Source organism: Camellia sinensis, unplaced genomic scaffold, assembly GCF_055761805.1.
Source record: "Camellia sinensis isolate YWXY unplaced genomic scaffold, ASM5576180v1 Unanchor6, whole genome shotgun sequence".
Taxonomy (NCBI): Eukaryota; Viridiplantae; Streptophyta; class Magnoliopsida; order Ericales; family Theaceae; genus Camellia; species Camellia sinensis.
In genome coordinates this window covers 11,197,000-11,269,088 of record NW_028129474.1, presented here as the reverse complement: position 1 = coordinate 11,269,088, position 72,089 = coordinate 11,197,000, and the positions used below count along the sequence as shown (strand labels likewise).

At 41.7% G+C, this 72,089-nt stretch overlaps 1 protein-coding gene and 1 long non-coding RNA gene across 2 annotated transcripts; both read right to left on the bottom strand.

Annotated features, from left to right (window-relative positions):
• Window positions 1-35,443: 35,443 nt before the first annotated feature.
• LOC145818233 (uncharacterized) lies at window positions 35,444-36,688 on the bottom strand. The gene is made up of 2 exons (XR_014359671.1): window positions 36,552-36,688; window positions 35,444-35,747 (listed from the first exon to the last, which is right to left on the bottom strand). It is a non-coding gene; the product is annotated as an uncharacterized LOC145818233 (long non-coding RNA).
• A 3,896-nt stretch (window positions 36,689-40,584) lies between these two features.
• LOC145818251 (uncharacterized) lies at window positions 40,585-42,294 on the bottom strand. The gene has a single exon (XM_082912893.1). It carries the CDS (start codon window positions 42,292-42,294, stop codon window positions 40,585-40,587), a length of 1,710 nt encoding a protein of 569 aa, XP_082769019.1.
• Between the last annotated feature and the right edge of the window lie 29,795 nt (window positions 42,295-72,089).

Below are 72,089 nucleotides of genomic sequence, written 5' to 3'. Positions count from 1 at the left end.
TTGTGACATGCCTCTTGTTAAAGGGATGGAATGGCCGGTAATGGGTCGAATTGTTGAATGTTAAAATGTAACATTGTTTAAAATGGAGAAAGCCTGTTTTTGAAAACTTGTGTTTAATTTCGGGGACGAAATTCTTTAAGGGGGGGGAGGTTATAGCGATCCCGGGTTTACCCTTGTTGTACAGTGATCCGGACATGTGTCCGTGGATGGTAGTAGTTGATTATTACCTGGTGTACATCCTTTTTTACTATGTATTTGAGTTATAGGATGTGTTGGGCAGGTTTGTTACAGGTTGGTTGAGTTTAGAAACCAAAACTAGTTGCCCAGATTTTTACTTGGCCACTTGAGCGGGGTTCTGTGTGTGACGCTCGAGCGGGAGAGTTGACGCTCGAGCGGAGACCTAGTTCTGTAAAAGTTCTGGGAGTGTGCATCCGCCGCTCGAGCGGGATGGTTGACGCTCGAGCAGGAGTCTGTGAGTGACGCTCGAGCGGGGCGACTGGGTTTAAGTTCTGAGTTTTGACTTTTCAAATCACTTTTTCACTTTCTTTTCTCTCTCCTACTTTTCCAAAAACACCATTGTTGAGCCTCTCACACTAGAACTCTTCCTTCTCTCTAGGTTTTGATCTAGTAGGAGTGATTTGCTCACCTTTGGCCTTTACAAAAAAGTTGTTGATCGTCGAGGGCTACATTTTAATCTGAAAATGTCGGGTTTTGGAGCACGTTGGGTTTTGTCATCTTCTCCCTTGGGGCTCCGGATTTGGGGTAGGGATATCCTACTCCTCTCTATGGATTTTGTCTTTAAATTTTAGTATTTTGAGATGTTGGGGTTGGTTTGGTAATTTCGTGAAAGTTTGGGGCTTTTGTGTTATTTTACAAAAGTTGAGGTTTTATTTATAATAAACCTAGATGCATGTTTGGCATAGAGAAATGGAATAAATGTTGAATCATTGATGAAAATGGGACCTAAGGGTTGTAATGTTAATTATGAAAAATGACCTAATTACATTGTTTGATTAATTGGGATAATTAATTGTGAGAAATGAGGAAATGAAATGGAATTGTTGAGAGTGGGAATGTATGGGGTTAAAGGGTGTAGTTGAATTATTTATCACTCACCGAAATGAAATGTTGATTGAATATCCATTTGTGCATTTATTTTCTGTTTAGAAATAACTGTTTTGGGCTATCGGTGGAGGATAGTCGTGATTGTTGTAGACAATACATGATGATTAGGCGAACGAAAACTAATCAATGGAATGTGTCATGGAATTCGACGGTTGATAGAATACATTAACTGTATGTATTGAGTAATTGTATATAGAACCAATGTGTTTGTATACGTTATGTGTAGAGGAGGAGATGGGGGATGTACTCCGCGGTTTAGGGGAAGATGGGGGATGTACCTCTAAACCGGATAGTGTTGGGAGGAGATAGGGGATGAACTCCGTAGATACAGCTCATATGCTTGTCTAGAGAAATGAAGATAGAGCTCATATGCTTATCTTTGAGAAGTGTAGATACAACTCATATGCTTGTCTAGAGAAGTGAAGATAGGGCTAATATGCTTGTCTTTGTGAAATGTGGATGTAGCTCATATGCTTATCTGTGAATGTGGGATATAGTTTTTATACATATCTGTTGAGATGATGATGGAGCTAATATGCTTATCTGTTGAAAAAGGGAAAATGAAAAGTAATTTGGACTCATAAGTCGTATGACATAAAATGTGATTTATGTGGATGTATCAGTGTTGGCCATCTATCAATTGCTAATCTTTTAGTCATTGTTCATGGTTGGTTTAGTGTATTTCTACTGGGCTGTGGCTCACCCTATATGGGAATATCATTTTCAGGTACAGGTAGCATGCCACCCCCAAGGTCATAGCTTGGGAGGCTAGAGGCAGGCAGATTTTTGTTGTTTAAGTTCCTTTTTGATGTATTACATGTATATTCAAGCCGAGGGCTTAATGTGTAGATGAGTTAGCACTCTTTTGTTGTAACCAAGTGTTAACTTGAAAAGCTGTAAGCCCATAGGGCATTTTGCTTTTGTTGTTAACATGTAATACTTTTGTAATGAAACTCTGATGAATAGAAGAATGTGGATATTTTGTATGTAAATGAATGTCTTAATTGATGGTTTAATGTTATTATTTCGAGGGCGTTACAATACCATTTTGAATGGTAAAATAAATCCTAGTTTGCAAAAATCGAAGCACCTCAAGTACCTGGATCTGAGTGAAAATAATTTCATGGATTTACCATTCCCTCCAGTCATTGCTTCTATGACACAACTGCAATATATCAACTTGTCCAACACAGGATTTGTGGGAACAATTCCCCATCAGCTTGGAAACTTGTCGAGTTTGCGTTCTCTCAGCCTTACAAGTATTATGAACGTTGAGAACCTACAGTGGTTTGCTGGTCTTCCCTGTCTGGAACACCTGGACCTAACTACTGGATTTAAAACCAATCCTCAATACATGTCATATACATGCATAATGTAATCTTACTAGAATCATCATTTCAAGTGAAAATTTCACATCTAGTGTCATATACATGCATATTGTCAACTAAGATATCTAAGCAACCATGAATCTGTAACACATTGTTTCCATAGGATGCAATTCAAACAAAGGATTCCATGTCCATGTTGAGTTTTAGAAACTCAAGAGAACCAAAAAAAAAAAAAAAATCAAATAACTTTCTGAAAAATCCATCTTGCTCACAGAATGGGTGATGACCAACAACACTTCATAAAATGCAAGAAACAGAAGTGTGCTTTTTGATGCACAAACTATTGTTGACAAACAAATGAATCAAAATCAATCCTCACATTGATTTTATTCACATCCAAGTGACTGATAGCAAGGTAGGTTTTGATGTGCCAATGAGTCTTCTGGCTAAGATTCCTCACCACATTCATTTTTTGATGTGCCAATGGGTAGGTTTTGATGTGCCAATGAGTCTTCTGACTGATAGCAGGGATGTGAATCATTTCACGATCATCACCTCATATGATTGTTGGGGACCACCAGCCCACATGTTGAAACAATTTAAAATACTAATTAGAATAGAGTCTGTCAATTCTTAACCTGCTATCATTTTACAAAAAATCACATCATTATGTTCGTGTGAGCAGCTGCAACTGTAGGAATGAGATACATGAATTTGCAGGTAATTTTGTAGCTTCTTTTCTCTACATCTCCTTTTTTCCGAGGTACAAGTAAAGACAGAAATCACTGAAATGATGATTTTGTTTCCTAAAGCATGACCCAGTGTGTTAAAACATTACAAAAGATGTGTCAAAATATGTACATACTAGAAGCATTTTTAGCATGAAGCATATTAATGAAGAAACTAAATGTTTCTACAATGCTCTTGATAGATTATGATATAGAACTTCATCAAGATGACTAGGAATCTCTAATGAAGATTCTATAAGAACAACCAGATTATCCTGATTGATCGCAAAGTAAAAAATTCTATGATTGTAGTTGATAGCACATAACAATGGCAAGTACTAGATATTAGATGTGCTTCATTTAGTTTGCTCTTGTACTCCCAAGTAAGCAACAAGTTCTCACTACTACATGAACACCCACACATACCAATATATCTTAGTAGTGTTCTATTTCATTTGTATAGCACCATTTTTGTGTCCCTATCAAAGCCCAAAAAGAAAACTGTGTAGATGAGGGTAGATTTCAAATTACTTAACAAAAAATTATGATAAACATTAGAAATTCAAAATCATAATGTTACACAAAAAATATAAGCACAAAAAATATAGACCAAGCACACTTGCCAAATAGATAATTAATTGCAAAAATCAAAATAATCTCATACATTGTCGCTCTGAGATCATGAGACAATCTATAGTATAAGTTATCTATTCCCAAACTGTCTTGCAAATCAATTACCACCCCCTCTCAAACGTAATGAAAACAAACAAATCTACAAAATCTTAAATTAGAGAGTTAATTGATTTGAAAAACAAAGAAAGTAATGAAAAACAAACAAAACTACCAAAGAATTAATTGCTTTGAAAAATGTACCTGAGATGAAGAGCAAGAGAGATCGATCTGGTTCAACTATCTGTGAAAGCAGTATATCAATTATCGTACCTCAAATAGAATATTTTGTAATACAAAAAATTAAATTAATTATGATCTAAAAAGCAGAATATTACTGGATAAGATGTAATAAAACACCAAAAAAAAAATGAAAAATGAAACTCTTTTAAGCCAGTGTAATGGTAAACATAACAGCTGTAAATGACGAAAGAGGCAATGAAGATTCTAATGAAAATTATAAGCACAAATTTTCTATGAGCATCTAATGATGTTTTATTTCTTCATGAATATGTGACATTCATGAATTTACATACCCCTTATCTACCTCTATATCCTTCCCTGACCTGCTTTTGGGCTCCCTTTCCCCAACGCCACCAAAATATTTACTTTTACTTCTCCCAGGGCTATACCATTCGTTTGAATATGTATCTTTATAACCCTTACCATCTTCCACTCCAATCTCAACAATCTCACTTCCTTGAAAGTCTTTTGATGAATCAAAACAAATTCTGTTAAAATCATTCGAAACTCTTTCAAATTTCCCTCTAGTTTCTTTTTTCAATCCTTTATCTGATTTCTCTCTTGTAATAAGATTATCCCCTTCGTAGGTACCTTTATAATGTTCTCACTCATCCTCATTTCACTTTCTTTTAACTACGGATGGGGCCCATGCTAAGCTTTTTTGGTTTGACCCCCTTCTTTAAGTTGTCTTTGTTTGTTTTTGATCTGTATTATCTGGGAGAATGGTGATCTCTATACAAATACATCCATATATATATATATATACATATAAGATTTTACATTTTATATATAAGTAAATGCAAGAAAGGATGTATAATCTTCTTAACATGTATTTTAATAAACACAAGTTAACATATAACTTATATATTATGTACACATACATGTAAAGACATGTAATGGACCAAGGAGAACAATCTTCTATTCCACAAAAGTGGTGGAGGATGAGACGCAGACCCAGACCCACCCCAGCAGTAAACTTTAGAACAAAAAGGCTTTTAGAAGAAGAGAAGAGAGGTCCCCTCAACCCTTACCCTCGCCCACCTGCCATGAAAAGCTCCATGATATATATATATATATATATATGAAACAAACAGTAATACTTTACGCAATGATGTTCACGTCCTTCTCCTCCTCACAAAATACATACACATTAACAACAGATATATCTTCCTAAAGTTGGATTGGTTTCTTGTTATTGTGTTGTTCCCTCTCTAGTGCCCTTTCTCTGTCTCTGTCTCTCTCTATAAACCACGTCTTAATCAATTATTTTCTAAATTCAAAGAGTAGTAGTTCATTTATTTGTATACATACACCTTTGTTTTCCTAAAACAAGCATGAATCTGAAGCAGAAAAATTGAGGACAAAGATTCACATGAAAAGGAGGAGGAGGGTGCCCATTCAGAATATTGTCTTGTGCTGCTTGTATTAATTGTTACAAGCAGGCTCGAGAACTGTCAGTCTACAGTGTCTCTTGACCATTGCTTTCACTTTTCACGTCCTCATCGTCAATAATTATCTTCTAAATTTACATTAATTAGCACAAAAAAAGTATGCATTGTTGTCGTCCATTAATATTAGAATAACATTACTCAATGCATTGATCTAAAAACTGATTTGTCCACTCATTCTTAGAATTCTTATGTAAATTAACACTTCTATACATTTATAGATCAGTTTAAGAGATAATTGGTAAAAATCAAAAGGACCTCAATTCTAATGCATGCTTTACTATGTGTCAATAATGCAAGATTCAGGAGAAGAATGAAGCAGCTCTTAGAGATGAATACTTACAAACCAGATTTGATCGATCTGGTTCAACGATCTGATCTGATCTAATCTAAAAATGAAAAAGTTAGAGAGTAAATCAGTAGATTTGACAATGAGAAAGTAGACCAACAGAGATTGAACTGGTTCAAACTCGAACACCGATTAAGAGAATGAAAATTGTACCTGAGATAGGAGCAACAGAGATTGATCTGGTTTGAGAATGATATCAATTTTGGATTTGCGATTTGATGAAGAACAGATCGAGTTTGAGTTCAAGTTCGATGAAGAGACTGGTCAAAGCTCTCCAGTGACAGATCGATGAAGAGCAACAGAGATCGAGAGTTCGACGAATATACAATGCAAAATCTGCAATCGAGCGAGAGAGAGAGAGAGAGAGTGTGTGTGTGTCTTTGATCTGGTTCGATGAATATCAGTCGAGGGCTTTGGAAGAGAGAGAGAAAGAGAGAGGGAGAGAGACCGAGCTACGAAAGAGACGGAGAGAAAGTGAGAGATAGAAAGTGAGAGACAGAGTATGGACGGTATCAATATACACACCCAATATGACGTCAATCAACTGAGCTCTAAGACAACGTTTTGAAAACGTTGTCTTTCTGTAACAACCCTCACTTCAACTTAGTCATACTTGCATACATTTATGTATGATCTTGTTTTGTTATGTGCATTTGCAAATCTTGTCTTGTTTTACTTGAGTGTTTTTTGCATACTTTGTTCTTGCCTGGTGTGTTGCCGATGTCATCTTAAGCCTAGACACCTTGGAACCTTTCTACACTTAGAACTATCTTGTAACCACTTCGGTTGATCTCCATCTTGACCCTGGCATGTTTGCCGAGATGTCTCTATCTAGGCCGAGGTGTTCATCACTAAGGCCGAGATGTGTATCATCTAGGCCGAGATGTTTATCCTTGCACCCTAGTGATTTTGTTCCTGGAATGGTATGACCTAGATCGAGGTGTGGCACATCTAGGCCAAGGTGTGGCACAACTTAGTCAAGTGTTGTCCTTCCAAGCCGATGTCGTTGTCACCCTACTTGCCGAAGCTTTGCCATTAGCCGAGATCATCACTTGCCGGAGTGCCCTTGTCATCTAACTTGTTGAACACACTTTGTCATAGTCTTGTCTTGTCAGTCAGTCGCCTTTTTTAGTAGAGCCAATCAGCCGATGCCACGTGTCCCAGTAGAGGGTTAAGTCAGTGACTGTCGAGAAAACATATCATTTTGTATCAAATCTTGTCTTCTAGAGAGAGAGGCTCTAGGAAGGAGAATGAGAAGTTTTGAGTAAGAGAGAGTGAACTTCCAAGCTTGATCGTTGGAGCTTGAACCGTTAGATTCGAGTTTTGAGGTTAGAATCTTAACCTACTCTTGTTGTTCTTATTGATCATCTAGCTGCATTGCACGATCAAACCTGTTCTGCACGTCATGCATTGATTTAGAGTTGGTTTTAGAAAGAGAAAATGGTTTTCATGTGTTCTTGAAGAAAAGGCTCGTTTGATCCGAAAGTTTGCATCTAGAACTATGTTTTTGTGTTTGTTCTCTCAAGATCTTTGAATATGGGTGCCCAGGTCCATGATTTCGGATTCTTAGCATGAAATCTCAGATTTTGTAATAGCAAGTTTTAATCTTTGCATTCATCTTCCTAATGTTCATGATCTTCATGTTCGTCATGTTCTTCAAGAGAGGGAAACCCAGATTTTCCCGACTTCATTTCCTTGACTGTGGCCATCGAGACCACACCTCGGCAAGGGGGTGTGGGACCTCGGCCTAGACCTGGTAGTTGTCCAGCTTGTTTTCCAGAGATAAGAAACTGTGTTTTGATTTGATTTGACTTAGTTTTCGATGAATGCCGAGGTCATTTGCATGCATGAAAGACTTGTTTTGTGAAGTGCATTCAATAGACTTTGCCATGTGTTTGTAGGACTGGGACTTGCCTTGACCCCGACGTTTGAAGAACTATGTGAGTGGTATTTTTAATAAAGCTATGTTATCAATGTTTTGATGAGCCTTGCTTTGCTTTGTTTTGAAAAGTATTTGTTAAGCATGAATGATTGTCCCTATTTTGTATATCAAGCATTATCTTGTTTTGATGACCTTCTCGGAAAGTCCTTAGTGCCAGGGGACTATATGCAACTGCACATCTTGCTTGAAAGCCCTTAGTGCTAGGGGACTATAATGCAACTGCACATCTTGTTTTGAAAAGTCCCTTGTGCTGGAGGACTCTAAACTTTCACAGTACTCTCGTGTTAAAGAGCTACGGGCCTTTGTAACATAGGTCCTTTGTGCTAGAGGACTCTAAACTTTTGTACCACCCTTGTCTGAGATATCTCCCTTGCTTTGTTTTGTTTTGCCACTGACGGTTTACCGCGTGGATTTGTTTGTCCGGAATGTCATTATTTGTAATATGTTGATGCTGGTGAGCATCCCTTGAAGCTTTGAAGATTTGTTAGATGGACGAGGTCCATCCCTTGTTATGTAAAGTTTGACATGTATTGTTTTGAAAAGACTTCAGCTATTATTCATGCAAACCCCTTTATTATTTATATCATTCACTGAGTATCCAAGCTCACCCTCTCTATATATATGTAGGTGATGAGCAAGAAGGCGATGACGCCTAGATGTGATTCGCGAGCTTGTTTTGGATTTTTGGTTATGTCGGCTTGACTTGTATTTACGTCGGCAGTCTTGAAAATCATGCTTCTCGACTTGTAATACTTGTATTTTGCACACGTCAGCTTGAGATGCCTTTTGATCAAGATGTAATTTGTACTTTGCTTCTTTTGTAACTAAGTTGTAACCCATGTGAAGATGTTTGTTATTTCATTTGACTTACGCACAGCTCTTATGGACTAATCTAATTTGTATGTATTGCTTCCGTACTTGTAAGCCCCATATATTTATACTCTGATTGTGTGTGAATTTTGAAAGTTGGCCTTCGGTAATCTTAGATTACTGGCCATCACGGCACCAAACTACTGGGGGCGGTTTGGGGTCGTGACAAAATGGTATCAGAGCACAAGTTCCTTGGTATACGTTATTCACACACCTTGAGTCCTAAAGAGCATAGGATTTCCCCTTAGAAGGATGTTAGGATTGCATCATATTGCTTGCTATGTGAACACGGTGAGCATCGTCTCAGCATGCTTAATTGTTACTTGCCTACGTGTTTATTTGTTCATTTTGTTTTAAAGTCACAATTTGCATACTCATAGCATCATGAGGAGAGGTAGACCTCCAGTTGGCCGAGATCAGTCCGAGGACAGATTGGACAGACTGGAAAGGTTAGTTGAAGGTTTGGCCCGTGAGTTAAGGCAGACAAGACAGCAGTACGCTAGTGCTACATCGACTCAGGCCGAGCAGATAAACGGCCGAAATGCAGTTCTGCCTCCGCCTCCACCTCCACCTCCTCCAGTACCACAAGTGCTCCCACAGCCAGCTTTATATGGGGACGACACGATAGCTTTGATCAGAGAGTTTAACAAAATGAAGCCACCGAGATTCCAAGGGGGTATAGAGTCGATGAAAGCCAAAGCGTGGGTTTTGGAAATGGAGAAGCTGTTCGAGATCTTTCCCATCACTGACACCCAGAAGGTGACATTAGCAGCTTTTACACTAGATAACGACGCTCGCAGATGGTGGATGATGGTTCGAGAGAGCAATCCAGACTTGACCTGGACTCGATTTTTGGAGTTGTTTTACACCAAACATTTTCCCTTAAGTGTTCGTGATCGCAAGGCTACCGAATTTCAGACTTTGACGCAAGGTAGTAGAACAGTAGCTGAATATGACCGTGCCTTTACCGAGTTGGTGAGGTATGCACCCCACATGGTCAATGATGAATATATGAAGGCTAGAAAGTTCGAAAGTGGGCTCCGTGGACCGATACAAGACCAAGTTAACATGCTCAACATGCCGACTTACGCCGGAGTGCTGGACAAAGCCATTCTGGCCGAAGCTAACTTGAACAGATACCAGAGTTCGGGAGAGAGTCAGAGGAAGAGACAGAGTTATGACAATTGCCGAGCACAGTTTGGTACCAAGAAGAAAGCGAATGTTGGCAGTTCGAGCAACCCAAGGCAGGAAAGTGGTACTAAGCCGACATGTTCCAGTTGTGGGAAGCCACATTTCGGGGTCTGTCGTCGAGCATCTGGAGCTTGTTACGAATGTGGTGAAATAGGTCATTTTGTGAGGGACTGTCCAAAAACAAGGGCTGATGAAGGTAAGAAAGATGAGAATACTTCGGGTTCCGTACAGAAAGGTAACGTTGGGAAAGGACAAATGAGGCAAGGCAGAGTTTTTGCACTGGTACCAGGAGACACTCAGAATGCTGAGACAGTGGTGTCAGGTATACTCCCAATTTGTTCTCAAAATGCATATGTATTGATTGATTCGGGTTCTACGCATTCATTCATTTCTGCTAAGTTTGCCGAGAAGATTAATAGGAAACTAGAACCCCTTGATTATGTGTTATCTGTATCTACTCCATCTGGGAGATCTATGAATGTTGCATCCATTTATCGAGCATGTATTGTTGTGATTGGGAATGTTGAATTGTTAGCTGATTTAATGCCATTAGACATAAGTCATTTTGATGTTATATTGGGGATGGATTGGTTAGTGGAAAATCACGCATCCATAAATTGTGTTTCTAAAAGTGTTACGTTAAAACCCTCAAACCTAGCCGAGGTCACGTTTCAGGGTAAAGGAGTAGTATCCCCACCTTACTTAATCTCATCCATGAAAGCCTATGGGTTGATCCAAAAAGGGTGTCAAGGTTATTTGTGTAGCATACTAAGTAATCTAAATGGAAGTGTTGAGTTAGCCGACGTCCTAGTTGTTAATGAATTCCCCAACATCTTTCCAAATGATTTGCTTGGTCACTTAGTTGATAGAGAGGTAGAGTTTACAGTTGACATCATGTCGGGAACCCAGCCCATCTCTAAAGCACCCTATAGGATGGCCCCCGCCGAGCTTAAGGAATTGAAACTTCAACTACAAGAGTTGCTGGATAAGGGTTTTATTAGGCCGAGCACTTCACCTTGGGGAGCACCCGTCTTGTTTGTTAAGAAGAAGGATGGCATACTTCGTTTTGTATTGATTACCGGGAACTGAATAAGGTAACCATTAAGAATAAGTACCCGTTACCGAGGATAGATGATTTTTTGATCAGTTGCAAGGAGCACGAGTCTTTTCCAAGATTGACCTTAGGTCGGGTTATCATCAGCTTAAGGTTAAAGCCGAGGATGTTGAGAAGACCGCTTTTAGGACGAGGTATGGCCACTACGAGTTTTTAGTAATGCCTTTTGGAGTGACCAATGCCCCTGCAGCATTTATGGATTTGATGAACAGAGTCTTTAAGCCATATCTAGATGAGTTTGTGGTTGTCTTCATCGATGATACATTGATCTACTCTAAGAGTAAAGCTGAACACGAGGATCATCTGAGACTTACCTTGCAGACATTGAGGGATCGAAAATTGTATGCTAAGTTTAACAGGTGTGAGTTTTGGCTTTCTACTATTTCATTTTTGGGTCATGTAATTGATGAAGATGGTATTTCGGTCGATCCTAGTAAAATTGAAGCCGTTGTGAATTGGCCGAGGCCGACTAATGTGTCCGAGGTTCGTAGTTTTCTGGGATTGGCAGGTTATTACAGGACGTTCGTGAAGGATTTCTCAAGGAATGCAATTCTGTTAACACAACTGACTAAGAAGAGAGCAGCTTACGAATGGACTAAGGATAGGGAAGCAGCCTTCCAGGAGTTGAAGATGAGGTTAGTTGCAGCACCAGTTCTTGTACTACCATCAGGTAATGAAGAGTTTCATGTTTATAGTGATGCTTCGCATAAGGGTCTGGGTTGTGTATTAATGCAAAAAGGGAAGGTCATAGCATATGTCTCTCGTCAATTGAAGCCACATGAAAAGAACTATCCCACCCACGATTTAGAATTAGTAGCCGTGGTATTTGCTTTGAAGATTTGGCGCCACTACTTGTATGGAGCATCTTGTCAGGTTTTTACAGATCATAAAAGTTTAAACTACTTGTTCACTCAGAAGGAATTGAATATGAGGCAGAGAAGATGGCTTGAGTTGTTGAAAGATTATGATATGCAGATTCAATATCATCCAGGTAAAGCTAACACTGTAGCCGACGCTTTGAGCAGAAAGATGGTTGGAAATTTGGCATGTCTAACCACGATCTTAGTGGAGCCGACTATTGTTGAGGAAGTAAAGACGAGACAAATGGAGGATGAATTCTTCAAGAAGGTAGCCGATGAGATTATCACAAAGCCGAGATCAGGGTACACCATAGAAAATCAAGTGCTCAAGTTTGAAGGAAGATTGTGTGTGGCCGACATCCCAGAGTTGAAAAGAAAAATTTTGCAGGAGGCTCATGGTTCCAAGTTTGCTGTTCACCCAGGGAACACCAAGATGTATCAAGATGTGAAGCAGACGTTTTGGTGGCCGAATATGAAAGGAGAAATAGCCGAGTTCGTGTCCCAGTGTCTGTATTGTCAACAAGTGAAAGCAGAACATCAAAGGCCAGCAGGACTTCTTCAACCTTTACCAAATCCTGAGTGGAAATGGGAGCACATCTCCATGGACTTTGTGGTTGGTTTGCCGAAGACACAAAATGGTATGGATTTGATTTGGGTTATTGTGGATAGACTAACTAAGTCAGCACACTTTTTGCCTGTTAAGACCACCTTCAACGCTGATAAACTTGCCTTGTTGTATGTGAATGAGATTGTTAGACTTCATGGAGTGCCGATGTCAATTGTGTCAGACCGAGATCCGAAGTTGGTTTCCAGATTTTGGCAGAGCCTACAAAGAGCTTTCGGAACCGAGTTGAGGTTTAGCACAGCCTTGCATCCCCAGACTGATGGGCAAACAGAGAGGACAATTCAGACACTTGAAGATATGCTTAGACTATGTGTATTGGACCTCCAAGGAAGTTGGGGAGTACATTTGCCATTGGTGGAATTTACCTATAATAACAGTTATCAAGCTAGCATTGGCATGGCGCCATATGAAGCACTGTATGGAAGGAAGTGCAGGTCGCCGATATGTTGGACCGAGGTAGGAGACAAAGCTCTGCTTGGTCCCGAGTTAATTCAAGTAACAACTGAGAAGATTAAGCTCGTTCAGCAAAGAATCAAAACTGCACAGAGTCGACAGAAGAGCTATGCCGACCAGAGAAGAAGAGAGCTGGAATTTGAAGTCGGGGACCATGTGTTCCTAAAGATTTCGCCGATGAAAGGAGTTAAAAGATTTGGAAAGAAGGGTAAGTTAGCGCCCCGTTACATCGGGCCTTTTGAAATTCTTGAGATGGTTAACCTCGTTGCCTACAGACTTGCTTTGCCGCTAGGATTGAGCCAAGTCCATAATGTGTTTCATATTTCGATGTTGAGGAAGTATATTCGAGATCCACTACATGTAATCGACTATTTTGGAATTGTAATTAATGAAGATTTAGGCTACGAAGAGAAGCCGATACGGATTGTCGATAGGCAGGTGAAACAGTTGAGAAGTAAGTCGATACCAATGGTTAAAGTTGAATGGAAGGAGCATTACGGTGAGGATGCTACATGGGAAATGGAAGAGGAAATGAAAATCCGACATCCAGAATTGTTTGTGGAACAAGGTAACTCAAGTTTGGGGACCAAACTTCTTTAAGGGGGGTAGGATGTAACAACCCTCATTTCAACTTAGTCATACTTGCATACATTTATGTATGATCTCGTTTTGTTATGTGCATTTGCAAATCTTGTCTTGTTTTACTTGAGTGTTTCTTGCATACTTTGTTCTTGCCTGGTGTGTTGCCGATGTCATCTTAAGCCTAGACACCTTGGAACCTTTCTACACTTAGAACTATCTTGTAACCACTTCGGTTGACCTCCATCTTCACCCTGGCATGTTTTTCGAGATGTCTCTATCTAGGCCGAGGTGTTCAGCACCAAGGCCGAGATGTGTATCATCTAGGCCGAGATGTTTATCCTTGTACCCTAGTGATTTTGTTCCTGGAATGGTATGACCTAGACCGAGGTGTGGCACATCTAGGCCAAGGTGTGGCACAGCTTAGTCAAGTGTTGTCCTTCCAAGCCGATGTCGTTGTCACCGTACTTGCCGAAGCTTTGCCATTAGCCGAGATCATCACTTGCCGGAGTGCCCTTGCCGTCTAACTTGTTGAACACACTTTGTCATAGTCTTGTCTTGTCAGTCAGTCGCCTTTTTTAGTAGAGCCAATCAGCCGATGCCACGTGTCCCAGTAGAGGGTTAAGTCAGTGACTGTCGAGAAAACATATCATTTTGTATCAAATCTTGTCTTCTAGAGAGAGAGGCTCTAGGAAGGAGAATGAGAAGTTTTGAGTAAGAGAGAGTGAACTTTCAAGCTTGATCGTTGGAGCTTGAATCGTTAGATTCGAGTTTTGAGGTTAGAATCTTAACCTACTCTTGTTGTTCTTATTGATCATCTAGCTGCATTGCACGATCAACCCTGTTCTGCACGTCATGCATTCATTTAGAGTTGGTTTTAGAAAGAGAACATGGTTTTCATGTGTTCTTGAAGAAAAGGCTCGTTTGATCCGAAAATTTGCATCTAGAACCATGTTTTTGTGTTTGTTCTCTCAAGATCTTGAATATGGGTACCCAAGTCCATGATTTCGGATTCTTAGCATGAAATCTCAGATTTTGTAATAGCAAATTTTAATCTTTGCATTCATCTTCCTCATGTTCATGATCTTCATGTTCGTCATGTTCTTCAAGAGAGGGAAAACCAGATTTTCCCGACTTCATTTCCTTGACTGTGGCCATCGAGGGCACACCTCGACAAGGAGGTGTGGGACCTTGGCCTTGACCTGGTAGTTGCCCAGCTTGTTTTCCAGAGATAAGAAATTGTGCTTTGATTTGATTTGACTTAGTTTTTGAAGAATGCCGAGGTCATTTGCATGCATGAAAGACTTGTTTTGTGAAGTGCATTCAATAGACTTTGCCATGTGTTTGTAGGACTGGGACTTGCCTTGACCCCGACGTTTGAAGAACTATGTGAGTGGTATTTTTAATAAAGCTATGTTATCAATGTTTTGATGAGCCTTGCTTTGCTTTGTTTTGAAAAGTATTTGTTAAGCATGAATGATTGTCCCTATTTTGTATATCAAGCATTATCTTGTTTTGATGACTTTCTCGGAAAGTCCTTAGTGCCAGGGGACTATAATGCAACTGCACATCTTGCTTTGAAAGTCCTTAGTGCCAGGGGACTATAGTGCAACTGCCCATCTTGTTTTGAAAAGTTCCTTGTGCTGGAGGACTCTAAACTTTCGCAGTACTCTCGTGTTAAAGGGCTACGGGCCTTTGTAACATAGGTCCTTTGTGCTAGAGGACTCTAAACTTTTGTAGCACCCTTATCTGAGATATCTCCCTTGCTTTGTTTTGTTTTGCCACTGACGGTTTACCGCGTGGGTTTGTTTGTCCGGAATGTCATTATTTGTAATATGTTGATGCTAGTGAGCATCCCTTGAAGCATTGAAGATTTGTTAGATGGACGAGGTCCATCCCTTATTATGTAAAGTTTGACATGTATTGTTTTGAAAAGACTTCGGCCATTATTCATGCAAACCCCTTTATTATTTATATCATTCACTGAGTATCCAAGCTCACCCTCTCTATATATATGTAGGTGATGAGCAAGAAGGCGATGACGCCTAGATGTGATTCGTGAGCTTGTTTTGGATTTTTGGTTATGCCGGCTTGACTTGTATTTACGTCGGTAGTCTTGAAAATTATGCTTCTCGACTTGTAATACTTGTATTTTGCACACATCGGCTTGAGAAGCCTTTTGATCAAGATGTAATTTGTACTTTGCTTCTTTTGTAACTAAGTTGTAACCCATGTGAAGATGTTTGTTATTTCATTTGACTTACGCACAGTTCCTATGGACTAATCTAATTTGTATGTATTGCTTCCGTACTTGTGAGCCCCATATATTTACACTCTGATTGTGTGTGAATTTTGAAAGTTGGCCTTCGGTAATCTCGGATTACTGGCCATCATGGCACCAAACTACTAGGGGCGGTTTGGGGTCGTGACACTTTCATCCATCTATAATGGTGTTTCCCAAAATGCCATAAAAGAAACGTTGCAGTAGTCCATTTTTCCTGTAGTGGTAGTAGAATCGTAAATCTATCCCACATCGTTCATAATCTAATTAGAAAAAAGATAGTGTAAAGTTTAAATATTGGTAGTAGTATAATCGTAAACTTATCCCACATCGTTTAAAAACAACGCATAATGTTTGAATATAAGGGGTGATTGAGACATCTAATAATTGTCGAGCTAAGTAACGTTAGCTAATGGCTCAAGCGAGGGCACCAAAGTGGTTGGATGATGGTAAAGTTTGATAGATGGCTTCAACGCTTGAACTCAGGCTAGACCAGCGAACCTGTAGGTTCTAGCTAGCTTGGTTGAACTCAGGCTAAACCGAGTAAACCACTAGGTTCTAGCTAGCTTGGTTGAACTCAGGCTAGACCGAGTAAACCTCTAGGTTCTACCCAGCTTAGTTAAACCTTGTAGGTTGTGGTTAGTTTAGTTGAACTCAGGCTAGACCAGTGAACCTGTGAGTTGTGGCGAGCTGAGTTGAACTCAGGCTAGACAGTGAACCTATAGGTTCTCTGGCTATAGCATTAGTTTAAGTCATTGAACAACCACCACTTTTCTTTTTTTCTTTTTTTTTTACGTGTAGTAGAAAATAAAAAATTAATGTTGTGATGATCATGGATGGAATTTTATTTTTCATGTATAAAATAAATAAATTTGTACTGTTATGATCATGGATGGATCTTGAAAATTTGAAAATCTAAATATACTTTCGCACCCTGTGGATCAGTCCATGGTGATGATTACAAAACATAAAAATGATGATTTTTTCTATTTCAATCAATAACATTTGGTGGGTTTGGCAACTAACCAAAAAAACTCTTTTTTTTTTTTTTTTTTTTTTTCTTTTGAATACTAGATTTTTTAAATTTGCATCAAAGATTTTACATTTTTTGTGTATCTAATGTAGAATGATCTAAAAACATCAGCAACTTATTTTCTCTTTTATTTTTAATGAATTGTTTTTCATTTTTTTTATAACTTATTTGGTCCATATAGTCGCGTAGATTCTAAAACGCAAACTTTTTTCAGAAAAAAGTTCATAAAAAATGAACGAAAAAAAAAAACCACAAGTTCACGGCCCAACCCGAATCTGTTCCCTAGTGGCCAGAGTCACCACACACAGTGGAATAATTTCCCTGAACTAAAATACACAGATGGTCCCAATAATCAATATACATCAGTATCGCAAAACGTGGTAGTTCACCATTATAAACGTGAGACCACAACAAATAGTTTACAGTATACTCAGTTCACACATGTTTCAAAAATAATTTGATTCCATTGAGAATATAATAATTTTATCAAAACAGTTTAGTCCTGAAACAATAATTTAATTTTCCAACAGTTCAAGGTAGGGTAACATTTATAAAAATATGTAGCATGAAGCTACTCACTTGAAAACGAAATAATATAATCCTCGAATAGAGTATGAAAGTCCAACTAGTACCCTGAACCAAGCATGCAGACTACACGTCACTACTAATTTAAAAATACTAAAGAGAATACTAAATTAAGTACCCCACACTAAAGCTCACTAATACAGCTCAACCCCACTCACCGTTACCCTTAAATAATACCTAAGTTCATTTTCTTCATGGTCTAAAATTACCCAAGACATAGGTTCAATTCAAAACTTAATTAAAAGTAACTTTAAGATAAAACAGAGTTTTAAACAAACTTTGCCAATCAATTCGCTAACTTTGAAAATTACAAAACCCACTCCACGCTATTCGAAAAATTCCAAAACCCTCCAGATAAGAAGTAATACATCCTAAGTTTCAAACCCAATTGGTCTCACTTGATTTTCTTATCAAAATAATTATTTACAACTAATTATATCTAAACAGGTTGTTTTCTGCAGCACTTTAAAAAAATTAATGGTTCTCTTAGTATACACGAGAAATCAACGCAAGGCCAAGAATTTAAGAAACTAAACTCGTAACCGGTTCTAATGACACTAATTTGATAATTTTTGGATTTATACCCAAAGAGAACGACACTCCCGAATTTACTGTTTTAAACCAGTTTTCTGGACATATTTGAACGCATCGGTTTATATGGATTTTGACTCCCAAAAATTATGAAAACCTTCAGATATGCAACTTAATATGTAATTAATCTACTGTAAAAAATTCAGTTCAAAATTCAATGGCTTGATATGGTTTCTTGATTTTTAAAGTTTGTGATTCTGTGCAGAATTTTTGGACTAGCAATTATACCCATTCTTTATACATGAATTTAACTCCTCAGATTTCTTAACCGTATATATATATATACAAAATACATAACCTACAACCTCTCCACCAACGAACTAAATAATAATAGCGTAAGGATAAAGAACATAAACAAAGATAAGAAGAAAGATAGAGACCTACCACACATACAAAAGTTCTTTCTTGTTTGCAACCCCATTTTTTTTTCCTTTTCTTTTCTCTCAACCTCTCTCTTCCCATGGTAGTTGGTCCTTGTAGGTGGGAAAGAGAAAAGACGGTTCGGTGATGGTGGGGGACGATGGCGGCTACTACGGAAGAGAAAGAAACATAATCTCGTTAGAAAAAAGATAGTGTAAAGTTTAAATATTGGTAGTAGTAGAATCATAAATCTATCCCACATCGTTCATAATCTAATTAGAAAAAAGATGGTGTAGAGTTTAAATATTGGTAGTAGTATAATCATAAACTTATCCCACATCGTTTAAAAACAACGCATAATGTTTGAATATAAGGGGTGATTGAGACATCTAATAATTGCCGAGCTAAGTAGCGTTAGCTTATGACTCAAGCGAGGGCACCAAAGTGGTTGGATGATGGTAAAGCTGATAGATGGCTTCAACGCTTGAACTCAGGCTAGACCAGCGAACCTATAGGTTCTAGCTAGCTTGGTTGAACTCAGGCTAAACCGATTAAACCACTAGGTTCTAGCTAGCTTGGTTGAACTTAGGCTAGACCGAGCAAACCTCTAGGTTCTACCAAGCTTAGTTAAACCCTGTAGGTTGTGGTCAGCACAGTTGAACTCAGGCTAGACCAGTGAACCTTTGAGTTGTGGCGAGCATAGTTGAACTCAGGCTAGACAGTGAACCTGTAGGTTCTCTGGCTATAGCTTTAGTTTAAGTCATTGGACAACCACCACTTTTTTTTTTTCTTTTTTTACGTGTAGTAGAAAATAAAAAATTAATATTGTGATGATCATGGATGGTCTTCTATTTGTCATGTATAAAATAAATAAATTTGTACTGTTATCATTATAGATGGATCTTGAAAATTTGAAAATCTAAATATACTTTCGCACCCTATGGATCAGTCCTTGGTGATGATTACAAAACCTAAAAATGATGATTTTTTCTATTTCAATCAATAACATTTGGTGGGTTAGGCAACTAACCAAAAAAACTCTTTTTTTTTTTCTTTTGAATAATAGATTTTTTAAATTTGCATCAAAGATTTTACATTGTTTGTGTATCTAATGTAGAATGATGTAAAAACATCACCAATTTATATTCACTTTTATTTTAAATGAATTACTTTTCATTTTTTTTATAACTTATTTGGTCCATATAGTTGCGTAGATTCTAAAACGCAAACTTTTTTCAGAAAAAGTTCATAAAAAATGAACGAAAAAAAAAAACTACAAGTTCACGGCCCAACCCGGATCTGTTCCCTAGTGGCCAGAGTCACCACACACAGTGGAATAATTTCCCTGGACTAAAATACACAGATGGTCCTAATAATCAATACACATCAGTATTGCAAAACATGGTAGTTCATTATAAACGTGAGACCACAACAAATAGTTTACAGTATGCTAAGTTCACACATGTTTCAGAAATAATTTGATTCCATTGATAATATAATAATTTTATCAAAACAGTTTAGTCTTGAAACAATAATTTAATTGTCAACAGTTCAACGTAGGGGAACATTTATAAAAATATGTAGCATGAAGCTACTCACTTGAAAACGAAATAATATAATCCTCAGATAGAGTATGAAAGTCCAACTAGTGCCTTGAACCAAGCATGAAGACTACACGTCACTACTAATTTAAAAATACTAAAGAGAATAATAAATTAAGTATCCCACACTAAAAGGCACTAACACAGCTCAACCCACTCACCATTACTCTTAAATAATACCTAAGTTCTTGTTCTTCAAGGTCTAAAATTACCCATGACATAGGTTCAATTCGAAACTTAATTAAAAGTAACTTTAAGATAAAACAGAGTTTTAAACAAACTTTGCCAATCAATTCGCTAACTTTCAAAATTACAAAACCCACTCCACGCTATTCCAAAAATTCCACAACCCTCCAGATTATAAGTAATATATCCTAAGTTTCAAACCCAATTGGTCTCAATTGATTTTCTTGTCAAAATAATTATTTCCAATTAATTATATCTAAACAGGTTGTTTTCTGCAGCACTTTAAAAAATTAATGGTTCTCTTAGTATACACGAGCAATCAAAGCAAGGTGAAGAATATAAGAAACTAGACTTGTAACCGGTTGTAATGACACTAATTTGATAATTTTTGGATTTATACCCAAAGAGAATGACACTCCCGAATTTACTGTTTTAAACCAGTTTTCTGGATAGATTTTAAACGCATCAGTTTATATGGATTTTGACTCCCAAAAATTATGAAACACTTCTGACATGCAACTCAATATGTAATTAATCTATTGTAAGAATTTTATTTCAAAATTCATTCGTGTGATATGGTTTTTTGATTTTTAAAATTTGTGATTCTGTGCAGAATTTTTGGACTAAGAATTATACCCATTCTTTATGCATGAATTTAACTCCTCAGATTTCTTAACCGTATATATATATACAAAACACATAAACCTACAACCTCTCCACCAATGAACTAAATAATAATAGAGTAAGGATAAAGAACAAAAACAAAGAGAAGAAGAAAGATAGAGACCTACCACACACACAAAAGTTATTCCTTGTTTGCAACCCCTTTTTTTTCCTTTTTCTTTTCTCTCAACCTCTCTCTTCCCATGGCAGTTGGTCCTTGTAGGTGGGAAAGACAAGAGACGGTTCGGTGATGGTGGCAGACGATGGCGACTCCAACGGAAGAGAAAGAAACATAATCTCATTAGAAAAAAAATAGTGTAAAGTTTAAATATTGGTAGTAGTAGAATTGTAAATCTATCCCACATTATTCATAATCTAATTAGAAAAAAGATAGTGTAAAGTGAAAAGTCTAGAAATCCCCTAGATGTTGATTTGTGATTATGTGTCAATTTTAAGCAGTAAACAACAATCCTAATCAAACAATCAAGACAAATCGACACAACTATTTTACGTGGAAAAATCACAATTGGGCACCTCCAATTGTGATAAAAAAAATCATGGGCAACAGCCACAAAACAATCCACTAAGAAGATATAAAGGAATTACACAGGTATACTCTCAATTACCTGGCGAATCCACGTCCGAATTGAACCAACCTCTATGTGCCTCTTCTAACCCCGTCTTCACCTCGGAATTGGCTTGACGATTGTAGACGTCCCGGAACGCCCCGGGAGGGAAATCTCGTTTTGTTCATTGGGCTTACTACAGTTCGGACTCAATTGTCACGGTCCTGTATCTTATCTCGTAGAGTGCAATGCAAGACCGATGAATCATCAAAGAGTCCAAATTCGGCAAATCGTTTTGAAAAACCGATTTTTAGAAAGAAGTGCCAAACATGGATTGCTTTGCCAGATACAGAGTCGCCACCTAAATATTTTATTTTGGGGAAATTTAGGAAACCCTGACTCATGCCTAAGGCCACGTGTCCGTCATCACCAAAGTTGCCTCAGCTCAGGAACTTGGGTACGATTGGGGAAGGTCACTTCGTGAGCACCCCCGCTCCCCTGATCAAAGATCGGCCTCTACTAACCGTGGTATCGAGTTTCGAAAACATTATGTGCTCTTATTCTGGTTATTAGCCTAGAATTACTATGTGATGTGCACAGCATACAAGTATAGATTCGGTCGCTTGAATTGGAACAAAACATCTCATGTTCGTTTTGAAAAAAAAGGTTTGAAGGTGCTACTCGCAAGTAGGCTAAGACGTGGATTTTGCCACCCTCGGGTGGGCTTAAGAAAACATGATTTTGCCACTCTCAAGTGGGCTTAAAACTCTCAATTAATGAATTGTTCCAATTCAAGTAATCCAACCTTCACCCACAGGCATTCAGGCAGTTATATCACATAAGCACATAGCCTCATGGTAAGCATGCTATCACGGCAGTCACTCACACACATGCAAGGATGCTAAGGCATAAACACTTACCGAGTACTCCGAGCCAAAGAAAGAAGCTAATTAGAAATCATGCATGAATCCAAACTATGCTAAGAATGCCTAATGCAACACATGCAAAAATGCAACTAATAGGCTCGGCTATTCTAAGATGGCATATGAGATGCAACAATCGATACATGTATTCAACTTGGAATTGAAATACAACGCAGTTAGCATGATGCGTCGAGCCCGATGCATGCAATACAGATGAATGAATGCAAACATGCGAACATATAGATGCTAATTGAAACATGCCCTAAAACTAGCCATCATGAGCTAGTAAATAAAAGGGAGAAAGACGTGTGGTTGGAAGACATACATCACACACACACACACTTATTACAACATTGCCCTCTCTCGGAGGGTCCGAATAAATAATACACAACCGAATGAATAATGAACTACAACTAATTATTACACGACATTAACTAATTAACAAACTAGTTAAGTAAGCATGTAAACTAAATGAATGTGACTGCCTCGGCTCTGTTTTGGATGACAATGGATGCATGCATGCTCGAATCGCCTTTGTCGGGAAATCCATCGCAATGCCCCCGACTCGCCTTTGTTTGCAATTGATTTCAGAAACTTGCACAGAGCTCCAAGAGGCTGAAACTCCACTCTGGGAAGTTGTGGGAGGGCTGCCGACCAGCCAATGGCATTGGAGACCACTTGCCGACCACCCATTTGTGGTGGTGACCAAAAATGGTGGTCGGCCTGCCAGAAAACCTGGTCGGCCGACCACTTTCTGCCCCTGGATTCTGGTTTTTCTGCAACAAAGGCAAGAGAGAGAGAAGGCAAGGTATTTTCAACAAATGTGTGCATGACCACTCTCCCCGTCCTTGCACAAGCTCAAAAGAGTGTAGTCTTCGATCCTCAGGCCACCAATCACGCATCTCGATGCACGATGGCCGAGGAGTCGGATTGCACGACTTAATGTGACATGAATGCACAAATAAGCACCTAAAGCCAACGACTCTATCATGGGTAGTCAAGAGTGTCGGCGACCGGGAATCGAGGCATGTTTCATCACTTGGAGGATGAAACATTCCTCGTTTCCCGTGTTTGGACTAACTCCTACTCCAAACACAATGCAACAAGTAAGGCATGCACAATGCGACTTCTAGCATGCAATCCTAATGCAATACATGCAATCATAATGCAATGTAAATTAATCATGCAAACATGCAAGGGACGACATGCAACACATGCAACTAGCAAGTACAATGCTATAAACTACATGGCATACACAATGCCCATGATGCTATATGGCATACACAGTGCGCATATATGAAGATGGACACACACAAAGAAATGAACGAGGCACACACAATGCGACGATCAATCACGCGACAACATGGATATGGCATACACAATGCAAGATGGACTTAAACTAAAATGAATGGGCCTCAGCCAAACTCAAATCAGTGGCCATATGATGAAAATGAGACAACCGAAATACATGCAAACATGTACGAATGTAAAGGACCGATCCTAAGGCACAACATGCAACTCTAACAAAGCATGGCAAAGGATGAAATATGGCAAAGAATGGCACATGATCCAGCTCTGAAATATGATGCACAATGGTCCCGAATCATGCAAACACTTTACACGATGCGTGCTAGATGGCCCGGATACCGATAATAGTGAAGTGCGTTACACTAGAGGTGCACAAAGCAATGCACAAATGGCAAAGCCAACCCCAAACAGACCGTAGGCAGGTCCAAGATAGTGGGAAATTGGTCTAAAATGATAGCTCGGAATGCATTCAAATGAAGTCCATGCAATGGTCGGTAAATGAGGCATACAAGCCCGACTCTCTAATGCACTTAAAGAGTGGAAATCATGGGAATATGGCATGCATATAAGCTCTGAAATATGATGTGCAATGGCCTCAAAACATGAAAACACCTCAGTATATGCATGCGATGGATCTCAAAACTTAAAGTTAAGCATGGATATTGAACTACAGGCATGCAAAACAAGCATCATTCGACCATGAGACCCAAAAACAGAGCTAAGGCAGTCCGAAATGTGCACAAAATCAGTTTAAGACAAGGCCAAAATATGCTAGGAAAGGCGGCCAAAACATCATGCAAAACAAGCTAGTGAACCATGACTTACACTACAACTATATGAAGCATGTGAAGGACTACCAAACCAGCCAAAAACAGAAACATGGCATGCCAAAATATGACCAAAAGCCTACTGGAACTCAGTCAACACATGCTAGAATGAGGTGCTCCTTTGAAAGGCTATGCAAGGGGTTACTCTACACATGCAAGATAGACATCAAAAATGGCAAAACCACCTCTGGAAAGAGGTTATGAGGGCCCTAAAACTCACTAAAAAGGGCCTGAAATGAGGCTAGGAAGCATGCAAGTAAAGGCTCTTTTGAAAGGCTATGAAGAGGGTTACTCTACACATGCAAGAGGGACACCTAATATGGCAAAAAAAACTCTGGACAGAGTTCATGAAGGTCCTAAAACTCATAAAAAATGGCCTGAAACAAGCTCAAGAAGTGTGTAAATATAGGCCTCTTTGTTAGGCCAACAATGCTAGTAAACAAGACAAGGGGTGAGAGGGTCACCCCTCTCTGATTTTGGGGCTCAAAACAATATGCTAGCCACTGCAAATCCACTGGATTTTAGTGGCTAGAAGGACAAATGAAGCTCACTTCAAAGGCCTAGATGCATGGCTCAAAACAAGGTGAAAACCAGCATGCAAGGGGGTAGATGACCCCCAAAAGAAAAATGACCTTTAACAAACTTCAAGAGGAGCTCAAAATATGACTTTTTCCAGTTTATGATAAAGCCCAATATGCTTGAAAACTAGGCTAAGATATGAAGCAAAACAATGCTAGAAAGGGAAAAAATGAGAGTTACCCTTATAGTCAAAAGAGCCAGCAGCTTCTAGACCAAAATAGTAAGCCTTCAACCTCTGAAAACCAGCTCCAAGGTTCTTAGAGTGATGGTGGAGGTGTTAGGGTAGGAGGTGTAGTGCAATGGTGCAAGAACAATGGAGCTTTGGTGCTTGGATGTAAGGAGATAGAGAGAGGTGCATGTATATGCCTTAGCCAAAAATTTTCAACCCTTGCAAGTGGAGAGGAGGGTCTCTCTTATAGAAGAAGAGGTCCAAGGCTTCCCTTAGAAGCTTGGAGCAAAGGGGCCAAGCTTCTTGAGGAAGCTAGACCGAAGGGGTCAAGCTTCCTCAAGAAGCTAAGAAAAGGTCAAGCTTCTCTAAGAAGCTTAGAGCAAAGGGTCCAACTTCTTTAAGAAGCCAAAACAAGAGGGTCAATCCTTCATACACGTGTATGGAGGATGGAGCAAATGCCTCCCAGCTGGCACAGCTGGATAGCACTCAGTGAGACAAAAAAGGAGAAATCTGGCCGACCAGTTCAGGTGGTCGGTCGACCCCTTGCCCTGGTCAGCCAACCAGGTTCAAAAGGGTCAATCATCAAAAGCTGGTCAGCAGCCCAGATTGGTGGTCTCCCAGGTGAAAGCAACTCCGTGGTGGTATGGGAGACCAAAAAATGTGGCTCAAAAGTGAGGGAGACTAGCTCTCTAACAAAAAAATCGGGCGGCAAAGAGAAAGGTGGTCTCCAAGAAGAAAAGGTAGTCTCCCACCCTTGTACCACCTTCCTAACAATGAAAATAGGGTCCATGCCAAAAATGAACCCACACCGATGCAAAACGAGGGTTTGAGGGTCAAAACGCGTAGCCGGGTACCCCGAAAACTGACTATCAAGCACCGGAAGTGGCGTGCGACCACGAAGGTGGTCTCCCGGGCCACAGTGTCCCTCTAGGGAGAGGAAACAAGGTGTGTGCCAAAAACCGGAGCAAACGGAGAAAGTTAAGCCGTCCCGAATCGAGGCGCACGGCCGACGACTCTGAAAATCGAAAACTGGTCTCCAAACGGGAACAATGGCCTAAGACCACGAAACATAGCCTACGGCCATTGAGAGATGGTCTACGAGACCTCTCCCTCCCTTCAGGAAGAGAAAACTGAACTTGGTTCGCAAACCGAGGTGAAGCACAGAAGAGTCCCAAAGTTCGGAGGCAAGGCTCTCAGTCGAAACTCTGTAACCTCAGAACGAGCACAATATGCACCATCACCGAGCGCTCAGTCGATGACGTACGAGTCTTAAGGTCGGTCAAAAATGGGGTGTCTACAGTTGCCCCTCTTTGACAGAACTTGGAAGTCATATGTGACGAGAGTGAATGTCAAAGCCCAGAGACGACCCATTTTTGACAGGGCCGAAGACTTAGACAAACAGGCGAGATAAACAAAGATTTGCCCACAGGCATGCCCGCAGGCAGGGGGCAAAATGCAAAATGATATGCAAGAAGATTTTGACAATTGGACTTATACGCTATGCGAAGCCGATTTGAAAATTGGACTTATACGCTACGTGAAGCCGGTTTGATAGTTGGACTTATATGCTTTCGCGAAGCCGGTTTAGAAATTGGACTTATACGCTACGCGAAGCCGGTTTGAAAATTCAGAATTTATGCAATGCAATGTAATGAAACAATGTAAATGATATGCAATGTATTTGAGATGATCAAACCACAAGCAGTATAAAACCACACAAATATCATAAACATGATGGAGATGCAAAATCCGCCTACCATAGAAAAGGTGCCGACACCCTCAAACCACAATCCCATCAGTGGAATAGGCTCGTACACATGCAGAACTATGTGTGTGTAGACGGAACACAAGATACAAGTAATTAGGTGGCATGATATAAGTGAGGAATGATCTACTGAGGAAAGATCATGATCCTAAATGCTAGATGCAACACACTACACTACATGTAATGAATGCAATGGATAAGGCGTGCGGCCAAACCGTATCTTGCCTAAGAAAGACATGGACACAAACAAACCACATCTAACACAGAAATGGTGCCGTCACCCTCAAACCACAATCCCATCAGTGGAATAGGTGCGTACACAAAATCTCATAACCATGCTTCAACGTGAAAAGTATGGGCACATGCCAAACCAAGCTTAATATGGAAAGGCACGAGTGACACAATGGAGGTGATCCAACGGATATGCAGTAAATGCGTGCAATATATGCTATATACAATGCAATGTACATACTAGAATGCAATGGATGCAATGAATGGAGTGAAAAAGGCACGTGGCCAAACCATACCTTGCCTAGAAAAGGCATGGACACAAACAAACCACGTCTAGCACATAAATGGTGCCGTCACCCTTAAACCACAATTCCCTCAGTGGAATAGGCGTGTACACATAATCACATAACCATGCTTTGATGTGAAAAGTATGGGTACATGCCAGACCAGGCTTAACATGGAAAGGATGCATGCGATGGATGCCATATGCAATGCAATAAACATAATGTGATGCAATAGATAGGAAGTGAAGGTACCTTACAGGGGCAATTGGCAACGACCTACCTCAGCAATGTCTTAACTCATGCTGATGTGGGAATCTTCCCCTTCTTTTCAGTTGAACCACAGGTACTACTTTTCTCCCTGACTGTGGTCGCAGCTTTCCCTATTCTCCAACAGGGTGACAGACTAGGTTGGTTCAGTATCCAGAACTGAGGTGCATACACATGCTATCTCAATCTATGGGGCTGCCATACAGATTTCAAGCCGAGGATATACCTCTGGGTATTTAAACCAAATTTTAGTCTCGGAAATCCCGAACCTTTGTGTTCTAGGCAAGAGCCATTCGAACTCTAGTTTTCACCATCTCAGTTGGTCTCCTAAGAACTCACCGCAAACACAGGCAGGTGGCTATACCAGACCACCGGAAGTCGTTCGGGCACGACAAACACCAAAGGAATTGCACCTTTAGAGGATTTAAGGTCTCCTAGACTAGGTGAGTGCACAAGATAGTATGATGATGATGCAGGATTTAAGGTTTCCTAGACCAGAGGATTTAAGGTCTCCCAGACCAGAGAGTGCAGAAGACAGTGCGAGCTAAAGGTGTACAAAATAGTGCGAGTAGGGTGAATGCACAAAATAGTGCGATACAAGTAAGGTGCGCAAGATAGCGCGGTGCAATGCATGCAAAATGCAATGGTGAATGCAAAGGGAAAAATCCTCCAACCATGCTGGAATCATGAGAAGAGGAAAAACAATCAATCAGGCACGCATACAACGCAACCTAAGTCAAATTCCAAACACACTAAAATCGTGTGAGGAAAGGGACACTCAAACCACGCTGAAAACTTGAAAGGAAGTCCAACAATCCGCCCAGTGCGTCTACAACGCAACCTGGGATAAATTCCAAACACGTTGAAATTGCGTAAGGAACGGGACATTCAAACCACGCTGAAATCGTGAGAGGAGGTCCAACAATCCGCCCAGTGCGTCTACAACGCAACCTGGGATAAATTCCAAACACGCTAAAATCGCATAAGGAACGGGACACTCAAACCACGCTGAAATCGTGAGAGGAGGTCCAATAATCCGCCCAGCGCGTCTACAATGCAACCTAGGATAAATTCCAAACACGCTGAAATCGCGTAAGGAATGGGACACTCAAACCACGCTGAAATCGTGAGAGGAGGTCCAACAACCCGCTCAGCGCGTCTACAACGTAACTTGGGATAAATTCCAAACACACTGAAATCGCGTAAGGAACGGGACACTCAAACCATGCTGAAATCGTGAGATGAGGTCCAACAATCTGCCCAGCGTGTCTACAATGCAACCTGGGATAAATTCCAAATACGCTGAAATCGCGTAAGGAACGGGACACTCAAACCATGCTAAAATCGTGAGAGGAGGTCCAACAACCTGCCCAGCGCGTCTACAACACAACCTGGGATAAATTCCAAACACGCTGAAATCGCGTAAGGAATGGGACACTCAAACCACGCTGAAATCGTGAGAGGAGGTCCAACAACCCGCCCAGCGCGTCTACAACGCAACCTGTGATAAATTCCAAACACGTTGAAATCGCGTAAGGAACGGGACACTCAAACCACGCTGAAATCGTGAGAGGAGGTCCAACAACCCGCTCAGCGCGTCTGCAATGCAACTTGGGATAAATTCCAAACACACTGAAATCGCGTAAGGAACGGGACACTCAAACCATGCTGAAATCGTGAGAGGAGGTCCAACAATCTGCCTAGCGTGTTTACAATGCAACCTGGGATAAATTTCAAATACGCTGAAATCGCGTAAGGAACGGGACACTCAAACCACGCTAAAATCGTGAGAGGAGGTCCAACAACCTGCCCAGCGCATCTACAACGCAACCTGGGATAAATTCCAAACACGCTGAAATCGTGTAAGGAACGGGACACTCAAATCACGCTGAAATCGTGAGAGGAGGTCCAACAACCTGCCCAGCGCGTCTACAACGCAACTTGGGATAAATTCCAAACACGTTGAAATCGCGTCAGGAACGGGACACTCAAACCACGCTAAAATCATGAGAGGAGGTCCAACAATCTGCCCAGCGCGTCTACAATGCAACCTGGGATAAATTCCAAACACGCTGAAATCGCGTAAGGAACGAGACACTCAAACCACGCTGAAATTGTGAGAGGAGGTCCAACAATCTGCCCAGCGCGTCTATAACGCAACCTGGGATAAATTCCAAACACGCTGAAATTGCGTAAGGAACGGGACACTCAAACCACGCTGAAATCGTGAAAGGAGGTCCAACAAACTATCAGGCGCGTGCTCGGCGCCACCTGAGAAAGTCCCAGAGGACAACGATCCTAAACGCAGCTTGGTGTAAAAGGATAAATGATACAAGATAACACAAGATGCAAATAAACGCAATAAGTGTGATGATACAGTACATGTTACAAGTAATGTGGAGCATGATGCTAGGGGAATGCAGTAAACAGACAAAGCGGCACTCTAGAAAGCAGCTCATAGGGTGAGTGTAGACACCCCATTTTTGACAGCCCATAAGACTTGGGCGTTACTGATGGTTTACTTGGTGATAAAAGGTGTGCAGGGCAAAGACCCAGTTTCTTCGGCAAGGGGAGAGACAAATCCCAACTTCACACCCCATTTTGGACCAAAGCTATTTTGAATGGTTTTTAGACCTTAAAACCCTCTCTTTCAAAACATTTTTGAAATAAAGTTTCTACGATGTTCCAAGGCTCACATTTTGTCAAAAAATGCACTTTTCGATAAATCGAGCAAGGGCAAAGTGGAAATGAATGAAAGAGAGATGAAATCTTTAAAAAATCTTTCAAAACACCTTGCTTAGGGGTTTGAAGTTGAAGAAAAGAGGAGAAGAGGGGAGAAGCCAAGTTGGAGAAGAAGATAGGCAAGAATTGCTAAGAGAGGGACGAGCAGTCCTCGCTAAATCAAGCTTATTTGTCTATACAGTTTGAGTTAAGGTATGAGGCCACCACCGTTGGAAATAAAACTTCCGGGGCTTCATTTTTCATTCAAGAATCTCTTAAATCCGAGACCGGAGGGCGGAGATATGATTGGTTGAAGTTGGGCATCATCCTGGTTGGACCGAAACTGAGCAGCCTTCACTAAAACAAGCATAACTTTTTGCACAGTTGGAATTTTGATGCAAGGCTGGTGCCATTGGAAATCTTACTTCCGGGGCTTCAATTTTGACACAATAATGACCTGAAAAGGAGTTCATATGAAGACGTTATGCCCATTTGAAGTTGGACCTGTAGAGCAGATTTTTCCTGCCGTCCGGCCAAAACAAATGGCCGACCGACCAAATAGATGGCCGACCGGCCAGAAAAGATGGCTGACCGACCAAGTTTGCTAGCCGATGACCTTCGGGAGTATTCTACAGATTGAATGGCTACCAGCTGTGCCAGCTGGAATGCACAGACTCTGCTCCCCATGCACGTGTGTGGTTGTTTTGCACCCTTTGCACCCCTTTTGACCCTCTTTTTTTGCACCCTTTGCTCAAAGCTTCTTGAGGAAGATTTGACCCCATGTCTTGGCTTCCTCAAGAAGCTTTCACCTTTGCATTAGCTTCTCTTAGAAGCTTGGTCCCTTTGACCCTTTTGTATAGCTTCTTTGAGAAGCTTTATGCCATTTCCTTGCTCTATAAAAGAAACCCATCCTCCTCCATTGTTTTGGTTCAGCAAAATCAGACCTAATACATACATATAACATATATATCACCCTCTCTCTATATATCTCCCTCTCTCTCTACATTTGGGTGTGTTAGAGTGTTCAAAGACCCTTGTTCTTGGCCTATTGCACCACACCTCATAGCCATACACCACTACCATTGGACTGAAGTTCTTGGGAGGGTGTATTGAGCTCCAAAAGATGGTTTTTGGCCCCTGAAGCTGCTGGTCTCGAATTTGGTCTTCAAGGGTAAGTTTCTTCCCTTTTTTAGCACTTTTTGTACCTCATTTTAGCCTATCTTGCTTGCTGATTTCAGCTTGGTGTATAACATAAAAAAGTTTTTCTTTTTTGTGTTTAAGATACTTCATTCAGACCACTTTTGTGTTTGGGGTCGTTTACCCCCTCTTAGGCCTTGTTTGGCCCCATTTTTGTGTGATTTTGGTGAGCTCCGGGACTACCTTCTTTGGGCCTCCTCACCACTGAAATCTTGAGGGGTTTCAGTGGTGAGGATGGTGGTTTGAGGTCCTAAGAAGGAGGGGGGTGACCCTCTCCCTTGTTGCCTTGTTTGTTGCCCTTTTTGGCCTTCCAAAGGGGCTCCTATTTTCATGCTTCCAAGCCTTGTTTCAAGCATTTTTCAGTGGGTTTTAGGACCCCCATAAGCCATTTCCAGAGTTGGTTTGGTCTTGCTAAATGTCTATCTTGCATGTGCTTAATAACTCCTTGGATGGCCCTCTAAAGTAACTCATCATTTTTGCATGCCATGGTTGCATATCAGTGGTTATTTGGGCCTATTTTCACATGTTTTATTCACTGATTTTTGATGGTTTGGTAAGATTCCATGTGCATCATATACTTTCCATACAACCCATGTTTGCTAGTCAAAGTTGCATGCTATTTTAGTCCATCTTGCTAACATCTTTTGGCCATGCTTTGAACTGGAAATATGCATGTTTTGGGAGTGTCTTGCATCTGTATTCATGCTTCATGATCAAATAATGCATGCTTTGTATAGCTATAGGCCAATGCGTATGCCTAGTTTTGCGTTCCGGGGCCATTCCATGCATCGGGTGTCATGTTTCCATGATTCGGGGCTGTTTTGTATCACATTTCAGTGCTGGAATTACATGCTTGTATGCCATATTTCATGCCTTGCCATGCCTTGTTAGAGTTGCATACTATGCCTTAGGTTTGGTCCTCGGTTTGCGTGCATGCGTGCATGCATTTCGAGAGTCTCATTTTTCATCTAATGGCCACTGATTTTGGCATGCTTGCGAGCTATCCATGTTAGTTTAAGTCCATCATCGCATGTTGTTGCATGCCATGTTTGCTTACATGTTTAGGTTGCGCGCCTAGTATACATTGCTCATTTGCATGTTCATGTAGCCTCCATGCCTAGGTTGCATTTCATTGAGCATGCATCCCTTGCCTCTTGATCAATCATGATAGGGGTTGGGGCCCTTTGATGTGTTTTGTGCTTGCATTTCATTTGATATCAAAGTTGCAAAACTTGGCCTCTTAGGCCATCATGCATAATTGATGGCCCGAGGGTCGAGGGTTATGCTCCCTTGAGTCCCTTGCATGATAGGGAGTGTGCCCGCGCATACATGTGCTTGAAATTCTATGCCATGCACTGTCTGTCCTTGTTGCTATCAAAAACCAGCTTCTGCAAGAAGTTTCTACCGACCGGCACTGAAGAATGCCGACCGACAAAGGTGCGCCTAGGAACTGTGGTTTAGATTAAGAACCGTGACACAAATCAAGTCCGAACTGTAGTGAGGCCCACGGGCGCGTCTACAGTTTCTGGCGACTCTGCTGGGGATTTAGAGAGCTTGACTCGAACTCGTGATATCCTGTTTTGATCTCACTTGTGTGTCTCTTTGCATTGCATGTGCATAGGTGCGCCTAGGAACACAGTGTTTGCCATCTGCCATTCCTGAACGGTTTGTCGGAGGCTTGTCTTGTCAAGGCATGACCATAAGGCTGACCGGTTATGGGCTCTGACAATATGGGAACACAAACCCCAGTTTTACGGGGGCACCCTTTTCGACCATTCGACCTAGTGCATATTCGGATCCATAGTGACCATTCCAAGTTAGGACAGGCTGCTTACCCGATGCTAGGTTGTTTGAAAACCGCTGCGTGCGTAGTGAAACCATAGCTCCTGACAAAATAGGACAGGGAAACCCTACCCCAACATAGGGGTGTTTTGGCTCTCTCTTACTTGCTATGTGCTTTTAGAGTGTATTTCTACAGGGACGCATATACCAGTTTGCAAGTCTGGGTATCAGGCCTGTGGGCATCAGCATCAGTATTTGGGGAATCAATTTTACCCGAGGGTATCAGTTTACAGGCAGATATTTGGGAAACAGTGATCAGTATTTAGTACATTCATCCTAGTATGCTCAAATCCGTTCCAGTGAAATTGTGTTGAGATGCTGTCTGTTTTCTCTCTTGCTAGGTAGTCCTAGAACTATAGCTTCAGAAGGCTCCGATATCCCCGGGGTACATTGGACTAGTGTTGATAGACTTTGTTAGGTCAGAAATTCAATTCAAGGGCAACCAGTGTTCTTTCGCTGAGGCAAGGCAAAGAAAGGCCAGTCAGGGCTCACCGGTTCATCTGATCCGTCAGTCACCAGTCACGTCACCTTTGTTCAGACTCAGCAGACCATGATGGCCCAGGGTTCGGGAGAATTTGTGGCCGTGATAGCAGCGTTAAATCAGGGAACTGCCATGCAGGCTGAGACCAGTATTGAAATGCAGCATCCATCTGGGGCATCTGCCTCACATCCAGCTTTGGGACCCTAGCCAAACTTTGATCCACTTCTGCCAGTTGAAGATTTACAGTGTCCGAATCCTCGAGAAAGGTTGACTCAAGCTCAGGTGCTCAGACCCCTAGTGCAGCCTAATGAGAGACTTTATCCCCTTGATGTTAATGAGCTCAATCCGACTGCAGTGAAGATTGCGAACCTTGAGAAGCAATTCAAAAAGGCACAGGGCCTTAACTCCATTCCCGGCATTGAGGATGGGCACACCGAGGCTGCCATTCGGCTCCCAGACAGATTCAAAATGCCATATATTGACCGTTTCGACGGGTCTGGAGATCCAATGGTACATATTCGACTTTTCTTGGATGTCCTGAAGCCGATGGGTCTGACTAAGCCACAGAAACTCTCTCTGTATGGAAGAACCCTGTCGGGTGTAGCAACCACTTGGTACGCTAAGTTGGAAGATAAAGTGAAGCAAGACTGGGAAGAATTGGCTGAGGCCTTTGTTGATCAGTATTCCTACAATACCCAAGTTGAAATGACCATGCAAGAGCTTGAAACAACCCGCCAGAACCCAACAGAGCCTTTTGTGGAATTTGTTGCAAGGTGGAGAGCAAAGGCAACACAGATGACAGATCGGCCTTCCGAGAGGGATCAAGTGCAGATGATGGTACGAAACCTCGAGCACGATATGTTGCAAAAGTTGATAGTCGCTCCACTATTCACTTTCAAAAGTTTGCATGAACTGGGGGTTCAGGTCGAGAATGCGTTCAACAGTGGGATCATCCCCAGAACAAGTGAACCAACAAGGAGGGTGATTTCAAGGAGTACCAATGCTGGTAGTAGCATCATTCCCAAATCCACCGAGATCAATGCAGTCGCCACAGCCAACCCTTTTGCCAAACTAAGCCTACAAACAGCCGGCCTAGCCCGAGCTCAGGGCAGAACTTTCACTCCCCTCTATATGAGCCTGACTAGCGCACAAAAAGCCTTCATGGAAAGAGGGCATCTCAAACCCCTCGATCCTCAACCTCTTCCTAACCCACTTCCAGCCAGACATAACCCCTCCAAGTACTGTATGTACCATCAGCAGCGCGGTCATGGCCCCGACCGTTGCTACCGCCTTCGTCATGAGGTCCAAAATCTCATCGGCAACCAGATGATAGCTCCACCTTCAGTGTCACACCCTAGACTTGCCCCTAAAAGTTCGGGCATGACCTAAGCAGAAAAGGACACTTAACTTGGTTCCATAGAGGGGCCTGACCGGAAGCTGTAAAACGTGAGTGATATAAACCAGAAAATATGACATCCATTGAGCTACTAAGTCATGCCAGGATCATAAACATTTCATAGGACAAGTACATCAAAAGCCAAAATACATTTAAGAGTTAGTTATTTACAGGCATATACAAAACCAACCCCGAGGTGGGGTATATAACAAAATCATTAAGTACATAATAACTTAAGCCAATAGCAAAAGTGTGAGCCATCGTCTAACAACTCCACAAAAGTAGGGTCCCGACCCCAAGCTTGGCTGTGCCTAGGCTGACAAAAGTATGACGATGCCGAGCTAAGATCGACCTCCTGGTTGATTACCTACAGAAACAGGCATAATATAGGGTGAGCCAAGCTCAGTGAACAATAGTACTGGTATGCATGTAAACATATCTAATGCTGAAATCATGTAAGTAGTCTGTCTCTGTACGGCTTGTTGGGACAACATAATCGGTTTATAATTGTCATAATGTGGCCCCTGGCCTAAGAACTTCACACATTCAGGAAAGAGTCCTTGGGTTCATAATTCACAATTCATCACATAGACCTTTGGTTCTTTTTGATTCACAAGCTTACAATAGTATAAGTTCATATTTCACACATCGGCCCTTGGCCTCATAATTTCATCATTCACAAATGGCCCTTGGCCACATTGATTCACAATTCACAAATGACCCTTGGTCATGTAGTTTCACATTAGGGCTTGTAGCCACATTGACTCACAAATGGCTCTAAGCCACATTGATTCACAAATGGCTCTAAGCCACATTGGTTCATAAATGGCTCTAAGCCACATTGGTTCACAAATGGCTCTAAGCCACATTGGTTCACAAATGGCCCTAAGCCACATTGGTTCGCGAGTTCACAATTGCCTTGGTACATTCCATTAGTCACAAGCTTTCACATAAGATGTGTACAACTTCACAACCTTTTTCAATGTTTCTACAATTTCGTATTGAATCACTTATAGAAAATATATCATTTCATGCCAACACAAGTTTGATAGTGAAGTTCGTAACGTCAAGATATAACGTCAATACATAATATGATAAAACTTTCAACAAGGGTCACAACGTCAATAAAAATAAATACTGAGTAGAGGTACATTGAAGTACTATTACTCACTGTGTTGTGTCGGTGCACTTCCTTTTGAGGCGTTTCCTACACACATGAAAAATCACATTAGTCCCTTTTATCCTTGTTAAATCAACATTCGGTTCACTTACTTTGATTGAATTAACGAACATTCAAACAATATAAATTGCAGGTTTTGACAACATTAGAGGACCCAACACGCAAAACGGAGCATCCCAACTTTTCTGGCTTGAGCCGCACTTGCGGCTAGGATCTCCCGCACGTGCGGCACACCTCCCGCACGTGCGGCATTGAGGCCCCGCACGTGCCTTTTTTGCAGTGTTGAAGTCCAAAATTTGCCATTTTCCCGCACGTGCGGCAGTGACTCCCGCACGTGCGGCTGAGGTTCCCGCACGTGCGGCCTTAGGCCCCACACGTGCGGCGATTCTGCACCAAAAGTCCGAAAATTCTGCACAATTTCTTCCTCTTGTAGACATGTTTAGGGCCTCAAAAATCTAGCTTTAAATTACAATTATATAAGCTCAAAGCATATCAATAGATGTGAACAAGGATCAAATTACATATTTCATTTGAGTAAAAATCAAATCATGAATCCACAACTTAAATTCACTCCAATTCACAAGATTCCTACTTGTTCTCACATCTCAACTCATAAACATAAAATCATGCCATATACTTGAATTCAAACAGGCCAATTGAAGAAATAGAGTAAGGCCTCTCATAGGTACTTCAAATTGAGTCAAAACATGCAAAGTAAGGTCATTTTGCTAATTTACTTCTCATACACACAACACCACAATCCCAACTCTTAGGTACATGATTATAGGAACATCTTCACATAAATTATGACAAGAAGGGTTGTGGATGAAAATTAGATACACATTTACATACCTTAAGCCCAAACCTCAACCTGCTTGAGGACCTTCTCTCTCTACCCCTTCTATTCTTAAGTTTAGAGTTAGGAATTCCTTGCTTGTCAAATGACCAAGAACACACATATATATTTCTATAAAGAGAGAATGAGACGAAAATCAATCGTTTACACATCCGAAAATTGACATTTCACAGAAGTGCTTAATATTACCTAAAAATTATGCTGGTTCCAAATATATGATCAATTTTGACTTATTAAGCTGCTAAGGCCCTCAATTTCTACTTTATCGTTCTAGTAGTAACAGATACATTTCTTTCCTAACAGATACAATTCATTCGCAAGGCATTACAACATAGTTACTTGAACCTTTTTTCTTGTACAGTTTCATTTTAGGCATTTAACAGCACAGAATAAAGGACTAACATATATCACAAGCACACATGAGGGTCGGGTCGTTACACTCTCCCCCCCTTAAAAAAAGTTTGGTCCCTCAAACTTGCTTGTACCTCAAAACGGAAACAGATATGGATACTGTTGCTGCATATCCTCTTCTTTTTCCCAAGTAGCTTCAGTGCCATAATGTTCTTGCCACTCTACCTTTACCATTGGAAATTCCCGATTGCGCAATTGCTTTACTTGTCGCTCCAAAATTCGAAGTGGTCTTTCTTCATAGCTTAACTTATCATCTAGCACAAGTTGATGATAGTCTATGACATGAGATGGATCTGATAGGTATCCTCGAAGCATAGAAACATGGAACACATTATGTACTTGACTCATACTCGGCGGAAGAGCCACTCGGTAAGCTACCAAACCCACTCTTTCTAGAATTTGGAAAGGGCCAACATATCGGGGTGTTAATTTACCCTTTTTCCCAAATCTCGGATGTCCCTTTAACGGGGTGACTTTCACGAACACATAACTACCCACTTCAAATTCCAAATCCCTTCGTCTGTTATCTGCATAGCTCTTCTGCCTGCTTTGTGCCGTTTTCAACCTCTCCCGGATAATTTTAACCTTTTCAGTTGTTGATTGCACAATTTCAGGACCCAACAATGCCCTATCTCCAACTTCAACCCAACATGCAGGGGAACGACACGGTCTTCCGTATAGAGCTTCATAAGGTGCCATCTCAATGCTCAAATGGTAACTGTTATTGTAGGCGAACTCTATCAACGGTAGATGGGTTTCCCAACTTCCTTGAAAATCCAATACACACAATCGGAGCATATCTTCTAAAGTTTGTATGGTTCTCTCGGATTGACCATCAGTTTGAGGGTGAAAAGTGGTGCTGAACGTAAGTTCGGTACCTATAGCCTCCGGTAAACTTTGCCAAAATCTTGAACCAAATTTGGGGTCCCTATCTGACACAATTGACACTGGAACACCATGAAGCCTTACTATTTCATTTATATGCAGTACTGCCAGCTTATCCGCATTATATTGAGTCTTCACAGGCAAGAAGTGAGCAGACTTGGTTAATCGGTCCACAATGACCCAAATCGAATTCATACCTCGAGGAGTCCTCGGTAACCCCACAACGAAATCCATGGTCAAATGCTCCCATTTCCATTCCGGGATTGGAAGGGGTTGTAATAATCCTGCTGGTCTTTGATGTTCCGCTTTGACTTGTTGACATTGTAGACACTTAGAAACAAATTCCGCGATCTCCTTTTTCATATTTGGCCACCAAAAATTTTGTTTTAAGTCTTGGTACATTTTAGTACTTCCCAGGTGTATTGATAATCTCGAGGCATGTGCTTCTCCTAGCAATTTCCATTTAAGCTCTAACACATTGGGGACACATATTCGACCTTGAAACTTTAATACCAAATCTACGTGACTGAATCCCGATTTTGGTTTTGCCCCTAACTCTTTATAGATTTTCCCTAAAGTCTCATCTTCCAGTTGATGTAACTTAATCTCTTCCAGCAAGGTGGGTTGAGCTCTTACTGCTGCTAGTGTGGCCTCCTGTTCACGTACCACTAGGTCCATATTCATTTTATCCAATTCGATCCTCAACTCCTTTCTTTCTACCAACAGATTTGCCAAGTCCCCCATATTCTTCCGACTAAGTGCATCTGCCACCATGTTAGCTTTACCAGGATGATATTGGATCTGCAAGTCATAATCCTTAATCAATTCAAGCCATCGCCGTTCTCGCATGTTCAACTCTTTCTGGGTAAACAGATACTTGAGGCTTTTATGATCAGTGTAGACTTCGCAGGTTGTACCATAATGATAATGCCGCCATATTTTCAAAGCAAAAACTACTACCGCTAATTCGAGATCGTGTGTGGGATAATTCTTCTCGTGGGGTTTCAGTTGTCGAGAAGCATAGGCAATAACCCTTCCATTCTGCATCAGCACACAACCAAGCCCCTTGTGTGAAGCATCACTGTAAATTACGAATCCTTCGGTACCAGATGGCAAAGCCAGAACTGGTGCTGTCGTCAATCTTGTTTTTAATTCTTGGAAAGCGGATTCCCATTCCTCTGACCATTCAAATGCAACTCCTTTTCGTGTCAGTTGGGTAAGTGGCACAGTGATTTTGGAGAAATTGTGAACAAACCTCCTGTAATATCCAGCTAACCCCATGAAACTTCGTATCTCAGTTACATTAGTGGGAGTTGGCCAATTCACAATTGCTTCAACTTTGTGTGGATCAACAGAGACTCCTTCTTTTGTCACCACATGCCCCAAAAATGCCACTTCTTGTAGCCAGAATTCACATTTCTTCAACTTTGCATACAGTTTCTTCTCCCGGAGTGTTTGAAGAATTAGGCGAAGATGATCCTCATGAGCTTCTGCACTCTTCGAGTATATAAGAATGTCATCAATAAAAGCCACCACAAATTCGTCTAGATAGGGCTTGAAGACACGATTCATTAGATCCATAAATGCTGCTGGTGCGTTTGTAACTCCGAAGGGCATAACCAAAAATTCATAATGGCCGTACCGGCTTCGAAAAGCTGTCTTCTCCACATCATCGACTTTAACTTTCAATTGATGGTAGCCAGACCGTAAATCAATTTTTGAGAAAACTTGTGCCCCTTGTAATTGATCAAATAGGTCATCTATCCGTGGTAAGGGGTACTTATTTTTAATTGTCACCTTATTCAGTTCCCTATAGTCGATACATAACCGAAGTGTTCCGTCCTTCTTTTTCACAAACAATACTGGCGCACCCTAAGGAGATACACTCGGGCGAATAAATCCCTTGTCAAGCAGATCCTGTAATTGAATCTTTAACTCTTTCATTTCAGCTGGTGACATCCTATAGGGTGTCTTCGAAATGGGTTGGGTTCCAGGCGCCACTTCAATTATAAACTCGATTTCTCGGTCTATTAGTTGGCCCGGCAATTCTTCAGGAAAAACATCCGGAAATTCACGGACCACTGGGATCACATCAATATTTCCATTCATCCCTTGCCCTTCCAAAACACTACATAGATACCCCTGACAGCCTTTTCGTATTAAGTTGCAAGCCTTCATGGCAGATATCAGATAGGGTGGCGAAATCACTTCCTGCCCTTGAACCATAGACTTTGATTGCCCCGGAGGATAGAAATTAATTTGCTTAGTCACACAGTTTATAGTTGCACCATAAGCACTTAGCCAATCCATCCCCAGAATAACATCAAAATAAGTCATATCGAGAGGCACTAAATTAGCATACACTCGAATATCCCCAAGTTGAAGTTCACAAGCTAGGTATATAGTAGCACAAATCATAGACTCTCCCAAGGGGGAGGACATACACAACATGTAAGATAAGTTTTCTTCAATTTTATCTAAATTAGGAGCGAAGAGTTTCGACACAAAAGAGTGAGTGGAGCCAGAATCAAACAATACATGCGCAGATTGACCACAAATAGTAAATGTACCTGACACCACTGTTGCTGTGTTTTGTACATCACCTGGAATCAAAGCGAACACCCTACCTTGTCTTGCAGTGTCTTTGTTATTACTCGGTTTGGCAACCGCCTTCGCATTGGGGGTTAGTGTAGACCCCGCGGAACTTCTAGCGGATCTATTGCCTTTTTGTTGAGCCCATTGTGGGCAATCCTTTACCAAATGTCCCATTTTTCCACATTTAAAACATGCTCCAGTCTTCCAGTGACAAGTTCCTCGATGTCGCCTTCCACAGTCTGGACACACCGGAGTGGAATTTTGAGTCGTAGTAGTGGTGCTGAAGTTCCCTGAATTGTGCTTCTTAGCGGGTGGAGCAACGGATCTCTTTGACCATTGGTTGTTTTGTCTCTTCCCTTTCCACTCGGAAATCCGATTCTGGGCCGCAAGGTTTCCTTCTGCGATAACAGCCCTTTCTAGCACCTCAACATATGTGGGTAATTTTAGCATATTGACCCGGTCCAAAATGGCACCCTGCAATCCCCCTTCAAATTTTCGTGCCTTCTTATAGTCTGTATCTACCATATGAGGTGCAAACCGAGCTAATTCAGCAAATTGAGCCTCATATTCTGCAATAGTCTTATTTCCTTGTCTAAGAGTCTCAAATTCCGTCACCTTCTTATCTCGCATGCTTTGAGGAAAATACTTATCATAGAACAGTTCCAGAAATCTACCCCATGTTAAGTCCCGATGCACTGTTCTTGTAAGCATCCACCATCTTCGCGCCTCATCTTCAAGAGTAAAGGCGGCAAGTTGCACTTTCTGGGCTTCAGTACATGGAAATACTTCGAACAATTTCTCTATTCCCAGCACCCATGCTTCAGCTTTCATAGGTTCTATTCCCCCCTTAAATGACGGTGGTTTCATCTTTTTAAACTCCTTCGTGAGTGTGATGGTTCGGTCCTCAACATGAACATGTTGTTCTGCAGGTGGAGGTCCTGGTGGTGGTGGCGGTTGTTGCTGTTGTTGCCTTAGGGTGTCCGCCATGTCCATAATCATTCTTTCCATTCGGTCCAACCGTGCCGAGGTAGCCTCGTCCGAATCTTCCACCCTTGTTCTCACCATAACCTACATAACATTCAATTATATCCGGCAAACAGAGTTCAAATTGTTAGCGTTAGCACAGTTCATTCTACGTTGCCATCGATCTTTCATACATTTTTAGGATGCCATGCATGATGCTTAAGTCTTTTCTAGACATCCAAAGGCTCAATGGATCTGTGTGTGGGATAGCAACTCGTGCTCTGATACCACTGTCACGCCCTAGACTTGCCCCTAAAAGTTCGGGCATGACCTAAGCAGAAAAGGACACTTAACCTGGTTCCATAGAGGGGCCTGACCGGAAGCTGTAAAACGTGAGTGATATAAACCAGAAAATATGACATCCATTGAGCTACTAAGTCATGCCAGGATCATAAATTCATAGGACAAGTACATCAAAAGCCAAAATAAATTTAAGAGTTAGTTATTTACAGGCATATACAAAACCAACCCCGAGGTGGGGTATATAACAAAATCATTAAGTACATAATAACTTAAGCCAATAGCAAAAGTGTGAGCCATCGTCTAACAACTCCACAAAAGTAGGGTCCCGACCCCAAGCTTGGCTGTGCCTAGGCTGACAAAAGTATGACGATGCCGAGCTAAGATCGACCTCCTGGTTGATTACCTACAGAAACAGGCATAATATAGGGTGAGCCAAGCTCAGTGAACAATAGTACTGGTATGCATGTAAACATATCTAATGCTGAAATCATGAAAGTAGTCTGTCTCTGTACGACTTGTTGGGACAACATAATCGGTTTATAATTGTCATAATGTGGCCCCTGGCCTAAGAACTTCACACATTCAGGAAAGAGTCCTTGGGTTCATAATTCACAATTCATCACATAGACCTTTGGTTCTTTTTGATTCACAAGCTTACAATAGTATAAGTTCATATTTCACACATCGGCCCTTGGCCTCATAATTTCATCATTCACAAATGGCCCTTGGCCACATTGATTCACAATTCACAAATGACCCTTGGTCATGTAGTTTCACATTAGGGCTTGTAGCCACATTGACTCACAAATGGCTCTAAGCCACATTGATTCACAAATGGCTCTAAGCCACATTGATTCATAAATGGCTCTAAGCCACATTGGTTCACAAATGGCTCTAAGCCACATTGGTTCGCGAGTTCACAATTGCCTTGGTACATTCCATTAGTCACAAGCTTTCACATAAGATGTGTACAACTTCACAACCTTTTTCAATGTTTCTACAATTTCGTATTGAATCACTTATAGCAAATATATCATTTCATGCCAACACAAGTTTGATAGTGAAGTTCGTAACGTCAAGATATAACGTCAATACATAATATGATAAAACTTTCAACAAGGGTCACAACGTCAATAAAAATAAATACTGAGTAGAGGTACATTGAAGTACTATTACTCACTGTGTTGTGTCGGTGCACTTCCTTTTGAGGCGTTTCCTACACACATGAAAAATCACATTAGTCCCTTTTATCCTTGTTAAATCAACATTCAGTTCACTTACTTTGATTGAACTAACGAACATTCAAACAATATAAATTGCAGGTTTTGACAACAATAGACGACCCAACACGCAAAACGGAGCATCCCAACTTTTCTGGGTTGAGCCGCACGTGCGGCTAGGATCTCCCGCACGTGCGGCACACCTCCCGCACGTGCGGCATTGAGGCCCCGCACGTGCCTTTTTTGCAGTGTTGAAGTCCAAAATTTGCCATTTTCCCGCACGTGCGGCAGTGACTCCCGTACGTGCGGCTGAGGTTCCCGCACGTGCGGCCTTAGGCCCCGCACGTGCGGTGATTCTGCACCAAAAGTCTGAAAATTCTGCACAATTTCTTCCTCTTGGAGACATGTTTAGGGCCTCAAAAATCTAGCTTTAAATTACTATTATATAAGCTCAAAGCATATGAATACATGTGAACAAGGATCAAATTACATATTTCATTTGAGTAAAAATCAAATCATGAATCCACAACTTAAATTCACTCCAATTCACAAGATTCCTACTTGTTCTCACATCTCAACTCATAAACATAAAATCATGCCATATACTTGAATTCAAACAGGCCAATTGAAGAAATAGAGTAAGGCCTCTCATAGGTACTTCAAATTGAGTCAAAACATGCAAAGTAAGGTCATTTTGCTAATTTACTTCTCATACACACAACACCACAATCCCAACTCTTAGGTACATGATTATAGGAACATCTTCACATAAATTATGACAAGAAGGGTTGTGGATGAAAATTAGACAAACATTTACATACCTTAAGCCCAAACCTCAACCTTCTTGAGGACCTTCTCTCTCTACCCCTTCAATTCTTAAGTTTAGAGTTAGGAATTCCTTGCTTGTCAAATGACCAAGAACACATATATATATTTCTATAAAGAGAGAATGAGACGAAAATCAATCGTTTACACATCCGAAAATCGACATTTCACAGAAGTGCTTAATATTACCTAAAAATTATGCTGGTTCCAAATATATGATCAATTTTGACTTATTAAGCCGCTAAGGCCCTCAATTTCTACTTTATCGTTCTAGTAGTAACAGATACATTTCTTTCCTAATAGATATATTTCATTCGCAAGGCATTACAACATAGTTACTTGAACCTATTTTCTTGTATAGTTTCATTTTAGGCATTTAACAGCACAGAATAAAGGACTAACATATATCACAAGCACACATGAGGGTCGGGTCGTTACATTCAGACCCCAATGACCAAGTACCTCATCCGCATCTCAATCTAATCCACACACTGGCCGTCCCTTACGACCCCACCGTATACATCACCTCAGTCCATCTACCCAAGCCTAATGTGTTTATCCCAGAGAGCATGGACTTATGCATGATGGGTGCATCTGAACCCCAATCATCTCAAACCCACGAACCCACTACTTCCGAGCTGATGAAAATGATTGAAGACCTTCAGAGAACTGTGGCAGATCTGGCCTTTGGGGTTTTGGCCCCATCATCGACCACATCACGTACCAGGGAATTCATATCTAAAGGCTCCCCAACCTTGGGACAGGTTGCATTTGAAGAAGGCCAATCCCTTGGCAAAGTGGAGGCAAGAGGTAAGAACAAGGTAGGGGTAAGCGTTGGTCCCCATGAACACCTTCAGTTGGATATTGAGGCTGTGAAAGCCGAAGGGCTGAACAAACAGCAAGTACTTGCAGTTGTTGCAAAAATTGTAGATGACACTTTCGCCACTCAGAATGAGAGCAGTCTGAATCAAGGGGCAATCCGGGAGAAGGGCCGCTGTACCAGGAATGTTCCTTTCAGCTCTAAACCCTTGCTCGGAAGAGATCAGCAAACCCAGTCAACGCTTGCCAATCCCTTTGCTGGTGCATCCAGTAAAACTCCACAAACCTTAAAACACCCACCTCGAGGCCAGAGGGTGTTCGCACCACTGTACATGTCTCTATCAGCGGCCTTGAGGGTCCTGATTAGAGGGGGGGGATCTGAAACCCCTGGAGCCGCGACCACTGCCAAATAGACTTCCTTCCTCCCACGATCCGACCAAGTACTGTGCCTTTCATCAGCAAGTCGGCCATGTCACTGATGGTTGTTTCCGTCTTCGCCAGGAAATACAAGATCTGATTGACAATAAGGTCATCGTCGCACCATCTCAACAAAGTCTATCGTCATTGGATCAGTGAACCTGGGGGATAATGCGGTGCGATCGGGGGATGAACCACCTGCGGGTGGCGTTCAGTTTACTTCAGATGTGGCGTTTGACACGCACAGTTTTGAGCAATGTGCGAACACTAGTTTTTGTACTTTCTGACTTGGGTATTGGGTCAGTTTTGTTGTTTTGTATATGGTCAGTCTTTTTGTACTAAGTCGGTCAGGTCTGTCTTGTTGTATCGAGTCAGTCCTGTTTTGTTAGAGTCAGGTGATTTCGGGGGTGTTACCTCGGGCATCACTATTTTGTTTTGTGTTTGTCTTTTCGCTTTCTTTTGAGTCTGTTTCTGCCATGGAGCCAGTTACACCAATAGTTATGAATGAAACAGCAGTGGTTTTTCATGCTTTTGTGCTTACTTCTGCCTTGTGTCAGTCGTACCAGAAAGTCGAATGGAACGACAGTGCATTTCACCTGCTTCTCTGTGCTTTTGAGTCATTGCGTTGACCTAAGTTTTTTGAAGCTGTTTTTGAACATTGTGATGAAAACGAAGAGGAAGGAATTCCTCGGGTTTTTGCAAAAATTTGATCATTTGAGAGAAAGAGAGGCATGCTAAGCCTTTAATGATTGAGATCATGCTTGTTAATGTGAGTACTGAGAAGGATCCTGGCTTGATCCAGATTGGTCTCACACTGTCTTCAGCACGAGCGACTAGTCGCTTTCTTAAAAGATTTCAAAAAAAATGTTTTGCGTGATCCTGCGAAGACCTGTGTGGAATCGCTCTTGAGATTGTGCAGCCTAGGATCGCTCTCAGCCTCGAGACTTGACCCCTCATTTTCAAACCTTGGACTTAAATTCAGAATGGTCAATGGTCAACCATCAAAGGAGGCCGGTGTGGCCATATTTAAAACAGCCCATGAATTAGGGGCAGGAAAGTCAGATCAAGAAAATCAGATGTCATCAAAAGAAGCTTGCAAAGCTAGATTAGAAACACCCCTGGAACTAGGGGAAAAGAATTTCAAATGTGCTCGAAGAGCCGAAGATGGATCATTCCACAAATCAATGAAGATCGGCAAGAATGCCAAATCCCAGAGGGAGGAAAGAAGAAAGTATTGCTGAAGAAACACTGAGTTCCGATCCACAACACTAGGGGCAAATTCAGCCTCCGTTGGATGGACTCCTGCGTCGTCAGTGAACAACAACCGTTCTCCTGGATTCAGATGACTTCAAGATCTTAAACCATTCAACATGGACAAAACTACACTTTTACCCTTGAGAGGCTCGCTGGGCCGAAAACCCAGAAGGGCGACCCAGGCAAAAGTTAGAGCAAGAAAAAAAAAAGAGAAAAAGAAAAAGAAAATACAAAAAATGCAAAAGAAATGAAAAAAATGAAAAATAAAAATAAAAGATGAAAAAAAATTAAAAGAATTGAAAAGAAAAGAAAAACAGAGCTCGCAAGGTTGAAAACCCGGAAAGGCGGCCTTGGCAAAAGTTAGAGCGCAAAAGAAGAGATTAAATACCCGAGTGTACCTTAACCCCGAACTACGTAAGGCTTGATTCTCATCTTTGGGATACGTAGGCAACTTCATTCCGAAGTCCAGCCGTAAAACACTTCAAAATCAACTGTGTCCATGTAATGGTTTTGATCATCTTTGCCTTCTCTGTATCCGAGAGTTCGGTTGTCATCGTTACTCTGAGGACTGATTGCAATGCGCTGCGATGCTATCCAAACAAGGGGCAACTTTCCGTTGCCATACAGTGTGCCGCAGTGCCATTCAAACAAGGGGCAACTTTCCGTTGCCGTGCAGCTCTTTTCAAGCAAGGGGCAATTTTCCTTCGGATTTGAAGTTGCGCATCTCAAGAGTAGGTTCCGTGCTTGTTGAGCATTGGCCGTTTGCAAAAATAATTTTTGAGAATTTTTATTGAGGTTGACTGATCTCTTGAAAATTATTCCATCTTTTCCAAAACTTGACCATTTCTTGGACCCTAAAAGGGAAAATTTTCAGTGCTCATAACCTAACTTACATGATTTTCAAATCAAAAATTGAACAAGTATGTTAATCTGACTCTCATATTGGTCAAAATTGTTTCAGTAGAAAGCAAAAACAAAAAATGGTCAAAATAATGAATTAGGGGCACAGTTGAGTCAGGCTTCCTGTCTTTCTCCCGTTGACAATGCATCTGCCAGAAAGGGCACTCTACCTGCCAGAAAAGGGCACCACTGAAGCTGACCGCAAAAGGGCAAAAGGCTCTCACATCCTCCATGCAACGAGGTATCAAGCCAAGTGCGAAGCACAACTTGGAATGGATTAGGATATTCCACTCCTTTATCTGGACTGATCTGATCACGTCTAAACTCCCCAGCAGAGCATCGTCAACCAATGTCGATTGTAGATCTGCTGCACATCCAGCCGCATCGCAACCCCTCTGTGGGAGAAAGTTCACTATTGTGAGCAGAAGAAGAGAATCTAGCAGATTGCTTGGGGCAAAAACCCGCAACTTCCTGTTTATTCATCAACCACCCTGGGGAGGGATGAAAAATGAGAGATTAAAGAATAGAGAGATGTGCGTTGAGAGAAAAAGTGAGGAAAAGGGCTTTTTTCAGAAAAACAGAGCCTGAGGGCCGAGCGATATGAGAATCACAAATGAGAAAGGGTGGGAAACAATACCCGGGGAAACAGGCTCCATGTGCACATTTGAGTCTTGTGTTTTATTTTGTCTGTCTCGATTCTTGTTTTGAGTCGCTTCGAGTGTTACTCGATGTGTTTAGGTTGTTTACCTTTGTTTTTCCCTTGTTGAGTCGTTTTGGCTGTGGCCAGTCGTCAGCTCAATACCCGGTTATGAACTCATTTCTCAATTTCTAAAAAATCATCTTGTGCTCAGAGTGCTGTGCCATTCTCCACATTTGTGCAAAACAGTATTTGTTCTTTCATAAAATCGCAGGGTCCACCCCCGATAAGTGTGAACAGTAGAGCAAGGACCTATCTGAAGCTATGTAGGTTCTAGACTGCAAAGCCAAAGGAAAAAGGAAAATTTGGAGCATCTTAGGGTGTTCCAGCTTTGGCAAATTCCGAGATTGCACTCCAGGTGCACCTTCTCAGGCCTCGCCACTTCTCTGGAGTACGAGTGTATTTCGACCCCAAGTGTAAGCCTGCTTCAAGTCAGAATGGCAGTCTAAGCAGCACCCGAGGGTTTCACATGCAGACGTTATCTCTCGCCAATATAAACAGGGTGTCCCCTTTTGAGCTGAGCGTATTGCCAAGTCCTCCGAAAGGTAAATCGGAGGCACCAGAGCACGTGTTTGATGCCCTTCCATTGCATAGAATGTGCACTTTCATATACACTTCTGTTACATATGTGCTGCGCATCGTTATGATTTATGCATATGCTTTCAATATTGCATAGAATATGCTCCTGTTTCTTGCATAGAAAATGCTCGTATCTTTGCATAGAAAATGCACTCTTCCATACTTGCATAGCAAATGCACCTCATTTGCATAGAACATGCATTCACTCGCACTGTCTTGTGCACTTACACTTTGTATCTTACTAGCACTGTCTTGTGCATCTTGTGTTTGTATCTCACTCGCACTATTTTGTGCATTGCATATCACTCGCGCTGTTTAGCGTATCGCACTGTCTTGTGCATTTCAAAATCACTCGCGCTGTTTAGCGTATCGCATTGTCTTGTGCATTTCAAAATCAATCGCGCTGTTTAGCGTATCGCACTGTCTTGTGCATTTCAAAATCAATCGCGCTGTTTAGCGTATCGCGCTGTCTTGTGCATTTCAAAATCACTCGCGCTGTTTAGCGTATCGCCCTGTCTTGTGCATTTCAAAATCAATCGCGCTGTTTAGTGTATTGCACTGTCTTGTGTATTTCAAATCACTCACGCTGTTTACCGTATCGCACTGTCTTGTGCATTTCAAATCACTCACGCTGATTAACGTATCGCACTATCTTGTGCATTTCAAAATCAATCGCGCTGTTTAGCGTATCGCACTATTTTGTGCATTGCATATCAATCGCACTGTTTAGCGTATCGCATTGTCTTGTGCATTTCAAATCACTCGCGCTTTCTTGCGCATCGCACTATTTTGTGCAGTTTATCACTCGCGCTCTCTTGCGCATCGCACTATTTTGTGCAGTTTACACTCGTGCTCTCTTGCGCATCGCACTATCTTGTGCATTTCATTACATGCTCTCTCTCATCTTGCATAGAAAATGCTTGTAGCATTTGTTAGTTCATTGCGTCGCACTGTTTTGTGCACCTTACTTGCATTTTGCATGCATTCTATCGCGCTATCTTGCGCACCTCACTGTAGACACCCCATTTTGACCGTCCTCAAGACTTGGACGTCACCGTTTGAACACTCGGTGATCATCCATGTTTGTGTTCGTTTGGAGTTCCCGGAGGCCTCGGCTCGCGTGCCTTGCCTCAGGATCTCCGAACTCGACCGTTTAGTGTTTGGTTTTGCACCAAACACTTGTGTTTTGCCTTGCAAGGGCAGGGTAGGGCTTGTAGACCATCCCCACCCACCACCGGCAATGGCTAGAGGCCACCGGCTGGTTTTTGCTGCCACCGGCAATGTATATTGCCAGCCGGCACTATTTGTTGCCGGTCAGCACTTTTTAGTGCCGGCCGGCACTCCTTTTGGCCAAGATGGCATTTTTGGCCGGCCGATTACTGTGCATCTGCTTTAGCAGATATTTTAAGACAGCTGTCTTGCTTTTGCTCCCCTCCATACACGTGTATGGAGGGATCTCCCTCTTATGAAGCTTGTCTTGTAAGCTTTACAAGACAAGAAGTGCCATATAGAGAGAGAGAGGTCTCTTGGCTTGAGAAGGGAGAGAGTTTAGATATTTTGAGAGCAAAAACTGCCATTGTTAAGCTCTGGTTTTAGTGTTTGAGTTAGATACAATTCCTATATCTCTTTCCCTCTCTTTTGTGCTCTAGGTGTTTTGTGTCTTACTATTGCACACAAACACCTAGTGTTTCACCTTCCTCTTGGAACTAAGGTTCTAAGGGACTGATTTTGAAGTTTTGGTGTTGGATTCAAGCTAAAGGAGGCCATTGGAGCACCATTTGTGAAGGGATCATCAAGGGTAAGAAACTTACACCTTTATTCCCCATTTTTACAATGATTTTCTACCTATCTTAGAGCTGTTTTTGTGCTTATTGTATAACATAAAAAAGTTCTGTTTTCAAGCCCTCTTTATTGTTTATTAAGAGCGTTTTGTTGTTTGAGGGTGGTTGACCCCCCTTAAGCCTTGAAAGGCCTCATTTTGGGCCATTTTGTGCTAGCTCCGGGATTTTGGTGTTGGAGTCTCTTCACCACTGAAATCTTGAGGGATTTCAGTGGTGAAGATGATGTCTTGAAGTCCCAAGAAGGAGATGGCTACCCCCTCTCCTTGTTGTCCTTGAAAAGGGCATGTTTTGGCCTCTTGAGAGAGCATTATGCTTGAGTGTGTGTTGAGCATGTTTAGGCTGTTTTTCATGCATATATATCCATAATATAACATGATTTTAAGTTGGTTTTGGTACTCCATGCATGCTTAGCATAGTTGCCTTGTAATGCCTTGTTATGCCTTGATATGCCTTAGGTTGTTAGCCTTCGTTGGAGCATGTTTTAGGCTTAGTTTTGTGAAGATTATGTGCTTATCTTGACATGTTTTAGGTCTGTCCATAAGTGTTTGGGTTGATTTTAGCATGCTTGGTATAGCTCCTTTGTATTTAGGCTTGTTGGCCTTGAGCATGTGAATGTATAGCATGGCACCTTTGCATTGTTTTGGTGATTTGGGACCACCCTACATGCTATTTCAGTCCCATTTTCATGCTTGTTTGATTGCCTTGCATGCCTCTTTAATGCTTTGGAAGCTTGTGTAGCAATGCTCCATGTTTTGACCATTATGCATGCCTTTGTTTTTTTGAGTCATTTGGATGCCATCTAAGTGGTCCTTAGGCCTTGTATTAATGTCCCAAAACTCTGTTTTTGGTCAATGAGTTCATGCCATGTTTGGTCTTACTAAGTGTAGTTCAATGCCCCATTGGTTTGCTTTGAACACTTGGGCTATTTATTGCATATTTGGCTTGATGTATTGCTTGGTTTGGCACCATGTTTTAGCATGATTTCAATGCTTATGTTGCATGTTAATTAGTCCATGATTCTCCCTTTCAAATGTGTTTGAGGGTCGTGCAATTTGTGCTTAAGTGTTGGCCTTCAATTAGGTGCATGTGTGCATGTATATTTGGTCCTTCATTATGGCATTTTGGCTACTGTTTTAGGCCTATTTAGAGTTGCCTAATTCATGTTTAAGTCCATCTTTGCACCCATTTGCATTGCCATATGTATACTTGTATGCTTGCATAAGTTAGTTGCCATGCCATGTTGCATCCTTAGCTTGTATGCTTAGGTTGCATTGCATTTTGCATGCATTCCTTGCCCCTTGATTTGGTGATAGGGATTAGGACTTTGGTTTGATTTGGTTTGCATTTCATTTGAAATCAAAGTTGCATACTTGGTTCTTTGGGCCATCATGCATGGAAATGCGTGATTGGTGGTCCGAGAATCGAGGCACATGCCCCTTTGAGTCATTATCATGATAAGGGACATGGTTGGTGCATATATGCCTTGAATTGTGCTGCCATGCTTTGCCTTGCCCTCTGTTGCTGTCATTTGCAGATTCTGCAGGAACACTCTGCCGACCGGCAGTGTAATGTGCCGACCGGCAAAAATTCCTCTGCCGACAGCTTCATTTTGTGCCGATGGCCACACACCACTGCCGGTGGTAATTCCACTCAGCCGGTGGCACTCCCCAATGTCCAGGGATTCTGTCCTGAGGTTTTGACAGCCTCCAGAGGAGTGAAGGAAGGAAAACAGAGGCAGCCTACGCATGGCGGCGCGTTTCCCGAGGCGTTTTCCCTGTTTTCTTAATTTTAGTTAATTTGCTTAGTTGATTAGGCAATTTGTAATATTTAATTAGCTTGCGTAGTTAATTAATTTGTAATATTAATTTGGCACCTCCGAGTGAGGGTAAATATGTAATAAGTGTGCGTGAGTGTGTGTATGTCTTCCAACCTCACGTCTTTCTTCCCTTTTATTTACCTGCTTATGATGGTAGATTAGGGCACGTTTAATTTAGCATACCTTATGCTATGCATGTGTGCATCCATGCATTTTTATTGCATGCATTAGGCTCGGTACATCACGCTAACTGCATTTGTACTTCAATTCAAAAATTGAATATGTGATAGTTGATCGCATTTCATATGCCATGCTTAGGTTAGCCGAGCCTATCTAATTGCATCCTGTATGTGTTGTATTAGGCAATTTAACATGAACTAGGACACGCATGTTTGCTAACTAGTTTACTGTTTTGGCACGGAGTACGATGTAAGTATTTCCGCTTTAGCATATCGCATGAGTGTGAGTGTTGCCATGACAGCATGCTTAACATGTGGCTAGATGCTTATGTGTTATAAACTGCTTGGATGCCTGTGGGTGAAGGTTGGATTGTTTGAGTTGGAAAAACTCATTGAAATCCGTGTTTTAGCCTACTTGCGAGTAGCAAAATTTAAAGCAGTTTCAAAACAAACGGATATGCAATGTTTCTTTCCAAATTAGGCAATCTAGTCTATACTTGTTTGCTGCGCGCATAACATAGTAATTCTAGGCTAATAATTGGAATAAGAACGCATAACGTTTTCAAAATCGGATATCATGGTTAGTAGAGGCCGGTCTTCGGACCGGGCGAAAGGGGGTGCTCATAGCTGACCTTCCCCGATCGTACCCAAGCTCCCGAGCCGAGACAACTTCGGTGATGACGGACATGTGGCCTTCGGCACCGAGTCAGGGTTTCCTAAATTCTCCCATAAAAAATATTTAGGTGGCGACTCTGTATCTGGCAAAGCAGTCCATGTTTGGCACTACTTTTTAAAAAATCTGTTTCTCAAAACGATTTGCCAGATTTGGACTCTTTGGTTCAGATTAAGAACCGTGACAACAAAAATCACGAGTCCGAACTGTAGCAGCGGGGTCCCCCCTCGCAGGCTTGTTACACTCACCTGTACTTGTTAGTACATTGCATTGTTTTGAATACAAACCGGCTTCGCATAGCGTATAAGTCCAATTATCAAAGTCTTCTTTCATATCATTTGTATCCTACCCCTGAACTACGCTGGTTTGATTCCTTGCAAATGGATACGTAGGCAGCCTGCGGGCACAACCATTCATTCATTTGTATTTTGTTTTGTTTGTCCAAGTCTTCGGCCTTGTCAAAAATAGGTCGTCTCTGGGCTTTGACATTCACTCCCGTCATTCTTATGACTTCCGAGTTCTGTCAAAGAGGGGCAACTGTAGACACCCCATTTTTGACAGCCCATAAGACTTGGGCGTTACTGATGGTTTACTTGGTGATAAAAGGTGTGCAGGGCAAAGCCCTAGTTTCTTCGGCAAGGGGAGAGACAAGTCTAAAATTCACACCCCGTTTTGGACCAAAGCTATTTTGGATGGTTTTTAGACCTTAAAACCCTCTCTCAAAAACTTTTTTGAAATAAAGTTTCTGCGTTGTTCTGAGGCTCGCATTTTGTCAAACGTTGCGCTTTTCGGTAAACCGAGTAGGGACGAAGTGGAAATGAATGAAAGAGAGATGAAATCTTTGAAAAATCTTTCAAAACACCTTGCTTAGGGGTTTGAAGTTGAAGAAAGGAGGGGAAGAGAGAAGAAACCAAGTTGGAGGAGAAGACAGGCATGAATCTGGGTAGAAGGGAGTCGAGCAGTCCTCACTGAATCGGGCTTATTAATCTTCATACTTGGATTTTAGCTATTGGGCCACCACCGTCGGAAAGCTAACTTCCGGGGCTTCATTTTTCACTCAAGAATCTCTTAAAGCCAAGTCCGGGTGGGGGAGATATGATCAGTTGAAGTTGGGCATCATCCCGGTTGGATTGAATCTGCGCGGCTTCACCAAAAAGGGCATAACTTTTTTCACAGGAGGAATTTTAATGCAAGGTTTGTGGCATTGGAAAGATAACTTCCGGGGCTTCAATTTGGACACGCACCGGCCATTTTTTGACCTTGGAAGCATCTATCGGCAATCTATTTAGCCGCCCGGCAATTTATTGTGCCGACCGGCCATTTATTTTGGCCGATGACCTCCTTTTCTGGCCGGTTTGACCTTTTTGCACCTTCCAAGCATGGTGTATGCCAGCTGTGCCAGCTGGGATGCACAGACCCTACTCCCCGTGCATATATGTGGCTATTTTTCCCGTTTGACCACCTTTGACCCCTCTTTTTGCACCCTTTGCTCAAGGCTTCTTGAGGAAGCTTTGATCCCTTGTCTTGGCTTCCTCAAGAAGCTTGGATAGCTGTCTTAGCTTCCTCTAGAAGCCTTGACCTCCTTTGCTCCTTTTGCCCCTTTTACTTAGCTTCTTTGAGAAGCTTAAACCATTTCCCTTTGCCTATATAAGAAACCCATCCTCCTCTATTGTTTTGGTTCAGCAAAAAACCAGACCTAGAGCATATATATCTGATATACATACCCTCTCTCTATATATCTCCCTCTCTCTCATCCTTTGTGTGTGTTTAAGAGCCTTAAAGTGTGTTTTGACCATAGTATTGCACCAACACACACACCATTACACCACACTTCGACTTGAGAAGCCTTGAGGGTTTGTTCTTGGAGTTTTAAGCTGGTTTTGATCACAAGAAGAGGTCTGACCTTGCTGTTCATCAAAGGTTCTTCAAGGGTAACTTCTCTGCTTTAGTTTCCCCATTTTTGCACACACTTTTAGCCTATCTTGCTTTCTGATTTAAGCTTTGTGTATAACTGAAAAAATTCTTGTTTTAGCTCATTTTTAAGTTTGTTCAAGAACACTTTTGTGTTTGGGGTTGTTTGACCCCTCTTAGGCCTCGTTTGGCCTCATTTTTGTGCATTTTTAGTGAGCTCCGGGACCACCTTTTTTGGGCCTCCTCACCACTGAAATCTTGAGGGATTTCAGTGGTGAGGATGGTGGTTTAAGGTCCTAAGAAGGAGAGGGCCATCCCCTCTCCTTGTTGTCTTGTTTGATGCCCTTTTTGGCCTTACAAAGGGGCCTATATTTGCACACTTCTTGAGCTCAGTTCAGGCATTTTTCAGTGGGTTTTAGGACCCCCATAAGCCATTTCCAGAGTTGGTTTGGTCTTGCTAAATGTCTATTTTGCATGTGCTTAATAACTCCTTGGATGGCCCTCTAAAGTAACTCATCATTTTTGCATGCCATGGTTGAATATCAGTGGTTATTTGGGCCTATTTTCACATGTTTTATTCACTAATTTTTTATGGTTTGGTGAGATTCCATGTACATCATATACTTGCCATACAACCCATGTTTGCTAGTCAAAGTTGCATGCTATTTTAGTCCATCTTGATAACATCTTTTGGCCATGCTTTGAACTGGAAATATGCATGTTTTGGACTGTCTTGCATCTGTCTTCATGCTTCATGATCAAATAATGCATGCTTTGTATAGCTATAGGCCAATGCGTATGCCTAGTTTTGCGTTTCGGGGCCATTCCATGCATCGGGTGCCATGTTTCCATGATTCGGGGTTGTTTTGTATCACATTTCAGTGCTGGAATTACATGCTTGTATGCCATATTTCATGCCTTGCCATGCCTTGTTAGAGTTGCATACTATGCCTTAGGTTTGGTCCTCGGTTTGCGTGCATGCGTGCACGCATTTCGAGAGTCTCATTTTTCATCTAATAGCCACTGTTTTTGGCATGCTTGCAAGCTATGCATGTTAGTTTAAGTCCATCGTCGCATGTTGTTGCATGCCATGTTTGCTTACATGTTTAGGTTGCGCGCCTAGTATACATTACTCAGTTGCATGTTCATGTAGCCTCCATGCCTAGGTTGCATTTCATTGAACATGCATCCCTTGCCTCTTGATCAATTATGATAGGGGTTGGGGCCCTTTGATGTGTTTTGTGCTTGCATTTCATTTGATATCAAAGTTGCAAAACTTGGCCTCTTAGGCCATCATGCATAATTGATGGCTCGAGGGTCGAGGGTCACGCTCCCTTGAGTCCCTTGCATGATAGGGAGTGTGCCCGCGCATACATGTGTTTGAAATTCTATGCCATGCACTGTCTATCCTTGTTGCTGTCAAAAACCAGCTTCTGCAGGAAGTTTCTGCCGACCGGCACTGAAGAATGCCGACCGGCAAATGATATGAGGCCGATGGAGTTGAAAGCAGCCGATGGAAATTTCCCATGGCCGGTGGTCATTTCACTTAGCCGGTGGTGTTATGCAGTTCTCATTGAAGATACCCTAAGACTTTGGCAATTTTCAGAGAAGCAGGGCAGCATTAACAAAGGCAGCAGTGGCATGGTATGGGTTTCCGGGCAAAATGGATCAAGCATGCATCATTCGCGCATTCCGAGGCACGGCTGCGGCCACCTTCTGTCTGCATTTATTTTGTTAATTAATTAAGGGTCTATAATAATTAATTAGCTAGGATAGTTGATTTGTTATTCGGACTATATTATTCTTTCGGTCCCTCCGAGCGAGGGCAAATTTGTAATAAGTGTGGGTGCGTGTGTGCATGTCTTCCAACCCCGCGTCTTTCTTCCCTTTTATTTACCCGCTTATGATGGTAGACTAGGGCATATTTAAATTAGCATACCTTATGCTATGCATGCGTGCATTCATACATTTGTCTTGCATGCACCGGGCTCGGCGCATCATGCTAACTACATTAGTATTTCAAATTTAACTTGAATACATGCTACCTGTGCATTTTCACATGTCATTCATAGAATAGCCGAGCCTACTCTAGTGACATTCCGTATGCGTTGCATTAGACATTAAAACATGGACTTGGATCATGCATTGATTGCTAACGAGTTCTTTATTTTGGCACGGAGTACAGTGTAAGTATTTATGCTTTAGCATCCTTGCATGCGTGTGAGTGTTGCCATGATAGCATGATTACCATGAAGCTAGCTGCTTATGTGATATAACTGCTTGAATGCCTGTGGGTGAAGGTTGGGTTGCCTGAGTTGGAATAGCTCATTGAAATCCGTGTTTTAGCCTACTTGCGAGTAGCAAATTCCAAAACATTTTTCCAAAACAAATGGATATGCAATGCTTATTCCCAAATTAGGCAATCTAGTCTATACTTTTGTGCTGTGTGCATAACATAGTAATTCTAGGCTAATAATCGGGATAAGAACACATAACGTTTTCAAAAAAGGATATCACGGTTAGTAGAGGCCGATCTTCGGATCGGGCGAGAGGGGGTGCTTATAGCTGACCTTCCCCGATCGTACCCAAGTTCCCGAACCGAGGTAACTTTGGTGATGACGGACACATGGCCTTTGGCACCGAGTCAGGGTTTCCTAAATTCTCCCAAAATAAAATATTTAGGTGGCGACTCTGTATCTGGCAAAGCAGTCCATGTTTGGCACTTATTTTCAAAAAATCTGTTTTCTCAAAACGATTTGCCGGATTTGGACTCTTTGGTTCGAGATTAAGAACCGTGACGATTTGAGAGTCTGAGCTGTAGTAACCCCAAAATGAACCGAACGGGACTCACCCTCCCGGGGCGTTCGCGGACGTGCTACAGTGAGTGGTGGTAAACCGCTTTACTCAGATGGGGAATGGTACTCACGGAGAGCACTTCTGATCGCCATTCTGGCTTGCAACAGTGAAACAGTCAACACAGTATTCTGTTCACTTTGAACACATAGCTCGTATCAGCACACTGCTCATTCTGAACACGCAGCTCGTAACACAGTATTCTGTTTATTTTGAACACACGGCTTATACAAGACACTGCTCATTCTGAATACACGGGGTGTAATGACGGAACTTGCAGAAGCTGAAACAAACTTAGATGCCTGACATTTTCCCTCTTTTCTTTTGCTTTGCAGCCCGGAACTTTCATAACTTCAGATAGGTCCTGGTTTTACTATTCCCACATGACCCGGGTTGAACCCTGTGGTTTTTGAGAGAACAAAATCTTGTTTTGCACAAATGTGGAGAACAGCACGGCACTCTGATCACAAAACGATTCATTTTTGAAATTGAAATGAGAAAAGGGTTCTCAACCGGGTATTGAGCCTATAACTGACCACAGCCACAACGACTCAACAACGGAAAACAAAGGTGGAACAACCTAAACACCACTCAACAAAGGAAAAACAACCTCAACACATCTATTGACACTCAAACGACTCAAAACAAGAATCGAGACAAACAAAAACGCACAAACACAACACTCAGTTGTGTTACGAAGGCAAGAGACCTCTTGGTGCACGAGGAGCCAGTTTCTCCGGGTATTGTTTCCCACCCTTTCTCATTTGTGATTCTCACATCACTCAGCCCTCAGGCTCTGTTTTTCTTAAAAAGCCCTTTTCCTCACTTTTTCTCTCAGCGCACATCTCTCTATTCTTCAATCACTCATTTTTTATCCCTTCCCTGGGTGGTTGATGGGTAAGCATGAAGTTGCGGGCACTTGCCCCTAGCATGCTACTAGATTCTCTTTCTTCCACTCACAGCCAGTGAGTTCCTCCCACAGAGGGGTTGCGCTAAGACTGGGTATGTAGCAAATCTGCAGCTGACATTGGTTGACAATGCTCTGCTGGGGAGTTTGGACGTGATCGGATCTGTCCAGATGAGGGAGTGGAATATCTTGATCCATTCCAGTTCGTGCTTTGCACTTGATATGATACCTCGCTGCTTAGAGGATGAGAGAGCTTTTTGGCCCTTTATTGTTAGCTTCAGTTGCGCCCCTTTCTGGCAGGCAGAGTGCCCTTCTTGGCAAGTATGGTGCCCTTTCTGGCAAATGCATTGACAACGGGGAAAAGACAGGACACTTTACTCAACTGTGCCCTTAGTTCATCATTTTGACCATTTTTTGTTTTTAGGCTTTCTACTAAAACAATTTTGACCAAAATGAGAGTTAGATTAACATGCTTGTTCAATTTTTTGATTTAAAATCATGCAAGTCAGGCTATGAGCACTGAAAATTTTCCTTTTTTGGGTCCAAGAAATGGTCCAGTTTTGAAAAATGGAATACTTTTCGAGAAAATCAGTCAACCTCGGTAAAAATTTTCAAAAATTATTTTTGCAAACGACCACTACTCAACGAGCACAGAACCTACTCTTGAGATGCACAACCTCAGATCCGAAGGAAAATTGCTCCTTGCTTGAAGGACACTGCATGGCAACGGAAAGTTGCCCCTTGTTTGAATAGCACCGCGGCACACTGCATGGCAACGGAAAGTTGCCCCTAGTCTGAATAGCACCGTATCACATGGCAACCAGTCCTCACTAACGCCGCAGCACATGGCAACCAGTCCTCACTAGCGCCGCAGCACATGGCAACCAGTCCTCACAGTGACAATTACAACCAAATTCTCAGATACAGAGAAGACAAAGATGACCAGAACCATCACATGGACACAGTTGGATTTGAAGTGTTTTACGGCTGGACTTCAGAGTGAAGTTGCCTACGTATCCCAAAGATGGGAATCAAGCCTTACGTAGTTCGGAGTTAAGGTACACTGGGGTATTAACCTCTCCTTTTGCGCTCTAACTTTTGCCAAGGCCGCCCTTTCCGGGTTTTCAACCTTGCGAGCTTTGTTCTTCTTTTGTTTTCAATTCTTTTCATTTTCTTCATTTTTCTTCTTCTTTTTTTCATCTTTTCTTTTCATTTTCATCATTTTTCTTCTTTTTCTTTTTTTCATTCTTTGCATTTTTCTCTTTTTTTCTTTTTCTTCTCTTTTTTTCTTGCTCTAACTTTTCCTTGGGTCGCCCTTCCGGGTTTTCGGCCCAACGAGCCTCTCAAGGGTAAAAGTTTAGCTTTGTCCATGTTGAATGGTTTTAGGATCTCGAAGCCATCTGAATCCAGGAGAATGGCTATTGTTCGCTGATGATGTAGAAGTCCATCCAATGGGGGTTGAATTTGCCCCTGGTGTTGCGGATAGAAGCTCAATTGTCCTTCAACAATACTTTCTTCTTTCCTCCCTTCTGGGATTTGGCATTCTTGCCGATCTTCATTATCTTGAGCAATGATCCATCTTTGGCTCTTCGAGCACGTCTGATATTTTTTGCTCCTAGTCCGAGGGCTTCTTCTGATCTAGTTTTGCAAGCTTCTTTTGATTACATCTGATCTTCTTGATCTGAGTTTTCTTGCCCCTAGTTCGTGGGCTGCTTCAAATATGGCCACACAGGCCTCCTTTGATGGTTAACCATTGAACATTCTGAATTTAAGTCCAAGGTTTGAAAATGAAGGTTCAAGTCTTGAGGCTGAGAGTGATCCTAAGCTGCACAATCTCAAGAGCGATTCCACACAGGTCTTCGTAGGACCGCACAAAACATTTTTTGAAATCTTTTAAGAAAGCGACTAGTCGCTCGCGCTGAAGACAATGTAGAGCCAATCTGGATCAAGCCAGGATCCTTCTCAGTGCTCACATTAACAAGCATGATCTCATTCATTAAGGGCTTAGCACGCCTCTCTTTCTCAGTTGATCAAATTTTTGCAAATCCCGAGGAATTCCTTCCTCTTCGTTTTCATTACAATATTCAAAAAGTTTTTGAAAAACTTAGGTCAATGTAATGATTTCAAGGCACAGAAAAGACATAGTTTCTTAGTCAAATACTACCATCTCATTCAGAACTCCGGACACAACTGGCGTAAGGCAGAAGCAGACTCAAGGGCATGAAAATTACTGCTGCTTCAATTAGATCTTTTGGCGTAACTGGCTCGACGGTAGAAACAGACTCAAAAGAAAGCAAAAAGACAAACACAAAACAAGATAGTGATGTCCGAGGTAACATCCCCGGAATCACCCAACCTTTGTACAACAGGACTGACTCGATACAACAAGACAGACCCTTAATCAAAAAGACTGACTCAAGACAATAAGACAAACTCAAAATGAAACTACAGAAGTGACTCAACACCCAAGTCAGATACTACAAAACTAGCATTCGCAAATGCTCAAAATAGTGCGTGCCAAACGCTACATCCGGAGTAAGCCGAGCACCGCCTGCAGGTGGTTCAACCCCTGATCACAAACTTGCATTATCCTCCAAGTCCACCAACCCAGCCCTGATAGACTTTGCTGAGCTTGGCGGGAGGATGACTTCATTGTCAATCAAATCTTGCACTTCGTGGCGAAGACGGAAGCAGTTGTCGGTGTTGTGACCGGTTTGTTGATGGTATGCACAGTATTGAGTTGCATCATGTTTAGCTGGAAGGGGATTCGGAAGAGGCCGCGGCTTGAGGGGTTTGAGATGCCCCTTTTTAACAAGGATTTGAAGCGCCTTAGACAAAGGCATGTAGAGGGCATGGAAGACCTTGTGACCTCGGGGTAAGTACTTCGAGGTTTGCTGACTTTTGCCGAACGCACTAGCAAAAGGATCGGCAGGTGCTGCCTTGGCTTTCTGATCTTTTCTAGGTGCAGGGTTAGGATTCGAAGGAACTGTTCTGGCACAATGGTCCCTATCTCGATTTTCCCTCTGGCATGAACTGCTCTCGGTCTGAGTAGGGAAGATGTCATCCACAGTCTTAGCCACAACTGCAAGTACTTGTTGCTTATTCAAACCCCCGGCTTTCAGAGCCTCAATAGCTTGCTGGAGTTATTCATACGGATTAGTGTCCACCTTCTCCTTGTTCTTTCCACTAGCCGCAGCTTGGTGGGAGGTTTGGGTTGCTTGATTAGTGCGAAGTACAGCTGCTGTTGACATGTCATTGCCGGAGCTTGAGACAGCTTTAGGTTGGCCGAGCTCAATTACAATTCACCCCAGTTGCGGGGGCTCCTACGGCATGAAGTTCCCGGCATACGATGTGGTTGATGGCGGAGCCGACATTCCGTAGACTAGATCCGCCACAAACCTCTGAAGGTTACCAATCATTCCCATCAACTCAAATGTGGTGGGCTCACGGGTTTGAAATAACTAGGGTTCCCAGATCGGATGTGCGGCAGGTGACCTAGGTGGGTGTGGCACTTTAACGTCGGTATCACCCTGTATGATGATTCCCTAGTTTAATGCGGCTGCCATAACCACCATTTCCTCTGAATTTTGTGTCATCATAAGTCCGTTGAACTGAACGGAGGTGACGTGACTGGTGACTGACGGATCGGATGAACCGGTGGGCCTTTTCCTGCCTTGCCTCAGCAAAGGAGCACACTGGTTGCTCTGAACTGAGTCTCTGAACTGAAAGAGAAACACAGGCAGCATCTCAGCCCAATTTCACGAGAACAGATACTAGTATAGCAGAATAACGGTATTCGGCTACTGATCACTGTTCACCAAATTACTGCCCCAAATCTGAATCTGATACCCACAGATATAACTGATTCCCAAATTACCGATATTGGTGCCCTCGGGCCTGATACCCAAACTTGTAAACTGATACATGCATTCCTATAGAGACACACTCAAAAAGCACATAGCAAACAAGTGAGAGCCAAAACACCCCTATGTTAGGGTAGGTTTTCCCTATCCTATTTTGTCAGGAACTAGGGTTTCACTATGCACACAGCGGTTTCAAACAACCTATAATCGGATAAGCAACCTGTCATAGCTTTGGAATGGTCATTATGGATTCCGAATATGCACTAGGTCTAATGGTCAAAAAGGGTGCCCCGGTAAAATCGGGGTTTGTTTTCCCGTCGTGGCAAAGCCCGCAACCGGTCAACTTTATGGCACGCTTCTCGAAGCGAGCCTCCGACAAACCGTTCAGGAATAGCGTACGGAAAACACGGTGTCCTAGGCACACCAATGCAAATGCAATGCAAAGAAACACATAAGTGTAGTCAAAATAAGATATCATGAGTTTGAGTCAAGTTCTCTAACTCCCCAGCAGAGTCACCAGAAACTGTAGACGTCCCCGAACGCCTTGGGAGGGAAATCCCGTTTTGTTCATTGGGCTTACTCGCAGAGTGCAATGCAAGACCGATGAATCATGAAAGATTCCAAATCCGGCAAATCATTTTGAAAAACTGATTTTTAGAAAGAAGTGCCAAACATGGACTGCTTTGCAAGATACAGAGTCACCACCTAAATATTTTATTTTGGGGGAATTTAGGAAACCCTGACTCGTGCCTAAGGCCACGTGTCCATCATCACCAAAGTTGCCTCGGCTCGGGAACATGGGTACGATTGGGGAAGGTCACTTCGTGAGCACCCCCGCTCGCCCGATCAAAGATCGGCCTTTACTAACCATGATATCGAGTTTCGAAAACATTATGTGCTCTTATTCTGGTTATTAGCCTAGAATTACTATGTGATGCGCACAGCATACAAGTATAGACTCGGTTGCCTAAATTGGAACAAAACATCTCATGTTCGTTTTGAAAAAAACGGTTTGAAGGTGCTACTCGCAAGCAGGCTAAGACGTGGATTTTGCCACTCTCGGGTGGGCTTAAGAAAACATGATTTTGCCACTCTCAAGTGCGCTTAAAACTCTCAATTAATGAATTGTTCCAATTCAAGTAATCCAACCTTCACCCACAGGCATTCAGGTAGTTATATCACATAAGCACATAGCCTCATGGTAAACATGCTATCACGGCAGTCACTCACACATATGCAAGGATGCTAAAGCATAAACACTTACCGTGTACTCCGAGCCAAAGAAAGAAGCTAATTAGAAATCATGCATGAATCCAAACTACGCTAAGAATGCCTAATGCAACACATGCAAAAATGCAACTAATAGGCTCGGCTATTCTAAGATGGCTTATGAGATGCAACAATCGATACATGTATTCAACTTGGAATTGAAATACAATGCAGTTAGCATGATGCGCCGAGCCCAGTGCATGCAATACAGATGAATGAATGCAAACATGCGAACATATAGATGCTAATTGAAACATGCCCTAAAACTAACCATCATGAGCTGGTAAATAAAAGGGAGAAAGACATGGGGTTGGAAGACATACATCACACACACGCACATTTATTACAACATTGCCCTCTCTCGGAGGGTCCGAATAAATAATACACAACCAAATGAATAACGAACTGCAACTAATTATTACACGACATTAACTAATTAACAAACTAGTTAAGTAAGCATGTAAACTAAATGAATGTGACTGCCTCGGCTCTGTTTTGGATGACAATGGATGCATGCATGCTCGAATCATCTTTGTTGGGAAATCCATCGCAATGCCCCCGACTCGCCTTTGTTTGCAATTGATTTCAGAAACTTGCGTAGAGCTCCAAGAGGCCGAAACTCCACTCTGGGAAGTTGTGGGAGGGCTGCCGACCAGCCAATGGCATGGGAGACCACCTGCCGACCACCCATTTGTGGTGGAAATCAAAAAGGGTGGTCGGCCTGCCAGAAAACCTGGTCGGCCGACCACTTTCTGCCCCTGGATTCTGGTTTTTCTGCAACAAAGGCAAGAGAGAGAGAGAAGGCAAGGTATTTTCAACAAATGTGTGCATGACCACTCTCCTCGTCCTTGCACAAGCTCAAAAGAGTGTAGTCCTCGATTCTCGGGCCACCAATCACATATCTCGATGCACGATGGCTGAGGAGTCGGATTGCACGATTTAATGTGACATGAATGCACAAATAAGCACCTAAAGCCAACGACTCTATCAGGGATAGTCAAGAGTGTCGGCGACCGGGAATCGAGGCACGTTTCATCACTTGGAGTATGAAACGTCCCTCGTTTCCCGTGTTTGGATTAACTCCTACTCCAAACACAATGCAACAAGTAAGGCATGCACAATGCGACTTCTAGCATGCAATCCTAATGCAATGCATGCAATCCTAATGCAATGTAACTTAATCATGCAAACATGCAAGGGACGACATGCAAACATGCAACTAGCATGCACAATGCTATAAACTACATGGCATACACAATGCTCATGATGCTATATGGCATACACAATGCGCATATATGAAGATGGACACACACAAAGAAATGAACGAGGCATACACAATGCGACGATCAATCACGCGACAACATGGATATGGCGTACACAATGCAAGATGGACTTAAACTAAAATGAATGGGCCTCAGCCAAACTCAAATCAGTGGCCATATGATGAAAATGAGACAACCAAAATACATGTAAACATGCACGAATGCAAAGGACCGATCCTAAGGCACAACATGCAACTCTAACAAAGCATGGCAAAGGATGAAATATGGCATAGAATGGCACATGATCCAGCTTTGAAATATGATGCACAATGGTCCCGAATCATGCAAACACTTCATACGATGCGTGCTAGATGGCCCGAATACCAAAAATAGTGAAGTGCGTTACACTAGAGGTACACAAAGCAATGCACAAATGGCAAAGCCAACCCCAAATAGACCCTAGGTAGGTCCAAGATAGTGGGAAATTGGTCTAAAATGATGGCTCAGAATGCATTCAAATGAAGCCCATGCAATGGTCGGTAAATGAGGCATACAAGCCCGACTCTCTAATGCACTTAAAGAGTGGAAATCATGGGAATATGGCATGCATATAAGCTCTGAAATATGATGTGCAATGGCCCCAAAACATGAAAACACCTTAGTATATGCTGCGATGGACCTCAAAACTCAAAGTTAAGCATGGATATTGAACTACAGGCAAGCAAAACAAGCATCATTCGACCATGAGACCCAAAAACAGAGCTAAGGCATTCCAAAACGTGCACAAAATCAGTTTAAGGCAAGGCCAAAATATTCTAGGAAAGGCGGCCAAAACATCATGCAAAACAAGCTAGTGAACCATGACTTACACTACAACTATATGAAGCATGTGAAGGACTACCAAACCAGCCAAAAACAAAAACATGGCATGCCAAAATATGACCAAAAACTCACTGGAACTCAGTCAACACATGCTAGAATGAGGTGCTCCTTTGAAAGGCTATGCAAGGGGTTACTCTACACATGCAAGATAGACATCAAAAATGGCAAAACCACCTATAGATAGAGGTTATGAGGGCCCTAAAACTCACTAAAAAGGGCCTAAAATAAGGCTAGAAAGCATGCAAGTAAAGACTCCTTTGAAAGGCTATGAAGAGAGTTACTCTACACATGCAAGAGGGACACCTAATATGGCAAAAACAAACTCTGGATAGAGTTCATACAGGTCCTAAAAGTCATCAAAAAAGGCCTGAAACAAGCTCAAGAAGTGTGTAAATATAGGCCCCTTTGTTAGGCCAACAATGCAAGTAAACAAGACAAGGGGTGAGAGGGTCACCCCTCTCTGATTTTGGGGCTCAAAAAAATATTCTAGCCACTGAAAATCCACTGGATTTCAGTGGCTAGAAGGCCAAACAAAGCTCACTTCAAAGGCCTAGATGCATGGCTCAAAACAAGGTGAAAACAAGCATGCAAGGGGGTAGATGACCCCAAACAGAAAAATGACCTTAAATAAACTTCAAGAGGAGCTCAAAATATGACTTTTTTCAGTTTATGAAAAAGCCCAAATATGCTTGCAAACAAGGCTAAGATATGAAACAAAACAATGCTAAAAAGGGGAAAACTGAGAGTTACCCTTATAGTCAAAAGTGCCAGCAGCTTCTGGACCAAAATAGTAAGCCTTCAACCCCTGAAAACCAGCTCCAAGGTGCTTAGAGTGATGGTGGGGGTGTTAGGATAGGAGGTGTAGTGCAATGGTGCAAGTACAATGGAGCTTTGGAGCTTGGATGTAGAGAGATAGAAAGAGGTGCATGTATATGCCTTAGCCAAAATTTTTCAACCCTTGCAAGTGGAGAGGAGGGTCTCTCTTATAGAAGAAGAGGTCCAAGGCTTCCCTTAGAAGCTTGGAGCAAAGAAGCCAAGCTTCTTAAGGAAGCTAAACCAAAAGGGTCAAACTTCTTGAGGAAGCTAGACCAAAGGGGTCAAGCTTCCTCAAGAAGGTAAGAAAAGGTCAAGCTTCTCTAAGAAGCTTAGAGCAAAGGGTCCAACTTCTTTAAGAAGCCAAAACAAGAGGGTCAATCCTTCATACACGTGTATAGAGGATGGAGCAAATGGCTCCCAGCTGGCACCACTGGATAGCACTCAGTGAGACAAAAAAGAAGAAAGCTGTCTAACTAGTTCAGGTGGTCGGCTGACCCCTTGCCCTGGTCGGCCGACCAGGTTCAAAAGGGTCAATCATCAAAAGCTGGTCGGCAGCCCTGATTGGTGGCCTCCCAGGTGAAAGGAACTCAGTGGTGGTATGGGAGACCAGAAAATGTGGCTCAAAAGTGAGGGAGACTAGCTCTCTAACAAGAAAATCGGGCGGCGAAGAGAAAGGTGGTCTCCAAGAAGAAAAGGTGGTCTCCCACCCTTGTACCACCTTCCTAACAATGAAAATAGGGTCCATGCCAAAAATGAACCGACACCGATGCAAAACGAGGGTTTGGGGTTCAAAAAGCGCAACCGAGTACCCTGAAAACTGACTATCAAGCACCAGAAGTGGCGTGTGACCACGAAGGTGGTATCCCGGGCCACAGTGTCCCTCTAGGGAGAGGAAACAAGGTGTGTGCCAAAAATTGGAGCAAACAGAGAAAGTTAAGCAGTCCCGAACTGAGGCGCACGGCCGACGGCTCTGAAAATTGAAAACTGGTCTCCAAACGGGAACAATGGCTTACGACCACGAAATGTAGCCTACGACCATTGAGAGATGGTCTATGAGACCTCTCCCTCCCTTCGAGAAGAGAAAATAGCACCTGGTTCGCAAATCGAGGCGAAACACAAAAGAGTCCCGAAGTCCAGAGGCAAGGCTCTCAGTCGAGACTCTGTAACCTCAGAACGAGCACAACATGCACCATCACCGAGCGCTTAGTCGATGACGTCCGAGTTTTAAGGTCGGTAAAAAATGGGGTGGCTACAACGATGAGCCACTCCGGAATCCACCAAAGCTTGAGGCTCGAATTCTTCAGAATCCACCGAAGAACAACTCTCTCTTTTGTGTAGAACAAACAAATAATCCTTTGATGTATACTCTTTAAACCACGAGTTGAATACTCAATCAAAACATCAAAGAAAACTAGCAAAATATCCCCAGATATAAACCCTAGAACCCAAGAAGAAGATCTGGAGAAGTAAGCCTAAATTTGGACTGAAACGCGTATTTATAGGAAACTGTTCCGCGATCTCCGCTCGAGCGTCGGATTGGAAGCTCGAGCGGACCTATGCTCGAGGGCAGAAAGTTCCGCTCGAGCAGGAAAAAACAATATCCAGTATTTTTGTAGGCGAATAGACTTCTGGAACTCAGCATTCTCCGCTCGATCCCCGTCATAATCAACGAAGTGGCAATCTTGAAAGAATTAACATCAGAAACTGCTCTACAAAGCACGATTCACGTTGGACTCGCATCTAACAACTCATATCCTCATTGAAATAAAAATGCGAATAAAATTACAACACAATGGAGTTTTATCAAACGGGGTTGCCAAGAATAAAAACCTAACAAGTTTAAATATTGGTAGTAGTAAAATCGTAAACTTATCCCACATGTTTTAAAAACAACGCATAATGTTTGAATATAAGGGGTGATTGAGACATCTAACAATTGCCGAGCTAAGTAGCATTAGCTTATGACTCAAGCGAGGGCACCAAAGTGATTGGATGATGGTAAAGTTGATAGATGGCTTCAACGCTTGAACTCAGGCTAGACCAGCGAACCTGTAGGTTCTAGCTAGCTTGGTTGAACTCAGGCTAAACCGAGTAAACCACTAGGTTCTAGCTAGCTTGGTTGAGCTCAGGCTAGACCGAATAAACCTCTAGGTTCTACCAAGCTTAGTTAAACCCTGTAGGTTGTGGTCAGCATAGTTGAACTCAGGCTAGACCAGCGAACCTGTGAGTTGTGGCGAGCTTAGTTGAACTCAGGCAAGACAGTGCACCTGTAGGTTCTCTGGCTATAGCTTTAGTTTAAGTCATTGGACAACCACCACTTTTTTTTTTCTTTTTTTACGTGTAGTAGAAAATAAAAAATTAATATTGTGATGATCATGGATGGACTTTTATTTTTCATGTATAAAATAAATAAATTTGTACTGTTATGATCATGGATGGATCTTGAAAATTTGAAAATCTAAATATACTTTTGCACCCTGTGGATCAGTCCTTGGTGATGATTACAAAACATAAAAATGATGATTTTTTCTATTTCAATCAATAACATTTGGTGAGTTAGGCAACTAACCAAAAAAACTCCTTTTTTTTTTTCTTTTGAATATTAGATTTTTTAAATTTGCATCAAAGATTTTACATTTTTTGTGTATCTAATGTAGAATGATCTAAAACCATCATCAACTTATTTTCACTTTTATATTTAATGAATTGTTTTTCATTTTTTTATAACTTATTTGGTCCATATAGTCGCGTAGATTCTAAAACGCAAACTTTTTTCAGAAAAAGTTCATCAAAAATAAATAGAAAAAAAAAACTACAAGTTCACGGCCCAACCCGGATCTGTTCCCTAGTGGCCAGAGTCACCACACACAGTGGAATAATTTCCATAGACTAAAATACACAGATGGTCCCAATAATCAGTACAGATCAGTATCGCAAAACGTGGTAGTTCACCATTATAAACGTGAAACCAAAACAAATAGTTTACAGTATGCTAAGTTCACACATGTTTCAGAAATAATTTGATTCCATTGATAATATAATAATTTTATCAAAACAGTTTAGTCCTGAAACAACAATTTAATTTTCCAACAGTTCAAGGTAGGGGAACATTTATAAAAATATGTAGCATGAAGCTACTCACTTGAAAGCGAAATAATATAATCCTCGGATAGAGTATGAAAGTCCAACTAGTGCCCTGAACCAAGTATGAAGACTACACGTCACTACTAATTTAAAAATATTAAAGAGAATAATAAATTAAGTATCCCACACTAAAGGCCACTAACACAGCTCAACCCCACTCACCGTTACTCTTAAATAATACCTAAGTTCATGTTCCTCAAGATCTAAAATTACCCAAGACATAGGTTCAATTCGAAACTTAATTAAAAGTAACCTTAAGAAAAAACAGAGTTTTAAACAAACTTTCCCAATCAATTCGCTAACTTTGAAAATTACAAAACCCACTCCACGCTATTCAAAAAATTACACAACCCTCCAAATAAGAAGTAATACATCCTAAGTTTCAAACCCAATTGGTCTCACTTGATTTGCTTATCAAAATAATTATTTATAATTAATTTTATCTAAACAGGTTGTTTTCTGCAGCACTTTAAAAAAATTATTGATTCTCTTAGTATACATGAGCAATCAATTCAAGGCTAAGAATGTAAGAAACTAGACTCATAACCAATTCTAATGACACTAATTTGATAATTTTTGGATTTATACCCAAAGAGAACGACACTCCCGAATTCACTGTTTTAAACCAGTTTTCTGGACAGATTTGAACGCATCGGTTTATATGGATTTTGACTCCCAAAATTATGAAAAACTTCAGATATGCAACTCACTATGTAATTAATCTACTTTAAGCATTTCAGTTCAAAATTCATTCGTTTGTTATGGTTTCTTGATTTTTAAAGTTTGTGATTCTGTACAGGATTTTTGGACTAAGAATTATACCCATTCTTTATGCATGAATTTAACTCCTCAGATTTCTTAACCGTATATATATATATATACAAAATACATAAACCTACAACCTCTCCACCAATTAACTAAATAATAATAGAGTAAGGGTAAAGAACAAAAACAAAGAGAAGAAGAAAGATAGAGACCTACCACACACACAAAAGTTCTTCCTTGTTTGCAACCCCTTTTTTTTCGTTTTTCTTTTCTCTCAACCTCTCTTTTCCCATGGCAGTTGGTCCTTATAGGTGGGGAAGACAAAAGAAGGTTCGGTGATGGTGGCGGCTACTACGGAAGAGAAAGAAACATAATCTCATTAGAAAAAAAATAGTGTAAAGTTTAAATATTGGTAGTAGTAGAATCGTAAATCTATCCCACATCGTTCATAATCTAATTAGAAAAAAGATAGTGTAAAGTTTAAATATTGGTAATAGTATAATCGTAAACTTATACCACATCGTTTAAAAACAACGCATAATGTTTGAATATAAGGGGTGATTGAGACATCTAGTAATTGCCGAGCTAAGTAGCGTTAGCTTCTGGCTAAAACGAGGGCACCAA

Excerpts from the sequence above, each read along its gene's own strand:
- LOC145818251 (XM_082912893.1), bottom strand. The coding sequence starts at position 42,294 with ATGGCGGACACCCTAAGGCAACAACAGCAACAACCGCCACCACCACCA.